This window comes from Platalea leucorodia, assembly GCF_965183815.1.
Source record: "Platalea leucorodia genome assembly, contig: HAP1_HAP1_SCAFFOLD_337, whole genome shotgun sequence".
Lineage (NCBI taxonomy): Eukaryota > Metazoa > Chordata > Aves > Pelecaniformes > Threskiornithidae > Platalea > Platalea leucorodia.
Window position 1 is genome coordinate 1 of NW_028121240.1, and position 68,337 is coordinate 68,337.

General features: G+C 70.2%; 4 protein-coding genes and 1 long non-coding RNA gene across 5 annotated transcripts in view; all 5 read right to left on the bottom strand.

The window, feature by feature from the left end:
- Positions 1-3,468: 3,468 nt before the first annotated feature.
- Positions 3,469-6,174, bottom strand: LOC309603720 (claudin-15-like; the record flags this gene model as incomplete). Its single annotated transcript, XM_082338649.1, has 4 exons — positions 5,907-6,174; positions 5,019-5,153; positions 4,089-4,171; positions 3,469-3,579 (listed from the first exon to the last, which is right to left on the bottom strand). Coding segments are annotated over exons 1-4 (591 nt in total), but the record flags the coding sequence as incomplete, so codon positions are not given.
- Positions 6,175-7,657: 1,483 nt separating this feature from the next.
- On the bottom strand, positions 7,658-8,109 carry LOC309603723. The gene is made up of 2 exons (XR_014230804.1): positions 8,076-8,109; positions 7,658-8,031 (listed from the first exon to the last, which is right to left on the bottom strand). It is a non-coding gene; the product is annotated as an uncharacterized lncRNA (long non-coding RNA).
- Positions 8,110-10,193: 2,084 nt separating this feature from the next.
- Positions 10,194-14,312, bottom strand: LOC309603721 (uncharacterized protein; the record flags this gene model as incomplete). Its single annotated transcript, XM_082338650.1, has 4 exons — positions 10,194-10,828; positions 10,950-11,028; positions 12,380-12,475; positions 14,277-14,312. The coding sequence occupies 4 exons, from the start codon at positions 14,310-14,312 to the stop codon at positions 10,194-10,196; spliced, it is 846 nt and encodes a 281-aa protein (XP_082194776.1).
- Positions 14,313-16,857: 2,545 nt separating this feature from the next.
- On the bottom strand, positions 16,858-41,875 carry PFAS (phosphoribosylformylglycinamidine synthase; the record flags this gene model as incomplete). The annotated part of the gene is made up of 28 exons (XM_082338652.1): positions 16,858-17,189; positions 20,436-20,588; positions 21,174-21,314; positions 22,041-22,155; positions 22,248-22,339; positions 22,767-22,977; positions 24,762-24,907; positions 25,735-25,860; positions 26,966-27,121; positions 27,623-27,706; positions 28,282-28,462; positions 29,702-29,932; positions 30,536-30,667; positions 31,135-31,248; positions 32,051-32,212; positions 32,733-32,794; positions 33,506-33,662; positions 33,738-33,811; positions 34,291-34,419; positions 35,580-35,711; positions 36,497-36,625; positions 36,719-36,843; positions 37,266-37,406; positions 38,275-38,380; positions 38,914-39,100; positions 40,412-40,517; positions 40,844-40,982; positions 41,695-41,875. 28 exons carry the CDS (start codon positions 41,873-41,875, stop codon positions 16,858-16,860), a joined length of 4,044 nt encoding a protein of 1,347 aa, XP_082194778.1.
- A 2,687-nt stretch (positions 41,876-44,562) lies between these two features.
- LOC309603722 (polyunsaturated fatty acid lipoxygenase ALOX15B-like) overlaps positions 44,563-68,337 on the bottom strand; it is a gene marked incomplete at both ends in the record, with an annotated part of 27,320 nt that continues 3,545 nt past the window's right edge. The window contains 23 exon segments of the mRNA XM_082338651.1: positions 44,563-44,742; positions 44,839-45,009; positions 45,334-45,434; positions 45,728-46,008; positions 46,481-46,650; positions 46,822-46,908; positions 48,237-48,437; positions 51,087-51,230; positions 51,661-51,833; positions 52,403-52,499; positions 59,832-59,999; positions 60,368-60,538; positions 61,055-61,155; positions 62,190-62,311; positions 63,211-63,380; positions 63,813-63,899; positions 64,550-64,705; positions 64,707-64,754; positions 65,543-65,575; positions 65,577-65,688; positions 66,249-66,360; positions 66,949-67,052; positions 67,967-68,092. Of these exon segments, the coding sequence (XP_082194777.1) occupies positions 44,563-44,742; positions 44,839-45,009; positions 45,334-45,434; positions 45,728-46,008; positions 46,481-46,650; positions 46,822-46,908; positions 48,237-48,437; positions 51,087-51,230; positions 51,661-51,833; positions 52,403-52,499; positions 59,832-59,999; positions 60,368-60,538; positions 61,055-61,155; positions 62,190-62,311; positions 63,211-63,380; positions 63,813-63,899; positions 64,550-64,705; positions 64,707-64,754; positions 65,543-65,575; positions 65,577-65,688; positions 66,249-66,360; positions 66,949-67,052; positions 67,967-68,092 (3,115 nt within the window).

The following is a 68,337-nucleotide window of genomic DNA, read 5'->3' on the forward strand; positions in this document are numbered from 1 at the left end:
GGGGAGCGCCGCCTGGCGGCGGGGGGAGCGCAGCGGGGGAGCACGGGGAGGGACCGGGAGCACTGGGGGCGCTGGGGGGGCACTGGGAGCACTGGGAGCACTGGGAGGGTAGTGGCGGGAATCAGTATACACCAGTTTGCACCAGTATGGAGCAGCAGGACACCAGTAGGGAGCAGGAGGACACCAGTAGGGAGCAGGAGGACCACCAGTATGGAGCAGCAGGACACCAGTAGGGAGCAGGAGGACACCAGTATGCACCAGTACGCACCAGCAGGCAGCACCTGCCCAGCCCTGTCCCTGCACTGGGGAGCACTGGGAGGGTACTGGGAGGACACCGGGAGTGCTGGGAGGATACTGGGAGCACTGGGGACATACCAGGAGCACTTGGAGGAGCACTGGGAGCAGACTGGGAGGATACTGGGTGGACTGGGCAGATACTGGGGATACCAGGGGAGTGCTAGGCGTAGACTGGGAGGGTACTGGGAGGGTACTGGGAGCACTGGGGAGGTACTGGGAGGGTACTGGGAGCACTGGGGAGGTACTGGGACACTGGGGGAGCACTGGGAGCAGGCTGGGAGCACTGGGAGGGTAGTGGCGGGAACCAGTTTGCACCAGTATGGAGCAGCAGGACACCAGCAGGGCATCGGTAGGCACCAATAGGGACCAGTAGGCACCAGTATGCACCCAGCAGGACACCAGTAAGGCACCAATAGGGACCAGCAGGCACCAGTATGCACCCAGCAGGACACCAGTAAGGCACCAATAGGACCAGCAGGCACCAGTATGCACCCAGCAGGACACCAGTAAGGCACCAATAGGACACCAGAATGTAGGATATTCACCAGTAAGCACCAGTTTGCACCAGTAGGGAGCAGTAGGACACCAATAGGACACCAGTAGGCACCAGCAGCACACCAGCAGACACCGTTTGCACCAGTAGGGCGCAGTACGTACAAGCATGCACCAGTGTGGCACCAGTAGGCACCAGTATGTCCCCAGTACACCCCAGCAGGCAGCACCTGCCCAGCCCCGTCCCTGCCTGTCTCTGAACTGGGGAAGCACTGGGAGCAGACTGGGAGCACTGGGAGGGTACTGGGAGTACACTGGGAGCACTGGGGAGATAGTGGGGACACTGGGGGAGCACTGGGAGCAGACTGAGAGCATACTGGGAGCACTGGGCGCAGACCGGGAGCACTGGGAGGGTACTGGGAGGGTACTGGGAGGGTACTGGGAGTACTGGGGGGAGCACTTCGAGCAGACTGGGAGGACACTGGGAGCACTGGGGAGATAGTGGGGACACTGGGGAAGCACTGGGAGCAGACTGGGAGCATACTGGGAGCACTGGGGAGATACCGGGAGCACTGGGGGAGCACTAGGAGATACTGGGAGCACTGGGAAGATACTGGGGAAGTACTGGGAGCACACTGGAAGCGCTGGGTGGCTACTGGGAGGATACTGGGAGCACTGGGGGAGCACTGGGCTCAGACTGGGAGCACTGGGAGGGTACTGGGAATACACTGGGGCACTGGGGAGATAGTGGGGACACTGGGGGAGCACTGGGAGGGTACTGGGAGCACTGGGGGAGCACTTTGAGCAGAGCGGGAGGACACTGGAGCACTGGGGAGATACTGGGGAAGCACTTGGAGCACGGGGGGAGCACTGGGAGGGTACTGGGAGCATACTGGGAGAACTGGGGAGATACTGGGAGCACTGGGGGAACACTGGGCGCAGACTGGGAGCACTGGGAGGGTACTGGGAGCACTGGGGGAGCACTGGGCGCAGACTGGGAGCACTGGGAGGGTACTGGGAGCACTGGGGGAGCACTGGCTCAGACTGGGAGCACTGGGAGGGTACTGGGAGCACTGGGGGAGCACTGGGCGCAGACTGGGAGCACTGGGAGGGTACTGGGAGCACTGGGGGAGCACTGGGCGCAGACTGGGAGCACTGGGAGGGTACTGGGAGCACTGGGGAGCACTGGGCGCAGACTGGGAGCACTGGGAGGGTACTGGGAGCACTGGGGGAGCACTGGCGCAGACTGGGAGCACTGGGAGGGTACTGGGAGCACTGGGGGAGCACTGGGCGCAGACTGGGAGCACTGGGAGGGTACTGGGAGCACTGGGGGAGCACTGGGCGCAGACTGGGAGCACTGGAGGGTACTGGGAGCACTGGGGGAGCACTGGGCGCAGACTGGGAGCACTGGGAGGGTACTGGGAGCACTGGGGGAGCACTGGGCTCAGACTGGAGCACTGGGAGGGTACTGGGAGCACTGGGGGAGCACTGGGCGCAGACTGGGAGCACTGAGAGGGTACTGGGAGCACTGGGGGAGCACTGGGCGCAGACTGGGAGCACTGGGAGGGTACTGGGAGCACTGGGGGAGCACTGGGCGCAGACTGGGAGCACTGGGAGGGTACTGGGAGCACTGGGGGAGCACTGGGCGCAGACTGGGAGCACTGGGAGGGTACTGGGAGCACTGGGGGAGCACTGGGCGCAGACTGGGAGCACTGGGAGGGTACTGGGAGCACTGGGGGAGCACTGAGCGCAGACTGGGAGCACTGGGAGGGTACTGGGAGCACTGGGGGAGCACTGGGCGCAGACTGGGAGCACTGGGAGGGTACTGGGAGCACTGGGCGCAGACTGGGAGCACTGGGCCGGGCCCCGCTGCATTGGCCGGTCCCGGGGACGAAGCCCCGCCCCCCCCCAGCCCCCACGGGGGGGAGGGGCCCGGGGGCCCGGGGGGGCGGGGCCCGGGGGGGCGGGGCCCCTCAGACGTAGGCGTTGCGCCCGTACGGCGCCCCCGGGCTGGCGGGGGGGGAGGGGCGGGGGGCGCTGGGGGGAGGGTGCGGCCGTGAGGGGGGGAGGGGCACCCCACCCCCCCCCCCCACGGCAGAGCGGGGGGGGCGGGGCTCCCGGGTTTGGGGTGGGGGAGGGGCGCTGGGGAGGGGTCCCCGGGGGTGGGGGAGGGGCCCGGGTTTTTGGCGGGGGGTCCGTGGGGGTGGGGGAGGGGTCCCCACTTTGGGGGGAGTCCGGGATGGGGGGGGGGTCCTGAGCCGGGGGGGGAGGGGAGGCGTTTGGGGGGTCCCGGGGTGGGGGAGGGGCCAGGTTTGGGGGGGTGTTCCCAGGGTGGGGGAGGGTCCTTCTTTGGGGATTCCCAGCCTGGGGGGGGGAGGGGAGCCGTTTGGGGGTCCCGGGGTGGGGGAGGGGCCAGGTTTTGGGGAGGGGTCCCCGGGGTGGGGGAGGGGTTCCTCTTTGGGGGGGTCCCCAGCCGGGGGAGGGGAGGGGAGCCCCATGGTGGTGGGGGGAGGGGTCCGTTTGTGGGGACAGGGGTTTCCCGGGGGGGGAGGGGCGCTTGGGGAGGGGGTCCCGGGGGGAGGGGTGGGGTCGGGGGGAGGGGTCTGGGTGTGGGGGCGGGGGTCCCGTGCGGGGGGGAGGGGGTCGGGGGGGGGAGGGGGTCGGGGGAGGGGCGCTCACCTGGGGCGCTGGGGGGGGGCCCCGGGCGGAGCAGAGCAGCCCCGCCCCCCCCGCCCGCGGCCAGGGCCCCTCCCCCCCCGCCGCCAGCAGCAGCCCCGGCCCGGCTCGTACCTGGGGGGGGAGGGGCGGGGTCAGCCCCACCCCCACCCCCAGCACCGCCCCGCCCCCGGGCACCCCTCCCCCCCCCGGGACCCCCCAGAGCCCCCCCCGCCCCCCAGGGACCCCCGGGACCCACAGCCCCCCCAGCGCCCCCCAGCCCCCAAATAACCCCCCATAGGTGCCCCATAGCCCCCCCATAGCCCCCCATTACCCCGTCCCAGCCCCCCATCTCCCCCAATCTCCCCCCCCAGCCCCCCATAGGTGCCCCATAGCCCCCCCATAGCCCCCCCATAGCCCCACCTCCCCCCATGGGCCCCCCATGGATCCCCATAGCCCCCCCATAGCCCTCATCTCCCCCCCCCCAGCCCCCCAATACCCCCCACCTCCCCCCATGGGCCCCCATCTCCCCCCATGGGCCCCCCATGGGCCCCCATAGCCTCCCCCAGCCCCCCAGTACCCCCCCAGTACCCCCCAGTACCCCCCAGCCCCCCCCGGCCCCCCCCGGCCCCCCCAGCCCCCACCGGACGCCCCCGTGCCGGGGGGTCGAAGAACTCCCGGGTGACGGCGGCCCCGAACCAGGCGGCGGCTGCCAGCGCCCCCAGGCCTGGGGGGGGAGACGGGTGCTGCCCCACGGCGCCCCACAGCCCCCCCCCAGCGCCCCACAGCCCCCCCCACGGCGCCCCATAGCCGCCCCACAAGCCCCCCCCAGCGCCCCACAGCCCCCCCCCAGCGCCCCACAGCCCCCCCACGGCGCCCCACGGCGCCCCACCAGCCCCCCCCCAGCGCCCCATAGCCGCCCCATAGCCCCCCATCAGCACCCATTACACCCCCATCAGCCCCCCATAGCCCCCCCCAAAAGCACCCACAGCCCCCCCATAGCCCCCCCATAGTCCCCCATAGCCACCCCATAGCACCCATCAGCACCCATTACACCCCCATCAGCCCCCCATAGCCACCCCCCCATAGCACCCATCAGCACCCATAGCCCCCCCCATCAGCCCCCCATTAGCCCCCCCATAGCACCCATCAGCACCCATAGCCCCCCCATAGCCGCCCCATAGCACCCACAGCCCCCCCATAGCCCCCCATCAGCCCCCCATAGCCCCCCCATAGCCCCCCATTAGCACCCATCAGCACCCATAGCCCCCCCATAGCCGCCCCATAGCCCCCCATAGCACCCATCAGCACCCATAGCCCCCCCATCAGCCCCCCATAGCCCCCCCATAGCACCCATCAGCACCCATAGCCCCCCCATAGCCGCCCCATAGCCCCCCATAGCACCCATCAGCACCCATAGCCCCCCCATCAGCCCCCATAGCCCCCCCATAGCACCCATCAGCACCCATAGCCCCCCCATCCCCCCCATAGCAGCCCCATGGCACCCCCACAGTGCCCCATGGCACCCCGAACCGCCCCCCAGCCCCCCAGCCCCCCCCCAGCCCCCCCCGTACCGGCCAGCAGCAGAAGGGCGCCCCCCTGCCGCCCGGAGGCCTCTCCTGGCCCCCCGCGCCCCCCCCCCAGCGCCGCCCCCGCCGCCCCCAGCGCCGCCGCCGCCACCGCCAGCGCCCGGCTGCCCTGCAGGTACCCTGGGGGGAGGGGCCGGGACACCCCCGTGGGGGACCCCCGGACCCCATCGGGGACCCCCCCGGACCCCCGCGACCCCCAGGCAGGGACCCCCCCGGGACCCCGGGGCCGCCCCCCGCCCCCCCATCCGCCCATAACCCCCCCCTCCCCCCATGTCCCTGTGACCCCCAGCCCCCCCGTGTCCCTCCGTGTCCCCATCCCCCCCTGTCCCCCCCATCCCCCCCGTGGCCCCCAGACCCCCCCATCCCCCCCGTGGCCCCTCACGTGTCCCCCTGCCCCCCCCAACCCCCCACCTCCCCCCGTGTCCCCCCATGTCCCTGTGTCCCCCCATCCCCCCACATCCCCCATCCCCCCCACATCCCCCCATGTCCCTGTGACCCCCAGCCCCCCGTGTCCCTCCGTGTCCCCATCCCCCATCCCCCCATGTCCCCCCCATCCCCCCCGTGGCCCCCAGACCCCCCCATCCCCCCCGTGGCCCCTCACGTGTCCCCCTGCCCCCCCCAACCCCCACCTCCCCCCGTGTCCCCCCATGTCCCTGTGTCCCCCCATCCCCCCACATCCCCCATCCCCCCCACATCCCCCCATGTCCCTGTGTCCCCCCATCCCCCCCATCCCCCCCCATCCCCATGTCCCCATCCCCCATCCCTTCATGTCCCCCCATGTCCCCCCCATCCCCCCCATGTTCCCCCCATGTCCCCATCCCCCATCCCCCCCCCATCCCCCCCCCCGTCCCCCCCCATCCCCCCCCCCCGTACCGGGCAGGGTGATGAGGGAGAGCAGGGGGACGCAGGACGTCACCCCGCTGGCGTCGGTGGCGCAGTCGCTCCACAGCCCGCGGGTGAGGGTGACGCTGGCCACGGCGGTGGCCTGACCCCCCGCCAGCCCCCAGGCGCCGTGGGGCAGCGAGGCCACCAGCAGCGCCCAGCCCACGGCCCCCAGGGCCACCCCCAGGGCCCCCCCCCAGCCCATGGCCCGGGCGGCGGGGGGACGGGGGGACACGGGGGGGGACACGGACATGGGGGGACACACGGACACGGGGGGGACGGGGGGACAGGGGGGGACGGGGGGGGACGGGGGGGACACACGGACACGGGGGGACACACGGACACGGGGGGACACGGGGGGACAGGGGGGGACAGGGGGGGACACACGGACACGGGGGGGACGGGGGGACAGGGGGGGACAGGGGGGGACACACGGACACGGGGGGACACACGGACACGGGGGGACACGGGGGGACAGGGGGGGACACGGGGGGGGACACGGACACGGGGGGGACACGGACACAGGGGGACACAGGGGGGACGGGGGGGACACACGGACACGGGGGGATGGGGACAGGGATGGGGACAGCGTCAGGACGGGGTTGGGGACCCGGGGGGTCAGGGGTCAAGGTCAGGGTCAGGCGGGCGCTCGGTGGCAGCGGCCATGGGGGACGAGGGCCGGCGGTGGCCGCGGTGGCCGCGGTGGCGGTGGCCGCGGTGGCCTTAAGGGGGGGGTGGGGCCGGGGCTGGGGGGGCACCCCCTCCCCCCACCCCTCCCCCCCGCAGGAAGGAACCCAGGTGTCCGGGCGCGCCCTGCCCCCTTCCTGCCCCCCGCCCCTCCCCCACCCCCGGGAGGGCACCCCGCCCCTCCCCCCCTGCCCCCCCCGCCCCGATCCTGGGGGGGGAGGGGAGCGGGGCCCCCGTGGGGCCTGGACACCGGGGTCCCCTGTGGGGCCCAGAGGCCGCTGTGGGGTCCAGCTCCCGCCGTGGGGCCTGGGCGCCTGGGGGCTCTGTGGGGCCCAAGTGACGCCGTGGGGCCCAAACCTGGGTCCCCTGTGGGGCCTGGAGGCCGCCGTGGGGCCCGGTCACCACCGTGGGGCCTGGACACCGCCGTGGGGCCCGGTCACCACCGTGGGGCCTGGACGCCAGGGTTCTCAGTGGGGCCTGGACACCGCCGTGGGGCCCAGACGCGGGGGTCCTCAGTGGGGCCCAGCCCCTGGGTCCCCTATGGGGCCCGGCCGCCCGGGGCCTCTGCGGGGCGCAGCCGCTGCTGTGGGGCCCGGAGGCCCGGGTCCTCCATGGGGCCTGGAGGCCGCCGTGGGGCCTGGGCGCCTGGGTCCCCTGTGGGGCCTGGGTGCCGCCGTGGGGCCTGGGCACCTGCGTCCTCCGTGGGGCCTGGAGGCCGCCGTGGGGCCAGGACGCCTGGGTCCTCTGTGGGGCCCGGACCCCGCCGTGGGGCACAGACGCCTGGGTCCTCTGTGGGGCCCAAGTGACGCCGTGGGGCCCGGTCACCTGGGTCCTCTGTGGGGCCCAAATACCGCCATGGGGCCCCTCCCCCCTCCGCTGCCCCCCCTCCCGAGGGGTGGGGGAGGGGCCGGGGCCGGCGTCGCCTTCGGGAAGGGGCAGGAAGGGCGGGGGGGGAGGGGCGGTTCCGGCCCCGCTCCCGCCACGCGCCCGGGTGTCCCCGGGGGGGGAGGGGCGGGGGGACCCGGGCAGCCCCTCCCCCCCCAGCAGCCGGGTCAGACCGAGCCCAAAGGGTTTATTTACAGTGGGGGAGGGGACGCGGGGGTCCCCAAGGCACTGGGGGAGGGGGGGCGACGCCCGGAGGTGGCTGCCGCCGTGACGTCAATCTGCGTCACCGCGCCGTCGACCGCGGCGTCACCGCGCCGTCGCGCTGCGTCACCGTGGCGCCATCGCGCCCTCGCCGGGACGTCGCTGTGGCGCCGCCGCGCGCCGTGTGCATCGCCGTGATGTCACTGCGCGTCGCTGTGGCGTCCCCGCGTCGTCCCCCCACCCTCGCTGCCGCGTCGTCGCCGTCCCGGCGTCACCGCGCTGTCCCCTCCCCCGTTGTCCCCGCGTCGTCCCGGCTGTTGCCGCCTCATCACCTTGATGTCACCTTGACGTCACCTCGACGTCACCGCGCTGTCATTGCGTCGTCACCTCGACGTCACCACGTTGTCGTCGCGCCGTCACCGCGCCGTCGTCTCGGCGTCGCCGCGCGGCCGAGGTGATGGGGGGGGAGGGAGGCGGGGGAGGGGCGGCGGGGGGTGACGTCAGGGGCGCGGGGGTCGTCGTGGGCGCGGGGACGTCAGTGGCGGGCGCGGGAGATGGCGAGGCCCAGCAGCCCGGCCACGCCCAGCGCCACGCCCAGCGCCACGCCCAGCGCCACGCCCCCCACGACGGCCGCGCCCAGTCCAGGGGCGCCATCACCTCCCCGCTCCCGCTGGCCACGCTGCCCCCGACGCAAGCCCGATGCCGCCGGCCCCCTTGGCCACCTGGCCACGCCGCTGGCTCCTGTCCGGCCGCCGTCGACCCCCGGGGCCTCTCCCGCCGCGCGGCTCCCAGCGCCCGTCCCCGCGGCGCCGCCGGGGCCTGGTGTCACCCCCGGGCCGGGCCCAGCCCTGAGCCTCCTTAAACCCGGGCCCAGCGACGCGGCCGGGCCCAGCCCCCCGCAGGGCAACGCCCCCGCCCGGGGCGCTCGTCAAATGTGGGGCGCACGGACCCAACCCGGGGGGCAGGGACCCAACCCGGGGGGCAGGGACCAAACGTGGGGGCAGGGACCCCCTCATCCCGACCCCCGCGAGCGCCGTTCGGGACCGGCCCCAGTACGGAGCCCTGGGGACGCCACTGGTGAGCGGCCGCCGACTGGCGTTAACCCCGCTCGCCCCGATCTCCTGTGAGCAGCCCCCAGCCCCTGTGGGGCACCCTGTGGGGCACCCTATAGGGCACCCTATGGGGCACCCCCACCCCGGGCTCTCGCGGCCCTGCCGGTGCTGGCAGGGGCCAGGCAGCACCAGGCCGCCCCACCCCCGCAGCCGAAGGCTTTGTTTGGGTTCGGGTTCCCCCCAGAAACACAGGAAAAAAAAAAAAAGGGGGGGACACAAAGGGGTGCAGGAAAGGAAAAAAAATTTAAAAAAAGGTTATAACAACAACAACAACAACAACAACTCCTGCCCCACCCCCACCCCGCCCCTCCCCCCCCCCAGTCTGGGATCCGGGCGTCGCTGGCTCCACCTGTACTGGGAAGAAAGCGTGAAGGGACCCCAAAATCCCCAGCCCTTCCCCCCAAAAGCAGCCCCTCACGGCCCCCCCCCGATGCCACCCGGAGCCATTCCCAGTCCTCCCAGTTTCCAGGCAGGACTGGGATTTCCCCCCGCCGCCCCAGGATGGAGGAAAGGGCAACCCCGTCCTGGGCCTCCAGGGCCGCGTTTTGGGGCAAAATCCCGCAATTTGGGGGCAACTCTGGGAAAACCGGATTAACGCAGGGCTGGGGTAAAGCTGGGGGGGTCCGGAACTGGGGAAGCCCCTCACCCTCCCTGCTTACCAGTTAAAGACTGCCATCCTCCCAGTATACTAAGGAAAAGCCCCCTTCTTCCCAGTATACCAGTTAAAACCACCTGTCCTCCCAGTGTACCCATTAAAAACCATACTGCTGGGATACCAATGAAAAAGAACCCCTGTCCTCCCAGTGTACCAGTAAAGCCCCTCCATCCTCCCCCAGTAACAGAGCCTTATCCTCCCAGTATACCAGTGAAAAAGCGGTCTTCCCCCAGTATACCAGTTAAGAACCACTGTCTTCCCAGTATACCACTTAAAAAACCCCCAAACATTCTCCCAGTATACAAGTCACTAACCACTATCCTCCCAGTATACCAGTTAAAAACTCACCTTCCTCCCAGCATACCAGTGAAAACCCACCTTCCTCCCAGTATACCAGTTAAAAACCCACCTTCCTCCCAGTATACCAGTTAAAAACTCACCTTCCTCCCAGCATACCAGTGAAAACCCACCTTCCTCCCAGTATACCAGTTAAAAACCCACCTTCCTCCCAGTATACCAGTTAAAAACCCACCTTCCTCCCAGTATACCAGTTAAAACTCCACTTTCCTCCCAGTACACCACTTGAAAAGGGCCTTCCTCCCAGTACACCAATTAAAAACCCGCCTTCCTCCCAGTACACCAGTTAAAAACCCACTGTCCTCCCAGTCCCCCCCATCCTCCCAGCGAGTGACTGGGGCCCGCGCGGCCGCCCCCCTCCTCGCCCCCGGCGGCCGCGGCTCAGGGCCAGGGTCTCCAGACGCGGTGGGGCGGCCCCGGCAGCCCCCCGCCCTCCCCCGGTGCCTCCTCCTTGCCGCGGCGTCGCCGTGAGTCCTCGTGGCCGCCACCGGGGCCACCGCCGTGGCCGTGGCCGTGCTGGGGCCCCAGGCTGGGCCCCCAACTAGGCCCGAAAGTAGGCCTGAAAGTAGGCCCGAGACCAGGCCGCAAACCAGGCCCGTAACCGTGGTAACCGGGGCACCTGGGGCCGTCGCCAGGGCAACCGGGGCCATCGCCGGGGCAACCGGGGCCGTCGCCGGGGCAACCGGGGCCGTCGCCGGGGCGGTAGCCAAGGCCGCAGTCAGGCCTGTGAGTAGGCCTCAGCCTAGGCCCGGGAGTAGGCCCAAAGTTGTGGTAACCGGGCCCGTAGCCGTGGTAGCCGGGGCAAGCGGGCCGCGGCCGCGGCGCGGGCAGTCCGTGGCGGCCGGGGGCGTCGGCGGGGCTGGCAGCGAGCGGCGGCGCGCAGACGGCCGTGGGGCCGGGAGCAGGGCAGGGGGGCTCCAGCGGGACGGCCTGCAGGAAGCGGGCGGCACGAGCCAAGCACTCCCGGTAGCCGCTGCGGTAGCGCCGCAGGAACAGCTCCTCCGTCGCCGAGGGCTCTGTGCCGAAGAGAAAGAGGGTGAGCGCCCCCGCCCCCGCGCCGCCCCGGAGCAGCCGCCCGAGAAGCCGCCCCGCGGCAGCTCCCGGGGGCCGTGGGGTGGGGGAAACCGAGGCACGGACCTGAGGGGGGCTGGGCCCGCAGGAACTGCACCGTTTTCTGCAGGATCTCGGCCTTCTCCACCTTGGGGTTTCGGAGGCGCTGGGGGGAGGGGGCGGGGGCGGGGGGGACACGACATGTCACACGAATCGCGATGGCGGGGGGCGGGGGGCCGGAATCACCGCAGGGCCCCGCCAGCGTCCCGTGAGCGAGCCCCGGGGGGGAGGGGCCCCGATAGTGCCCCGATAGTGTCATGATAGTGCCCCAATAGAGTCCTGATAGTGCCCCAACAGAGCTCCCCAATAGTGTCATGATAGTGCCCCGATAGAGCTCCCCGATAGTGTCATGATAGTGCCCCGATAGAGCTCCCCACAGCGCCCCGATAGAGCTCCCCAATAGTGTCACGATAGTGCCCTGATAGAGCTCCCCGATAGTATCATGATAGTGCCCTGATAGTGCCCCGATAGCGTCCCGATAGTGCCCCAATAGTGTCCCGACAGTGCCCCCCGATAGAACCCCAAGAGTATCCGAGGAGTGCCCCGATAGAGCCCCCAAGAGTGTCCCAATAGCGTCCCGATAATGTCCCGACAGCGCCCCCCCGTGGAGGGAGACACCGGGACAAAGCTGCCGTAGCTGCAGTGAGAGGCGACAGGCGGGATAACAAGGTGATAAAAGCAATGGGGAATCGCGATAGAGCCCCGAGAGAGCTCTGAGCGTCAGGACAGAGTCACGGTAGAGCCCCCATAATCATGATACAGCCACGACAGACACCAAGTAATTGTGATCAGGTCACAACAGAGTCATGACAGAGGCCCAATAGTAACAACAGAGCCCTGATAGTCACGATAGAGCCCAGCTAGAGCTGTGAAAGTCACAACAGAACCAGAACTGTCACGATAAGTTGCAATAATCATGATAGTGCCACAAGAGAGCCTCGACAGAGCCCTGAAGGTCATTACAGAGCTGTGGCAGAGCTGCAGTAGTCAAGATAAAGCCACGACAGAGCCGTGATAGTCACGATAGTATCACAATAGAGCCATGACAGAGCTGTGATAGTCACGGTACAGCTCTTATAGAGCCCACATAGTCATGATAGTCGTGACAGCCACAACGGAGAGCTGTGAAGAGCCGTGATAGTCATGAGCACGCTGCAACAGAGCTGCGATAGAACTGAGAGTTGTGACAGAGCCGCGATAGGTGCGATAGAGCCACGATAGTGCTGCAGTGGGCGTGACAGAGGCGCGATAGAGCCGCGATAGTGCTGCAGTGGGCGTGACAGAACCGTGACAGAGGCGCGATAGAGCCGCAATAGGCACGATAGTGCTGCAATAGGTGTGACAGAGCTGTGACAGAGGCGCGATAGAGCCGCGATAGGCGTGATAGAGCCGCGATAGGCGCGACAGAGCCGTGACAGAGGCGCGACAGAGCCGCGATAGTTGCGACAGAGCCTCACCTCGTCGCGGGTGGCCGCGAGCAGCAGCAGCCGGAGCCGGTCGAGGCTGCGGTTCATGCGGTCGCGCCGACGCTTCTCCATGAGCGGCTTCAGGAGCTGCCGGGGGGGGAGGGGCAGAGCGAAAGTGAGCCCCGACCCGGGCCTAACTGGGCCAGCGCCAAACCAGGCTGGGTCACAACTGGGCCAAACTGGGATGGGGGGGGTGGGGGTGGGGGTGGAGTGGGACCAAACCACAAAGCTGGGGCTAAACCAGGTCAGGTTGGGCCAGAGCCAAACTGGGATGGGAGGGGTTGGACTGGGACCAAACTGGGCTGGGTTAGGGCCCGGACTGGGCCAAACTGGGCCAAGGCTGAGCCAAACTGGGCTGCGGCCAAACTGGGCCAGGTCATGATGGGGTCAAACTGGGCCAAACTGGTCAGGTTGGGGCCAAACCAGACCAAACTGGGCTGGGATCAAATGGGTTGGGGACAAACTGGGTTGGGGTGGGGCTTAACTGGGCCAAACTGGGTTGAACCAGGCCAATGTGAGCCGAACCAGGCCAATATGAGCTGAACCGGATCAAACTGGGTCAAACTGGGCCAAACTGGGTTGAACCAGGCCGATCTGAGCCGAACCAGGCCAATATGAGCTGAACTGGGCCAAACTGGGCCAAGTTCTACCGGAATAGGGCAGAACTGAGCCAAGTCCTAACTGGGCTGAACTGGGCCAAGCAGGTCCAAACCAGTTAAAGTCCCAACTGGGCTGAACCAGGCCAAACCAAGCCAAACTGAGCTGAACCGGACCAAACCCTAACTGGGCTGAACTGGGCCAAACGGGTCTGAACCAGTTAAAGTCCAAACCAGGCTCAACGGGGCCAAGCCCAAACTGGGCTGAACTGGGCCAAACTGGGCTGACCCAGGCCAAACCGAAACCGAGCTGAACCAGGCCAAACAGGTCCAAACCAGTTAAAGTCCAAACTGGTCTGAACCAGGCCAAAGGGGTCCAAACTGGTCCAAGCCCAAACTGGGCTGAACTGAGCCAAATTGGGCTAAGCCAGGCCAAGCCCAGTCCGGGCTGAACCGGGCCAAATTGGGGTGAGCTGGGCCAAGCCCAGGTGGGGCTGAACGAGGGCAAACCCAGACCGGGCTGAACCAGTTAAAATCCCAACCGGGCTGAACTGGGCCAAACTGGGCCAAACCTACACTGGGCTGAGCTGGGCCAAGCCCAGACTGGGCTGAACCGGGCCAACTGGGTCCGAACCAGTTAAAATCCCAACCAGGCTGAACCGGGCCAAACTGGGACAAACCTAAACTGGGCTGAGCCAGGCCAAACCCAAACCAGGCTGAACTGGTCCAAGCCTAAACCAGGCTGAGCTGAGCCAAACCCAGACTGGTCTGAGCTGGGCCGAAGGGGACCAAACCAGTTAAAGTCCAAACTGGGCTGAACTGGGCCAAACTGGGCTGAGCTGGGCCAAGCCCAGACTGCACTGAACCAGGCCAAATGGGTCTGAACCAGTTAAAATCCCAATCGGGCTGGACTGGGCCAAACTGGGCTGAGCTGGGCCAAGCCCAAAATGGGCTGAACCGAGCTAAACTGGGCTGAGCTGGGCCAAGCCCAGACTGGCCTGAACCGGGCCAAACTGGGCTGAACCGGGCCAAGCCCGAACTGGGCTGAACCGGGCCAAGCCCGAACTGGGCTGAAATGGGACAAACCTAAACCGGGCTGAGGCGGGCCAAGCCCAGGCCGGGCTGAGGCGGGCCAAGCCCAGGCCGGGCTGAACTGGGCCAAGCCCAGGCCGGGCTGAGGCGGGCCAAGCCCAGGCCGGGCTGAACTGGTCCAAGCCCAGGCCGGGCTGAGCCGGGCCAAGCCCAGGCCGGGCTGAGGCGGGCTGACGGGGTCCGAGGCGGGCGGCCGTTACCTTCCTGGCGCCGGGGGGATCCGCGGGGCAGCTCATGGCGGCGGGGCCGGGCCGAGCCGAGCCGGGCCGGGTCTGAGCGGGGGGGGCCCGGCCCCGGCCTTTATGGGAGCGGGCGGCCCCGCCCCGGGGCGGGGGATGGAGGGGCACTGGGAGCACTGGGAGCGCTGGGAGGAGGGCTGGGGGGACGGGAGGGGGGGGCTAGGGGTACTGGGAGCACTGGGGGGGGTGTCTGGGGGCGCTGGGGGGGCACTGGGAGCACTGGGAGTGCTGGGGGGGGTCTGGAGCACTGGGGGGACAGGGGGCACTGGGAGCACTGGGGGGGGCTGGGGGGATGGGGACGGGGGGCTAGGGGTACTGGGAGCACTGGGGGGCGTCTGGGGGCGCTGGGGGGGCACTGGGAGCACTGGGAGGGGGGGATCTGGGGGCACTGGGGGGGGTTGGGGGCACTGGGAGCACTGGGAGCGCTGGGGGGGGTCTGGGGGCACTGGGGGAGCACTGGGAGTGCTGGGGGGGCACTGGGAGCACTGGAAGGGGGGGCCTGGGGGCACTGGGGGGGCACTGGTGGTACTGGGAGCACTGGCGGGGCTCTGGGAACACGGGGGGGGCTCTGGGAGCACTGGGGGGGCTCTGGGGGTACTGGGAGGGGTGCTGGGGGGACACGGGGGATACTGGGGTGGGGGGCTCAGGGGGTACTGGGAGCACTGGGGGGACACTGGGATAGTGGAGGCACTGGGGGGGCACTGGGAGCACTGGGGGGGCACTGGTAGTGCTGGGGGGGCTCTGGGGGCACTTGGAGGACACTGGGGGGCACTGGGAGCACTGGGGGGGCACTAGGAGCACTGCGGGGAGCAAGGGGAGCAGTGGGGGGGGAACTGGGAGCACTGGAGAGGGAACTGGGAGCACTGGGGGGCATTGAGGAGGTAACTGGGAGCAGTGGGGGAGCACTGGAGCAGGGACTGGGAGCACTGGGGGGGCACTGGGAGCACTGGGAAGTGACCCCTCCCCCCCCGGATCCCCTTTGATCCCGCACGTGTCCGGCACCCGCCGGGGGGGGGAGGGGCGGCTCCTTTTTCCCCGTGGGAAAGGTGGGGGAGGGGCCCTGGGAACCCGGACACCCGGGTTCTCCCACGCTTGGGGGCGGGGGAGGGGGGAGGGGCGGCTGACACCCCCTCCCCACCTCACCCCCCCCTCCCCCACCCGGGCACCTTTTGGGCTCATTTCGCGGGGATTTGGGGCTGGAAGGGGGGGGAGGGGTGGGGCTTCTGACAGCGGGGGGAGCTGGGTCCCGGGGGGGGAGGTGACAAACGGCGGGGGGGGGAGGTGACAAATGGCCGGAGGTGGGGGGTGGGGTGGGGTCCCCGTGCCCGCACGTGCCCAGCCCCCACCCCCAGGCGTCTGGGGGAGGGGGGGGAGGGGAAGGTCCCGAATCCCAAATGCCGCGGGGGACCCGGGGGTCCGGGTGCTCCCCACCCCCACCCAGGGTGCCCCCCCCCCCCCAGGACCCCCCCCCCGGGACCCCCCCCCCCCCCCCAGGGTGCCCCCCCCCAGGACCCCACCCCCCCCAGGGTGCCCCCTCCCCCCCCAATGACCCCTCGCCCCCCCACGTGGTTGCATCCAGAGCACTTTATTTTAGGCCCCGCCCCCTTCCGTGGCTCAGGCTCCCTATTGGTGGAAGGGGAGAGGGGGTCAGCTCCCATTGGTCAGTGTTTGGGGGGGGGGTCAGGGCTCGCTGTGGGGCAGCCGTGGGGCAGCCGTGGGTCGGGGTTGGGGGTCAGGTCCGTCCGTGGGTCTGTCTGTGGGTCCATCCGTGGGTCAGGCCCATCCGTGGGTCTGGCCGTGGGTCAGGTCCGTCCGTGGGTCCGTCTGTGGCTCAGGTGTGCCTGTGGGTCTGTCCATGGGGCGGGTCTCTCTATGGGGCAGCCGTGGGGCTGCCTGTGGCGCAGGTCCATCTGTGGGTCTGTCCGTGGGTCTGGCTGTGGGTCGGGGCTCGCCGTGGGGCAGCCGTGGGGCTGCCCGTTGGTCAGGTCCATCCGTGGGTCCATCTGTGGGTCAGGTCTGTAATTCAGGTCCGTCCGTGGGTCTGTCCGTGGGTCAAGTCTTTCTATGGGGCAGCCGTGGGGCTGCCTGTGGCTCAGGTCCATCCGTGGGTCTGTCTGTGGGTCAGGGCTCGCCGTGGGGCAGCCGTGGGGCCGCCCGTTTGTCAGGTCCGTCCATGGGTCCATCCGTGGGTCTGTCTGTGGGTCATGTCTGTAACTCGGGTCTGTCCGTGGGTCTGTCCGTGGGTCAAGTCTTTCTATGGGGCAGCCGTGGGGCTGCCTGTGGCTCAGGTCCGTCCGTGGGTCTGTCCGTGGGTCAGGTCTGTGACTTGGGTCCGTCCATGGGTCCGTCCGTGGGTCCATCTGTGGGTCAGGTCTGTAACTCGGGTCTGTCCGTGGGTCTGTCCGTGGGTCAAGTCTTTCTATGGGGCAGCCGTGGGGCTGCCTGTGGCTCAGGTCCGTCCGTGGGTCTGTCCGTGGGTCAGGTCTGTGACTTGGGTCCGTCCGTGGGTCCGTCCGTGGGTCAGCCGGAGGGGGGGGGGGCCTCAGGGCTCGCCGTGGGGCCAGCGCAGGCACCACTCGCAGGCGTTGCGGAACATGCGGAGCCAGGGGGCCTCGGCCCCCCTCGCCGTGGGGCGCCCCCAGGCCGGGGGCCACCAAGGCCACTGCCACGCGCGCACCCCACGCTCGGGGTGGGGCATGATGGCCAGGTGGCGGCCGCAGGGCGAGCAGAGGGCGGCCACCGCCCCCCCCGAGCCGTTGGGGTTCAGGGGGTACTCGGCCGTGGGGCGCCCCACATCGTCCACGTAGCGCAGGGGGACCAGGCCCCCCCCCAGCGCCGCCGCCAGCCCCCCGGGCTCCCGGAACTGGAACCGGCCTGGGGGGGGGCACCCATGGGCGTCACCCAAAGGGTCCCCGGGTGCCCCCCCCCCCAGCCCGCTGGGACCCCAGAGCTCCCAGAGCTCCCAGTGCCCCCAGTGCTTCCAGTGCCCCCAGAGCTCCCAGTATCTCCAGTGCCCCCCGTGCCCCCAGTACGCCCAGAGCTCCCAGTGCCCCCAGAGCTCCCAGTATCTCCAGTGCCCTTGGTGCCCCCAGTACGCCCAGAGCTCCCAGTGCCCCCAGAGCTCCCAGTATCTCCAGTGCCCTTGGTGCCCCCAGTACGCCCAGAGCTCCCAGTGCCCCCAGAGCTCCCAGTATCTCCAGTGCCCTCGGTGCCCCCAGAGCTCCCAGTGCCCACAGAGCTCCCAGTATCTCCAGTGCCCCCAGTGCCCCCAGAGCTCCCAGTATCTCCAGTGCCCTCAGTGCCCCCAGAGCTCCCAGTGCCCCCAGAGCTCCCAGCGCCCACAGAGCTCCCAGTATCTCCAGTGCCCCCAGTGCCCCCAGAGCTCCCAGTATCTCCAGTGCCCTCAGTGCCCCCAGAGCTCCCAGTGCCCACAGAGCTCCCAGTACCCCCAGAGCTCCCAGTATCTCCAGTGCCCCCCGTGCCCCCAGAGCTCCCAGTGCCCCCAGATATTCCAGTGCCCCCAGTGCTTCCAATGCCCCCAGTGTTTCCAGTGCTCACAGAGCTCCCAGTACCTCCAGAGCCCCCAGCACCCCCAGAGCCCCCAGCACCCCCAGAGCTCCCAGTGCCCCCAGAGCTCCCAGTGCCCCCAGATGTTCCAGTGCCCCCAGTGCTTCCAATGCCCTCAGTGTTTCCAGTGCTCACAGAGCTCCCAGTATCTCCAGAACCCCCAGCACCCCCAGAGCTTCCAGTGGCCCCAGTGCTTCCAGTGCCCCCAGAGCTCCCAGTATCTCCAGTGTGCCCAGAGCTCCTAGTGCCCCCACTGTCTCTAGTGCCCCCAGTGCTCCCCATGCCCCAGTGCTCCCAGTGTCCCCAGAGCTCCCAGTGCCTCCCATGTCTCCAGTGCCCCCAGTGCTCCTGATGCTTCCAGTGTCTTCGTGCCCCCAGTGCTCCCAGTACTCCCAGTTCCCTTTGTGTCCCCTGTAACCCCCATGTCCCCATGCCCCCAGTGCCTCCAGAGCTCCCAGTGCCCCCAGAGCTCCTGGTGCTCCCAGTGTCCCCAGAGCTCCCAGTACGCCCAGAGCTCCCAGTGCCCCCAGAGCTCCCAGTATCTCCAGTGCCCCCCTGCCCCCAGTACGCCCAGAGCTCCCAGTGCCCCCAGAGTTCCCAGTATCTCCAGTGCCCCCCTGCCCCCAGTACGCCCAGAGCTCCCAGTGCCCCCAGAGCTCCCAGTATCTCCAGTGCCCTCGGTGCGCCCAGAGCTCCCAGTGCCCCCAGAGCTCCCAGCGCCCCCAGAGCTCCCAGTATCTCCAGTGCCCCCAGTGCCCCCAGAGCTCCCAGTATCTCCAGTGCCCTCAGTGCCCCCAGAGCTCCCAGCGCCCCCAGAGCTCCCAGTATCTCCAGTGCCCCCAGTGCCCCCAGAGCTCCCAGTATCTCCAGTGCCCTCAGTGCCCCCAGAGCTCCCAGTGCCCACAGAGTTCCCAGTATCTCCAGTGCCCTCGGTGCCCCCAGAGCTCCCAGCGCCCACAGAGCTCCCAGTATCTCCAGTGCCCCCAGTGCCCCCAGAGCTCCCAGTGCCCCCAGAGCTCCCAGTATCTCCAGTGCCCTCGGTGCGCCCAGAGCTCCCAGTGCCCCCAGAGCTCCCAGTATCTCCAGTGCCCCCAGTGCCCCCAGAGCTCCCAGTATCTCCAGTGCCCTCAGTGCCCCCAGAGCTCCCAGTGCCCCCAGAGCTCCCAGTACCCCCAGAGCTCCCAGTATCTCCAGTGCCCTCGGTGCCCCCAGAGCTCCCAGTGCCCCCAGAGCTCCCAGCGCCCCCAGAGCTCCCAGTATCTCCAGTGCCCCCCGTGCCCCCAGAGCTCCCAGTGCCCCCAGATGTTCCAGTGCCCCCAGTGCTTCCAATGCCCTCAGTGTTTCCAGTGCTCACAGAGCTCCCAGTATCTCCAGTGTGCCCAGAGCTCCTAGTGCCCCCAGAGCTCCCAGTATCTCCAGTGCCCCCCTGCCCCCAGTACGCCCAGAGCTCCCAGTGCCCCCAGAGCTCCCAGTATCTCCAGTGCCCTCGGTGCCCCCAGAGCTCCCAGTGCCCCCAGAGCTCCCAGCGCCCCCAGAGCTCCCAGTATCTCCAGTGCCCTCAGTGCCCCCAGAGCTCCCAGCACCCCCAGAGCTCCCAGTATCTCCAGTGCCCCCAGTGCCCCCAGAGCTCCCAGTATCTCCAGTGCCCTCAGTGCCCCCAGAGCTCCCAGTGCCCACAGAGCTCCCAGTATCTCCAGTGCCCCCAGTGCCCCCAGAGCTCCCAGTGCCCCCAGAGCTCCCAGTATCTCCAGTGCCCTCGGTGCCCCCAGAGCTCCCAGCGCCCACAGAGCTCCCAGTATCTCCAGTGCCCCCAGTGCCCCCAGAGCTCCCAGTGCCCCCAGAGCTCCCAGTATCTCCAGTGCCCTAGGTGCGCCCAGAGCTCCCAGTGCCCCCAGAGCTCCCAGCGCCCCCAGAGCTCCCAGTATCTCCAGTGCCCCCCGTGCCCCCAGAGCTCCCAGTGCCCCCAGATGTTCCAGTGCCCCCAGTGCTTCCAATGCCCTCAGTGTTTCCAGTGCTCACAGAGCTCCCAGTATCTCCAGAACCCCCAGCACCCCCAGAGCTTCCAGTGGCCCCAGTGCTTCCAGTGCCCCCAGAGCTCCCAGTATCTCCAGTGTGCCCAGAGCTCCTAGTGCCCCCACTGTCTCTAGTGCCCCCAGTGCTCCCCATGCCCCAGTGCTCCCAGTGTCCCCAGAGCTCCCAGTGCCTCCCATGTCTCCAGTGCCCCCAGTGCTCCTGGTGCTTCCAGTGTCTTCGTGCCCCCAGTGCTCCCAGTACTCCCAGTTCCCTTTGTGTCCCCTGTAACCCCCATGTCCCCATGCCCCCAGTGCCCCCAGAGCTCCCAGTGCCCCCAGAGCTCCTGGTGCTCCCAGTGCCCCCAGAGCTCCCAGTGTTCCCCATGTCCCCATGCCTCCCACGTCCCCAGTGCCCCCAGAGCTCCCAGTGCCCCCAGAGCTCCCAGTACTCCCAGTTCCCTTTGTGTCCCTGTAACCCCCATGCCCCCAGTGCTCCCAGTGCCCCCCGAGCTCCCAGTGCCCCCGCCCCCCGTGCACCCACCTTCCCCGTGGGCCACCCAGACGCCCAGGCAGGCGCCCGCCATCCCCCGCAGCATCAGCGCCGGCCCCGGCTCCACGCGCACGGCCACGAACCGCGACTCGAAGCGCCCCGACAGGTTGGGGCTCAGCGCCACGGCGGGGGGGGCCCCCTCCTCTGCGCCCCGCAGCGTCACCGCCCGCCCCCGGCGGCCCTGACACCCGGGGGGGTGCCCTTCCCCCACCCAGGGCCCCCCCCATGGGATCCTTCCCCCCCCCATGGGACCCCCCCCATGGGACACCCCCATGGGGTCACCCCCACATTGCTCAAGGACCCCCCCCCACCCATGGGATCTCCACCCCCCCCCCGGGACCCCCTCCCATAGGATACCCCCCCCCCCCCCGGGACAAAATCACCCATAGGTGATGCCCCCCCCGCCATGGGACAGCACCACCCATGGGTGACACCCGCCCACCCCAGGGCCCCCTCCCATGGGTGACACCCCCCCCATGGGACCCCTCCCCACCCAAGGACCCCCCCCCCATGGGACTACCCCCCCCAGGGACAACATCCCCCATGGGTGAGCACCCCCCCATGGGACCCCCCCACCCAAGGACCCCCCCCCTCCATGGGTGCCACCCCCCTCCATAGGACCCCCCCCCCCCCATGGGATTCCCAGGACCCCCTCCCAAGGGATCCCCCCCCCCAGGACAACAACCCCCATGGGTGCCCCCCCCCCATGGGTGCCCCCCCAGCACCCACCGGGGGGGGGCCCGACCCAGCCCAGCAGGGCCAGCAGCTGGCAGCCGTTGCAGACCCCCAGGCTGAAGGTGTCGGGGCGCCGGCGGAAGCTTTCCAGGGTCCCCCGCGCCCGCGGGTTGAAGCGCACGGCGGCCGCCCAGCCTGGGGGGGGGGGGGGGGTCAGGGCACCCCCAAACTGGGCACCCCCCCCAAACAGCACCCCGACATCGCCAACAACCAGCCCTGGGCGACCCCCAAATCAGGGGCACCCCCCCCGCCCCAAAATGGGGGTCTGCACATCCAGCACCCCCAACCCCACACCCGGCCCACCCCAAACCAGGGGCACCCCCAAACTGGGCACCCCAGCGCCCAGCACCCCCAAAATGGGCACCCCCCAACACCCCCAAACCAGGGGCACCCCCAAACTGGGCACCCCAGCGCCCCCAAAATGGGCACCCCAACACCCCCAAACCAGGGGCACCCCCCCAAAACGGGGACCCCCCGCACCCAGCACCCCAACATCCCCAACACCCAGCATCCAGCACCCCCAAACCAGGGGCACCCCCACACCCATCACCCCCAAACCCGGGTACCCCCAAACTAGGGGCACCCCCAAAATGGGGACCCCCCCACCCGGCCCCCCAGCATCCCCCAACACCCAGGACCCCCAAACCAAGGGCACTGGCAAACAGGGACACCCCAAAAACAGGGGCACCCCAAAACCGGGGACACCCCAAAACCAGGGGCACCCCAAAACCAGGCTCACCCCGCCAGCGACCCTCAAACCCCAGGGCCCCCCAAAACGCCCCCGTGTCGGGGTACAGAGCCCCCTGGGCCCCCCAAACCGCCCCCAGGTGTGAAATGGGGGGGGGGACCCCGAATTCTCACCCTTGGCGGAGCCGAGGACGTCGGCGTAGCTGAACCCCCCGACGAAGACGAGGCCCCGGAAGCCGTCGAGGGTGGCGGAGCCCGAGCACAGGTCCTCCGTCGTCACGTCCCACACCTGGGGACACCCCGGCCCCGCGTCACCGACCCCCGGCCCCCCGGCCCCCCGATACGGGGGTGGGGGTCCCCCCGGACGCCGGGGTCCCTCACCTGGAAGCCGGCCATGACGAAGGCGGCCGCCATCTCGCGGTCTCCGTTGCTGCCCTCCTCCCGCAGCACGGCCACCCGCGGCCCCGGCAGCTCTGGGGACACCGGGGTCACCCCTCCGGCCCCCCCATGATCCCCCCACATCCCCCATGATCCCCCCATGTCCCCCAGCCCCCCACAACCCCACGCCCCCCCATGACCTCCCCGCCCCCCAAGTCTCCTCAGCCCCCCATGATCCCCCCACGTCCCCCATGTCCCCCCCATGATCCCTCAGACCCCCAGGTCCCCCCCATCGTCCCCCAGCCCCCCACGCCCCCACGCCCCCCCCGACCTCCCCACCCGCCATGGCTCCCCACCCCCCATGATCCCCCCACGTCCCCCGTGATCCCCCCCATGATCCCCCAGCCCCCCATGTCCCCCCCATGATCCCTCAGACCCCCAGGTCCCCCCCATCGTCCCCCAGCCCCCCACGACCCCACGCCCCCCCATGACCTCCCCGCCCCGGGTCCCCCCACCCCTCACCCATGTGCCGGAGCAGGGGGGGCTCCTCCAGGGGGTCGAAGGTGAGGGTGAAGGTGGGTCCCTGGCGCCGGCGCAGCCCGGCCTCCTCCTGGGCCACGCAGTCCGCGGCCGCCTGCTCCCGCTCCAGCCGGAAGCTGGTCTCCTCCCAGAGCCCCCGCAGGTCCCCCACGGGCTCGGACAGCACAGAGGCGCCCGCCACCACCACCTGGACCTGCCACGGGAACACGGGGACGGTGAGGGACATGGCCACCACCCCCTGGGCCTGCCACGGGGACACGGGGACGGTGAGGGACATGGCCACCACCCCCTGGACCTGCCACGGGGACACGGGGACGGTGAGGGACATGGCCACCACCCCCTGGGCCTGCCACGGGGACACGGGGACGGTGAGGGACATGGCCACCACCCCCTGGACCTGCCACAGGGACGCGGGGACGGTGAGGGACATGGCCACCACCCCCTGGACCTGCCACGGGGACGCGGGGGACGGTGAGGGACATGGCCACCACCCCCTGGACCTGCCACGGGGACGCGGGGACGGTGAGGGACATGGCCACCACCCCCTGGACCTGCCACGGGGACACGGGGACGGTGAGGGACATGGCCACCACCCCCTGGACCTGCCACGGGGACACGGGGACGGTGAGGGACATGGCCACCACCCCCTGGGCCTGCCACGGGGACACGGGGACGGTGAGGGACATGGCCACCACCCCCTGGGCCTGCCACGGGGACGGTGAGGGACATGGCCACCACCCCCTGGACCTGCCACGGGGACGGTGAGGGACATGGCCACCACCCCCTGGGCCTGCCACGGGGACGCGGGGATGGTGAGGGACATGGCCACCACCCCCTGGACCTGCCACGGGGACACGGGGATGGTGAGGGACATGGGGACATGGCCACCCCCTGGACCTGCCACGGGGACGCGGGGACGGTGAGGGACATGGCCACCACCCCCTGGACCTGCCACGGGGACACGGGGACGGTGAGGGACATGGCCACCACCCCCTGGACCTGCCACGGGGACACGGGGACGGTGAGGGACATGGCCACCACCCCCTGGGCCTGCCACGGGGACACGGGGACGGTGAGGGACATGGCCACCACCCCCTGGGCCTGCCACGGGGACGGTGAGGGACATGGCCACCACCCCCTGGACCTGCCACGGGGACGGTGAGGGACATGGCCACCACCCCCTGGGCCTGCCACGGGGACGCGGGGATGGTGAGGGACATGGCCACCACCCCCTGGACCTGCCACGGGGACACGGGGATGGTGAGGGACATGGGGACATGGCCACCCCCTGGACCTGCCACGGGGACGCGGGGGACGGTGAGGGACATGGCCACCACCCCCTGGACCTGCCACGGGGACACGGGGATGGTGAGGGACATGGCCACCACCCCCTGGGCCTGCCACGGGGACACGGGGACGGTGAGGGACATGGCCACCACCCCCTGGACCTGCCACGGGGACACGGGGACGGTGAGGGACATGGCCACCACCCCCTGGGCCTGCCACGGGGACGGTGAGGGACATGGCCACCACCCCCTGGACCTGCCACGGGGACGGTGAGGGACATGGCCACCACCCCCTGGGCCTGCCACGGGGACGGTGAGGGACATGGCCACCACCCCCTGGGCCTGCCACGGGGACGCGGGGATGGTGAGGGACATGGGGACATGGCCACCCCCTGGACCTGCCACGGGGACACGGGGATGGTGAGGGACATGGGGACATGGCCACCACCACAGCCATCGCTATGGTCACTGCCATCCACACCCACAGCAGGACACAGGGACACGGCCATGGCCACCTCCTGTCCCACCAGGACACCATGGGGACACGGCCATGGGGACACGGCCATGGCCACCTCCTGTCCCACCAGGACACCATGGGGACACACCTTCAGGTCCACATCCTCGGTCACCTCCCGTGCCCACAGGGCCAGCCAGGGCCCCCTGCCACCCCCGTGTCCCCACGTCCCCTCACCATGGCGTCGGGCCCGTAGGGGCCGCTGTGGCCAATGGGGACGCAGCGCACGCCGGCCTCCTGGTAGCGGCGGCAGACGTCCACGCTGGTGGCCACCGGCACCTCCAGCACCAGCCCCGGCTCCTCCGCGAACAGCACGGCCAGCGCTGCGGGGACGAGGGACGCGGGGGTGGGAGACGGTGACATGGGACATCAGACATGGAGGTATGGGAGGTGGGGACGTGGGGACACGGGGACGTGGGGACGTGGGGACGTGGGGATGTGGGATAATGGGGATGTGGGGGCACGGGGACATGGGGACACGGGGATGTGGGGACGTGGGGACATGGGGATGTGGGGGCACGGGGACGTGGGGACACGGGGACATGGGGACATAGGGACATAACGACATGAGAATACGGGGGACATGGGGACATGGGATAATGGGGATGTGGGGACATAGGGACATGAGGACATGGGGACATGGGAACATGTGATAATGGGGACATGGGGACATGGGATCATGAGGACATGGGGACATGGGGACATGGGGATGTGGGGATGTGGGGACATGGGATAATGGGGACATGGGGATATTGGACATGAGGACATGGGGACATGGGGACTTGGGGTTGTGGGGATGTGGGGATGGGGGACGTGGGGACATAGGGGACATAGGAACATGAGGACATGGGGACAGGGGGACATGGGGACAGGGGGACATGGGACGTTGGGACATGGGACATAGGGAACATGGGGCCATGGGGGCTTGGGGCCATGGGGGCTTGGGGCCATGACACATAGGGGACAGGGGGGACGTGGGGACATGGGACATGAGGAGAGGGGGACGTGGGGACATGGGACACAGGGACAAGAGGACGTGGGGACACGGGGAGGCGAGGATTCCCCGGGGGTTCCCCAAGATGGGACGGTTGCGGGGGGGGTCGCGGGGAGGGGCGTCCCCGGGGGGTCCCGGGGGGTGACGGTGACTCACGCGAGGCGTCGCGGGGGACGGTGGCCATGTCCACCCGGAGGCCGCAGTTGCCGGCGAAGGCCATCTCCAGCAGGCAGCCCAGCAGCCCCCCGTCGCTCACGTCGTGGCCCGCGCTCAGCCCCCGCTCTGGGGCGCAGCGACAGGCCCCGCCCCCGCGTCACCCCGCGTCACCCCAACTCCGGGTCACCCCAGGTCCAGCGTACCCCGACCCCGGGCTCGGACCGCGCCACCACCCCAGGTCCCCGCGCGCCCTGATCCCTGCACCCCAATCCGCACGCACCCCCCCAGTCCCCTCCTGCACCCCAGTCCCCCCCAAATCCCTTCACCCCAATCCCCACTGCACCCCAAATCCCCACTGCACCCAAAATCCTCCCTTCACCCCAAATCCCACCGCACCCCAAATCTCCTCCCCTGCACCCCAAATCCCCACCACTCCCCACATCTCCTTCCCTGCACCCCAATCCCCCCTGCACCCCAAATCCCCACAGCCCAAATCCTCCTGCACCCCAAATCCCACCACACCCCAAATCCCTCTGCACCCCCAGACCCGCTGCACCCTAAATCTTCTCCCCGCACCCAAAATCCCCCCTGAACCCCAAATCCCCCCACCCCAATTACTCCCGCGCCCCAAATTTCCCCACTGCACCCAAAATCCCTCTGCACCCCAATCCCCCCGCACCCCAAATCTCCTCCCCTGCACCCCAAAGCCACACCACATCCCACATCTCCTTCCCTGCACCCCAAAACCCCCCTGCACCCCAACCCCCCCACTCCCCACATCTCCTTCCCTGCACCCCAAAACCCCCCTGCACCCCAACCCCCCCACTCCCCACATCTCCTTCCCTGCACCCCAAAACCCCCCTGCACCCCAACCCCCCCCACTCCCCACATCTCCTTCCCTGCACCCCAAAACCCCCCTGCACCCCAACCCCCCCCACTCCCCACATCTCCTTCCCTGCACCCCAAAACCCCCCTGCACCCCAACCCCCCCACACTCCCCACATCTCCTTCCCTGCACCCCAAAACCCCCCTGCACCCCAACCCCCCCCACTCCCCACATCTCCTTCCCTGCACCCCAAAACCCCTTACACCCAAATCCCCCTGCACCCCCAACCCCCCCCACCCCAAATTCCCCCCCCACGCCCCCCCAGGCTCCCCTTTTCCCCCAGATCCTCCCCCCGGCCCCCCAACCTCCGGGGGGCCCCCACCGGGGGTCCCCCCCCGCACCCACCTTCGACGAGGCGCTGGGTGACGCGGAAGGCGGCGGCCAGGACCTCGGGGTCCTCCAGGTCGGGGCAGGCGGCCCCCAGCTGCGCGAAGACCTGGGCCAGGGCGCTGCCCCCCAGCCGGTGCCGCCCCGGGCTCAGCTGCACCCACAGCAGGGCGCCTGGGGGACCCCGAAATCCGGGGGGGGTTACAGCACCCCAAAGGCACCCCGACCCCTCCCAGGAGTCACAGTGCCCCAAAACGTCCCCAGCTTCCCCCAGGGTGTCACCACCCCACCCCGCTACCCTAAAACCCTCAGGGGCACCCCAAAATCCCATGGAGGGTCCCAACCCCCTGCAAGCACCCCAAAATGCACCCAGGGATCCCAGCCCACCCCCAGGGCACCCCAAAACCCCTATGGGGGTGGTCCTGGCTCCCTAAGGGCACCCTAAAACCCCCCAGGGCACCCCAAAACCCTTATGGGGGTCACAGCAGCACCCAGGGCACCCCAAAACCCCTATGGGGGTGGTTCTGGATCCTTGAGGGGACCCCAAAAGCCCCTTGGGGTTCACAGCACCCCAAAACCCCTATGGGGGTGGTCCTGTCTCCCTAAGGGCACCCCAGCCCCCCCAGGGTTCAGCCCACCCCCCAGGGCACCCCAAAACCCGCCGGGGTCACTGACCTTTGCCATCAGGACACTTGAGGTCAGGGGTGACGGTGGCCGTGACGTCAGGGCAGACGGCGTAGGCCGAGACCACCAGGGTGCCTGGGGCGGGGTCGAGGGGTCATGGGGGGCCACTGGGGGGCTGGGGGGCTTGGGGGGGTCACAGTGGGGCACCCATGGCCAGGAGTAGGGGGGGGTGGCACCTACGGGTCACAGAGCCATGGTGGTGGCATCCATGACCCATCATGGTGGTGGTGGCACCCATGGGTCCTGGTGCAGGGGCACCCGTGACCCATCATGGTGGTGGTGGCACCCACGACCCATCATCACGGTGGTGGCACCCATGGGTCCCACTTCTGTGGCATCCATGACCCATCATGGTGGTGGTGGCACCCATGGGTCCTGGTGCAGGGGCACTCGTGACCCATCATGGTGGTGGTGGCACCCACGACCCATCATCACGGTGGTGGCACCCATGGGTCCCACTTCTGTGGCACCCGTGACCCATCATGGTGGTGGTGGCACCCACGACCCATCATCGTGGTGGTGGTGGTGGCACCCTGACCCATCCTCCCGGTGGCGACACCCCTGGGCTCCTCTGCCACGACGGTGGCCGTGGCACCCGTGACCCCACGCCAGCAGCACCCCCCCGCCCCCGCCCCGGCAGCGGGACTCACCAGGTGCCAGGACGGTTTCGGTGCCGACGCGGGCGGCCATGCTGAGCGAGTCCTTGCCCCCATCGATGGCCACGCCCAGGCGGTGCAGGAGCCCCACCAGCCCCTCGCACGCTGCCACCAGCGCCCCCCCCTCCGCCCCTGTCTTCGCCCCCCACATCCAGTTCCCTGAGCACTTCACGTCCTGGGGACACCGGAGACAGGGGGACACGGAGAGGACAGGGACACAGGGACATGGGGGACACAGAGAAGACAGGGCCACGGGGGATGGGGAGACACCAGGGCCACGGAGGGGGAACAGGGGGATGCAGGGAACAAAGGGGACACAAAAGGACACAGGACAAGGGGGGGAAGGGACAGGTCAGCACCACTGCATGTCCCAGCCCCCTCCTGCCACCCTCAACCCCCCAAATTGCCCCCCCGGGCCCCCCAACCTCCCCTGTCACCTCCCACCCCCTGGCTGTGGCACTCTCAATGGCCACGGCTTGGCCATGACATGGTGCCCGTGGCCGTGCCATGGCTCCTGTGACCAGGACGTGGCCCTGGCGACAACAGCTTGGCCCCCACGGCAGTGATGTGGTCCTGGTGGCTCCCACGGCCATGATGTGACCCCGCCGTGGCCCCTGGAGCCATGGCACGGCCCTGGCGTGACAACGACATGGCCCCTGTGGCCGTGGTGAGCACCTGGTAGCCTCATGCCCCATAGCTGTGCCATGGCCATGCCGTGGGCCCTCTTGGCTGGGCTGTGGCCACGCCGTGGTGGTCCCCTATGGCCACGCCATGGCCATGCCATGGTCCCTTTGGCTGTGCCGTGGCCATGCCATGGTCCTCCATGGCCATGCCTTGGCCCCACCATAGTCCCCCTTGGCCATGCCATGGTCCCCTTTGGCCGTGCCACAGCCATGCCACGGTTCCCCTTGGCTGTGCTGTGCCCACACCCTGGTGGTCCCCCTTGGCCATGCCACGGCCACGCGGTGATCCCCTTTGGCCATGCCATGGCCATGCCGTGGCCCTCTTGGCCATGCTGTGGTTACGCTGTGGTACCTGTGGCCACAGCCCCATTGCCCCATCTTGTAGCCACGTCATGGTCCTGGCGTGGCAAGGCCATGGCAGTGGCATGGTTTCCGTGGCTGTGATATGGCCACTATACTATGGTGTGGCCACCCTGTAGCCATGCCACGGCCATGTCGTTGTTCCCGTAGCCATGCCATGGTGGTGGCATGGTCCCCGTGGCATAGCCATGCCGTAGCCACGCCATCACCACGACAGTGCTCCCGTAGCCATACCATGGCCTTGCCGTGGCAGTGGCATGTCCCCCATAGCACGGCCATCCCATGGACATGCCAAAGCCACGTCACTGCTCCCGTAGCGACCCCATGGCCGTGCCGCGGCATTGGCGCGGTGGCGGTGGCATAGTACTCACACGGAGGTCGGTGATGCGAGCGAAGACGAGGTTGGTGAGGGCCTCGGTGAGGGCCAGGCGGGCGCCAGCGGCTGGATCCAGCAGGCCCTTGATGGGCTGCTCACCCAGCGCCGTGGCCGCCCCCACCGTGTCAAAGTGGGACAGGGCCACCACGGCCACGTCGGCCAGCGGTGTGTGCAGGGGCCCCACGCACTGCTGCTGGGCCACCAGCCCCGTCACCGAGCGGTCCACCTGCCCCGGGGACAGCGGCGTCAGTGGGGGACACGGGCTGGGAGGTGGCCATGGGGACAAGTTTGGGGGGGAGAGGGTTGGGACACGTGGGGGACACGGATGGGTCATGTCCTGAGGGGACAGGGACATGGGCAGGGACATTTCCCAGGGAGTGATATTGACTGGGGGGACACGGAGTGGGACACGTCATGGAGGGACATGGGGTGGGACACATGGGGGAGACGGGGGACATCAGGGACGTGGAGGAGGATTGGTGACACGGAGAGGGACTGGTGACACGGAGAGGGACTGGTGACACGGAAGGGATTGGTGGCACAGAGGGGATCAGGGACATGGAGGGGACCGTGGCCACCAAGTGGGGTGGGGACACGGAGGGGACTGGTGACACGGAGGGGATCAGGGACACAGGGGGAACTGGTGGCACAGAGAGGATCGGGGACACGGAGGGGACGGCAGCCACTACGTGGGTTGGGGACACGGAAGGGATTGGGGACACGGAGGGGCCCACGGCCACCAGGGATGCAGGCGCAGGGGGGCCGGGGGGCCCAGCAGGGCCCACGGCCAGGGCTGGGGAGACGGGGGGACGCAGGGGGACGCGGGCACCTTGTTGGTGAGGTAGCGCTTGCTGGCCACGGCCGGGAGCCGCAGGACCCGCTCCAGCGCCTGCCGCACCGACAGCCCCGGGGGCAGCGCCAGCGGGCGCAGGGTGGGGGGCACCCGCTGCAGCACGAACTCCTGGGGGGCACGGGGGGATGGGGGTCCCATCACCATGGGGGTCCCCATCCCCGTTGGGGGTCCCCATCCCCATTGGGTGGTCACCATCACCATGGGGCTCCCCATCCCCGTTGGGGGTCCCCATCCCCATTGGGTGGTCCCCATCATCATGGGGGTCCCCACCTCCACTGGGTGTCTCCATTGGGGTGTCCCCATCACCATGGGGGTCCCCATCCCCATTGGGTGTCCCCATTCCCAGCTGGGGGGGTCCCCATCATCATGGGGGTTCCCATCACCACTGAGGGGTGCCCCGTTCCCATCGGGGTGTCTCTGTCATCATGGAGGTCCCCATCCCCTTCAGCTGTCTCCATTCCCCACTGGGGGCGTCCCCATTATCGTGGGGGTCCCCACCTCCGTTGGGTGTCTCCATTCCCAACCGGGAGGGTCCCCATCCCCACTGGGGGTCCTCCCGCCCCTCCCCCCCTCACCTTGCGGGGCATCTTGCCCAGCACCCACTCGAGCTCCAGGTTGACGGGGGTGGGCAGCCCCTCGTGGGACCCCCCCTCGGGCACCGGCGCCTCCAGGTCATCCACCAGCACGATCTGGGGGGGTGGAGGCTCAGCAGGGCCAGGGCACCCCCAAAACACCCCCCTGGGACCTTCCTGGTACCCAGGGACCCCAAAAGGACCCCCCAAAACTCCCCTCGGCCGACAGGGACCCCCAAAAGCCACCCCCGGGGACCTCCCTGTGTCCCTCAATCTCCCCAGGTCGCTGTGGCCGGGCCCCATGGCCCCATGGCCCCGCGTGTCGCTGTGTCCCCCACATCCCCACGTCCCACATGCCCAGGTCCCACGTCCCCACGTCCCCAGGTCCCCACATTCCTGTGTCGCGTGCCCCACATTCCCAAGTCCCCACACCCTCACGTCCCCATGGTGTCCCCCATGTCCCTGCAGCCCTATGTCCCATGTCCCTGCGTCCCCCACGTCCCCATCTCCCCACATTCCCACGTCCCATGTCCCCACAGTGTCCCCATGTCCCCACAGTGTCCCCAAGTCCCCAGATCCCATGTCCCCATGGTGTCCCCCACGTCCCTGCATCCCTAATGTCACAGGTCCCCATGTCCTCACATCCCCATGTCCTCCATGTCCCCATGTCCCCACATCCCACATCCCCATGTCCCCATGTCCCCACATCCCACGTCCCCATGTCCTCCATGTCCCCATGTCCCCATGTCCTCCATGTCCCCATATCCCACATCCCCATGTCCCCACGGTGTCCCCCACATCCCTGCACCCCTATGTCACAGATCCCCATGTCCCCATGTCCTCACATCCCACGTCCCCATGTCCCCACGGTGTCCCCCACGTCCCTGCACCCCTATACCCCTCCCCCACGCCCCCTTACCCGCCCGTCCCCGGTGACGGTCCCCACCACGCAGAGGGGACAGCGCTCGCGGGCGGCCAGGCGCCGCAGCAGCCCCAGCCGGGGCGGCCGCACCAGCAGCGCGTTGGACTCCTGGTACTCGGCGCCCCACAGCTCCAGCACGCTCAGCGTCGGGTCCCCTCGCTGCCACCAGCCGGGTCACCGCGGCGGGGGGCACCGGGGGGGCGGGGGGAACCGGGGGGTGGGGGGCACCAAGGGGGCGGGGGGCACCGGGGGTCCAGGGGCGTTGGGGGGACAAGTGGCACCGGGGGGCAGCGGGGGACAGCGGGGACACAAGGGGCACCAGGGGCACTGGGGGGGAATTGAGGGGGGCAAGGGGCACTGGGGGGCACTGGGGGGGACAAGTGGCACCAGGGGACACCGGGGGGACAAGGGGCAGCAGGGGGTGGGGGGCACCAAGGGGGCAGGGGGCACCGGGAGGCACCAAGGGGACAAGTGACACCGGGGGGCCCCGGGGGGGACAGGGGGCACTGGGGGGCACCAGGAGGACGGGGGGGGTTGGGGGTCTGGGGGGGCTCTGTGGGGACAGGGGTCCTGGGGGACCCTGGGGGCACCGGGGGGCACCGGGGGGCAGGAGGTGCCAGGGACAGGGTGCCACGGGGGTCCCACGGGTGGGGGGTCCCATGGGTGGGGGTGCTGGTACCTGGAAGCGGCTGGCGTAGATGACGGCCCCCGCCGGCTCGCTGAGCTCCTTCAGGACGTTCCCTGGGGACGGCGGTGACGGGGACGCTGGGGACACCCCCGTGTGCCCCCCGTCCCCTCGTGTCCCCCCGTGTCCCCCATGTCCCTGTACCATTGCCACCAGCCCCCCAGTCATGGATGGTGCATATGAGGTTGTCATCTCCCCATGTCCCCCACGTCCCCGTGTCCCCCATGCTCCCCCCGTCCCTGTGACCCCCTGTCCCTGTGACTGTGTCCCCCCACGTCCCACCGTGTCCCCCCGTGTCCCCATACCATGGCCACCAGCCCTGCAATGGTGGATGCTGCAGATGGGACTGTCATCTCCCCATGTCCCCCCATGTCCCCTTATGTCCCTATGTCCTCTGTGTCCCCCTGTGTCTTCGTGTCCCCCTATGTCCCCGTGTCCCCCCCATGTCCCCACGCCATTGCCACCAGCCCCATGATGGTGGATGCTGCAGATGGGGTTGTTGTCGTCTCATATCCCCCTGTCCCCCCGTGTCCCCCTGTCCCCCCGTGTCCCCCCGTGTCCCCGTGTCCCCCCGTGTCCCCCGTGTCCCCATGTCCCCCCGTGTCCCCGTGTCCCCGTACCGTTGCCGCCAGCCCCCTGGTCGTGGATGCTGCAGATGGGGTTGTTGTCATCTCACATCCCCATGTCCCCCCATGTCCCCCCACGTCCCTGTGTCCCCCCGTGTCCCCCGTGTCCCCGTGTCCCCCCGTGTCCCCGTGTCCCCGTACCGTTGCCGCCAGCCCCCTGGTCGTGGATGCTGCAGATGGGGTTCCCCCCGCCGCTCTCGATGCAGCCCCGCAGCACCCGGTTCATCTTCTGCTCCATCTCGGCGTCCCCCCGCTGCACCGCCCCCGCGTCCCGCTCCTCCGCGTTGTCCCCCTGCACCTGGGGACACGGGGTGGGGACAGCGTGGGGACACCCGCCCCGGACCCCCGGGATCCCCCCCAGGCACCCCCTTACCTGGATGGAGGAGGCGGCCCCCCCGCCAACGCCGATGCGGTAGACAGGGCCCCCCACTTTCACCACCAGCATCCCTGGGGGGGGACATGGGTGACACATGGGTGACACATGGGTGACACATGGGTGGTGCTCCCAGACCCCCCCAGGGAGCTTGAGGGTCTTGAGGGAAGGGGGGGGATTTGGGGGTCCCAGAAGTGATGGGGGAGGAGCTGAGGGGCATTTGGGGGTGTTGGGGGCGGTCTGGGGGGATTTGGGGGTCCCAGGGGTGATGGGGGGGGTCTGGGGGGGATTTGGGGGTCCCAGGAGTGATGGGGAGGGAGCTGAGGGGCATTTGGGGGTGTTGGGGGGGCTGGGGAGCAATTTGGGGGTCCCGGGGTGGTGGAGGTGCATAAGGGGGGATTTGGAGGTGTCGGGGAGGGGCTGGGGGGGATTTGGGGGTCCTGGGGGGGGGTTGGGGGGGTCCCATGGGGATTTGGGGGTCCCGGGGGAAGTTTGGGGCTCCCACGGGGATTTGGGGGTCCCGGGGGGCTCTGGGGGTGCCGGGGGGTCTCACCGGGTTCGGGGGGCTCCTTGCGGACGTGGTCGTCCTCGATGGCGCCGATGCCCCCGCTGAACATGATGGGCTTGATCCACTCCCGCCGCTGCCCCCCCGGCAGCACCTGCCCGAAGGAGCGGGCGAAGCCTGGGGACGCCCCACAGCGTCACCTCCCTGCCACCCCAAAGCCACCCCCCGCGTGGCACCGCCCCCCTCCGGGGGGTCCCCGGGGGTCCCCAAGGCCAGGGAGGTCTTTGGGTGTCACCTAGAGGGTCCCCAAATGTCCCAGAGGTCCCCAAGGACAGGGAGGTCTCCAGGAGTCCCTGAAGAGTCCTTAAACATCCCCAAGGTCCCCAAGGCAGCGTGGTGTCCCCGAGGGTCCCCAAGGCCATAGGGTGTCCCCAAGGGTCCCCAAAGCCATGGAGGTCTTTGGGTGTCACCTAGAGGGTCCCCTAAATGTCCCAAAGGTCCCCAAGACCATGGTGTCACCCAGAGGGTTCCTGAACATCCCTGGGGTCCCCAAGGCCATGGGGTGTCCCCAAGGGTCTCCAGGTTCTTTAGGTGTTGCTGGAGCATCCCCAAATGTCCCCATGGGTCCCCAAGGTCGTAGGGTGTCCCCAAGGGTCCCCAAGACCATGGAGGTCTTTGAATGTCATTGGAAGGTCCCCAAATGTCCCCAAGAGGTCCCCAAGGTCATAGGGTGTCCCCAAGGGTCCCCAAGGCCATGGAGGTCTTTGAGTGTCCCTGAAGAGTCCCCAAATGTCCCCAGGGGTCCCCAAGACCATGGAGCTCTTTGACTGTCATCAAAAGGTCCCCAAATGTCCCCAAGGGGTCCCCAAGGCTGTAGGTGTCCCCAAGGGTCCCCAAGACCATGGAGGTCTTTGAGTGTCATCAGAAGGTCCCCAAGGGTCCCCAAGACCATGGACGTCTTTGAGTGTCATTGGAAGGGTCCCCAAGGGGTCCCCAAGGCCATAGGGTGTCCCTGAGGATCCCCAAGGGTCCCCAAGACCACAGAGGTCCCTGAAGGGTCCCCAAATGTCCCCAGGGGTCCCCAAGACCATGGAGGTCTTTGAGTGTCATCAGAAGGTCCCCAAATGTCCCCAAGGGGTCCTCAAGCCCATAGGGTGTCCCCAAGGGTCCCCAAGACCATGGAGGTCTTTGAGCATCCCTGAAGGGTCCCCAAATGTCCCCAAGGGGTCCCCAAGGCTGTAGGATGTCCCCAAGGGTCCCCAAGCCCATGGAGGTCTTTGAGCATCCCTGAAGGTCCCCAGATGTCCCCAGGCGTCCCCAGAGGGGTCCCCGCTCACCGGCCAGCACGGGCTCCCCGAATTTGTTGCCATAGTCGCTGGCGCCGTCGCTGGCCCCGATGGCGATTTCCAGGGGGCGGGCGAAGGATTTGGGGTACGGCTGCGCCCCGTCTTCCCAGGGCAGCTCGTAGCCTGGAGGGGGCGGGGCCGGGGGACCCCAGGGCTGGAGCTTAGGGGGCTCCCAGGGGTGGGGGGACCCCAAGTTTGGGGGGAACCGGAGGAGGTTTGGGGGGGGTTCAGTGCGGTTTGGGGGATCCTGGGGAGTTTTGGGGGGTGTCCAGGGGGTTGCAGGGGGGTCTAAGGGATTGGGGGGGGCGGGGGATCCTGGGGGGGCTGGGGAGGGTCCCTGGGGTATCGTTGGTCTTGGGGGGGTCTCAGAGATATTGGGGGGCCTTGGGGGGGGGCTTGGGTCCCAGGGATATTGGGGGGTCTGGGAGGACTTGAGGGGGTCCCGGGGGGGGTGTCAGGGGTTCTCAGGGGTTTGGGGGGTCCCACGGGGATGGTTTGGGGGGTCCCTGGGGTCCGGGGGGGGGTGTGGGGGGCTCCCAGGGCTCTTGGGGAGCCCCAAGGGGTTTGGGAGTCCTGGGGGGGGTTTAGGGGGGTCCCAGGGCTATTGGGGGGTCCCAGGGGTATTGAGGGGCCTTGGGGGGCATAAGGTGTTGGGGATGGCAAGGGGGTTCAGAGGGCCTCAGGGGTTTGGGGGGTCCTGGGGGGATGTTTGGGGGGGTCCCTGGGGTATTGGGGTTCCTGGGGGTTGTGGGGGGGTCCCTGGGGTACTGGGGGGTCCCAGGAGGTCTCAGGGGGTCCCAGGGGTACTGGGGGGGTCCCTGGGAGGTTTGGGGGCTCCCCAGAGGAATGTTTGGGTGGGGGTCCTGTTTGGGGGTCCCCAAGGGGGTGGGGGGTCCCGAGGGCCTCACCGGGGATGAGCAGGTTGCCGAAGCTGTACCCGGCGGTGCCGGCGATGACGTGGGCACCGCGGCCGGTGCACTGCACGTCCCGGATCCGGCCCCCCGTCCCCGTCGTCGCCCCGCTGAAGGGGGCCACAGCTGGGGGGGGGGAGGCAGGGCCATATCAGGACACGCCCACTCCTCAAACCACGCCCCCTTCCCGCCCCCCAGCTGCCCCCCAACCCCGCTGACCGGTGGGGAAGTTGTGGGTCTCGGCGGTGAAGATGACGTGCCGGATGGTCGTCCTCTTCTCAAAAGGGCTCGGCTCGGCCGGGTCCCGCGGCCACAGCGCCGTCACCGGCACGCCCCGGATGGCGCTGTGGGGACAGGGGACGCGTCACCCCCCACCGGCGCCCGTGGCAGGGCCACGCAGTGACCCATGGGCACCCATGGGTGCTGGGGTCCCCGAACCTCCATGCCATGGCACCCATGGGTGATGGGACTCCTCAACCTTCAAGCCATCGTCACCCATGGGTGACGGGGGTTCTCCCAGCCTCCATGCCATCATCACCCATGGGTGATGGGATCCCCCAGTGTCCACGCCATGGGTATCCGTGGGTGATGGAACTGCCCAGCCTCCATGTCATCATCACCCATGGCTCACAGGGCCCCCAAACCTCCATGCAATGGGCACCCATGGGTGATGGGACCCTCCAACCTTGATGCCATGGACACCCACGGGCGAAAGCCACCCCAGGGACCCCTGGCCTTGACGCCGTGGGGCACCCACAGGCCCCACCTGCTGTTGTCGGAGAACTTGATGACGTTGTTGGGGTTGCTGGAGCTCTGGGTTCCCATGATGCTCTGGAAGAGCGACTGCGGCTTCTCCTGCCCATCCACCACCAGCCGCCCCTTGAAGAACCAGTGGCGGCTGTGCTCGCTGGGGACACGGGGACACGGTCACGGAGGGCAGCGTCACCGGGGGGACACCGTCATGGGGGATGGTGTCAACGGGGGACATGGGGACATGGCCATGGGGTGGCATTAATGGAGGACATGGGGACATGGTCATGGGGGGTGGTGTCAATAGGGGACAGGGGGACATGGTCATGGGGTGGCATCAGTGAGGGACACGGGGACATGGCCATGGAGGGTGGCATCAATGGGGGACACGGCCATGGGGTGGCATCAGTGAGGGACATGGGGACATGGTCATGGAGGGTGGCATCAATGGGGGACACGGCCATGGGGTGGCATCAGTGAGGGACACGGGGACATGGCCATGGAGGGTGGCATCAATGGGGGACACGGCCATGGGGTGGCATCAGTGAGGGACACGGGGACATGGTCATGGAGGTGGTGTCAATGGGTGACATGGCCATTGGGGGGTGGCATCAAGGGGGGACATGGGGACATAGTCATGAAGGGTGGCATCAGTGAGGGACACGGGGACATGGCCATGGGGGTGGTGTCAATGGGGGACATGGCCATGGGGTGGCATTAGTGAGGGACATGGGGACATGGCCATGGGGGTGGTGTCAATGGGGGACATGGTCATGGGGGGTGGCATCAAGGGGGGACATGGCCATGGGGTGGCATCAAGGGGGGACATGGGGACATGGCCATGGGGGGTGGTGTCAATGGGGGACATGGGGACATGGTCATGGGGGGTGGTGTCAATGGGGGACATGGCCATGGGGGGTGGCATCAGAGGGACATGGGGACATGGCCATGGGGTGGCATCAATGGGGGGGCTGGGGGTTACGGGGGGCTGGGGGGCCGGGGGGATGTGGGGGGCTGGGGGGCACCTGTTGGACTGGGCCAGGTCGAAGCACTCCACCGAGGTGGGGTTGCGGCCGGCGGCGCGGAAGAGGCGGGTGTAGTACTGCACGTCCCAGGGGTCGAAGGCCAGGCCTGGGGGACAGCACTGTCCCCACGGGTCCCCAGGGACACCCGCCACCCCCCCGTGGCCCCCCAAGCCTCTCCACCCACACCCAGCCAGTGGCCAGCGTCTTCCAGGGCCTGGAGGACACCCCGTGTCCCATGACCCTCTGTCCCCAAGTGTCCTCATGGCCTCCCTGTCATCGTGTCCCCCTGTCCTCCATGTCCTCTGTATTCTCGTGTCCCCATGTCCCCAAGCAGCCCCACATCCCCCCGCCCCCCATGTCCCCCACATCCCCTTGTCCCCAAGTACCCCCATGTCCCCACATGTCCCCCCCCATGTCCCATGTCCTCCAAGTCTTCATGTCCCATGTCCCCAAGCAGCCCCACGTCCCCGTGTCCCCCATATCGCCATGTCCCCATGTCCCCAAGTACCCCCACATCCCCCCTATGTCCCATGTCCCCCCCATGTCCCCATGTCCCCTTGTCCCCAAGTACCCCCACGTCCCCCCCCGTCCCCCCCCCGTCCCCCCCGTGTCCCCCCCGTGTCCCCCCCGTCCCCCTACCCAGCTCGCGGTCCGCCTGCTCCAGGGCCTGGGGGCCGCCCCGCAGGACGTCGATGGTGGTGACAGGGACGGGGCGCACGGGGACCTCGAAGGTGGCCAGCGGCTCCGGGTAGAGCTGCTCCGTCATGGGGTCCCGCAGCGCCCGCCCCAGCCGCTCCGCCGCCCCCGCCGGCGGCTGCCCCTCGAACTGGGGGGGACAGGGACACCCGTGTCACCCCCCGTCCTGGCAGGGACCCCCGCGGGGGCACCCCCAGACAGGGGGACACCGGGAGCCCAGGGACAGACGGGGATGGGGGACCCCCGGGGACACTGGGACCCATGGGGACAGGGGGACACTGGGACCCCAGGGACAGAGGGGGATGGGGGACCCCCGGGGACACTGGGACCCCCAGGACAGGGGGACACCAGGAGCCCAGGGACAGACAGGGACTGGGGGACCCCCCAGGGACACTGGGACCCATGGGGACAGGGGGACACTGGGACCCCAGGGACAGAGGGGGATGGGGGACCCCCGGGGACACTGGGACCCCCAGGACAGGGGGACACTGGGACCCCAGGGACAGAGGGGGATGGGGGACCCCCGGGGACACTGGGACCCCCAGGACAGGGGGACACCGGGACCCCAGGGACAGATGGGGACCAGGGGACCCCTGGGGACACTGGGACCCCCAGGACAGGGGGACACCGGGAGCCCAGGGACAGAGGGGGATGGGGGACCCCCAGGACAGGGGGACACCAGGAGCCCAGGGACAGAGGGGGATGGGGGACCCCTGGGGACACTGGGACCCCCCGGGGACAATGGGACAGGGGACCCCCAGGGACATGGGGACCCCGGAACAGCTGATGTCCCCCAATGTCCCCCAACATCCCCCATGTCCCCGATGCCCCTGGTGCCACCAGTATCCCCAGTGCCCCCCATGTCCCCAGTGCCCCCCATGTGCCCAGTGCGCCGATGTCCCCAGTGCGCCTGACGCCTCCAATGTCCCCCATGTCCCCAATGCCCCCACACCCCGATGCCCCCCATCTCCTCCATGTCCCCAATGTCCCCTGTGTCCCTAATGTCCCCGATGTCCCCCATGCCCCCCATGCTCCTCATCTCCCCCATGCCCCCCATATCCCCAGTGCCCCCAATGCCCCCCATGTCCCCAATGTCCCCCATCTCCCCCATGTCCCCGATGCCCCCCATGTCCCTGATGTCCCCAGTGCCCCCAATGCCCCCCATGTCCCTGATGTCCCAAATGCCCCCATGTCCCCGATGCCCCCCATGGCCCCCATGGCCCCAATGTCCCCCATGTCCCCGATGCCCCTGATGCCCCCCATGGCCCCAATGTCCCCCATGTCCCCGATGCCCCTGATGCCCCCCATGGCCCCAATGTCCCCCATGTCCCCGATGCCCCCATGCCCCCCATGGCCCCCATGTCCCCGATGCCCCCATGCCCCCATGGCCCCAGTGCCCCCCACGTCCCCGACGTCCCCCGCGCCCGTCCCCGCTGCCCACCTGCAGCAGGAGGCGGCGGGAGCGCTCCAGGCGCTGGACGCGGCCCAGCCCGGCCGCCCGGCAGAGGGAGACGGCGTTGGTGGAGGCGGCCGTGGAGACCCCCAGCCTGCCGGCACCCACAGCACCCGTGGGACCCCCAGCACCCATGGGACCCCACAGGGCACCCACCTCACCCCACAGCACCCACAGGACCCCCCGGGGACCCATGGGATCCCCCGGTGGGGCACCCACAGCACCCATGGGCCCCCCAGCTCCCCCCAGCACCCCCGGGCCCCCCAGCACCCATGGAACCCCCCCCTGCACCCATGGGACCCCCCAGCCCCCCCCAGCACCCATGGGCCACCCCCCCGGGCCCCCCAGCACCCATGGGACCCCCAGGAACCCCCAGCCCCCCCCCCCAGCACCTATGGGACCCCCCCGGCCCCCCCGTACCTGGGCCCGATCTCCAGCAGCAGGTGGGGGCCGTGGGGGCGCAGGAAGCTTTGGGGGGCCACCTCCTCCCCCGCCCCCAGGGGGGACCCCAGGAGCCAGCGCAGGATCCGCCCCTCCTCCGCGTCGGGGGGGGCCGCCCCTGCGCACCCCGAAACGCTGGGACCCCCCGCACCCCCAACACCCCCCACTGCCCCCCCCGAGGGCCCCCCAAAGCCCCCGTCCCCCCGTCTGTCCCCCACGCCCCAAATCCCCCTGGCCCCCCATCCCCCCCGTGTCCCCTCGTGTCACCCCGTGTCCCCCCACATCCCCCACGTCACCCCGTGTCCCCGTGTCCCCCCTGTGTCCCCCCTGTGTCCCCGGGTCCCCCCGGGTCCCCTCTCCCCCCGGGTCCCCCCCATGTCCCCATGTCCCCCCGTGTCCCCTCATGTCCACGTGTCCCCCCATGTCCCCCCCTGCCCCCCCATGTCCCCCGTGCCCCCCATGTCCCCCCCTGCCCCCCCATGTCCCCCCATGTCCCTCCGTGTCCCCCATGTCCCCCCGTGCCCCCCATGTCCCGCCGTGTCCCCCGTGCCCCCCGTGCCCCCCATGTCCCCCCCTGCCCCCCGGGTCCCCCGTGCCCCCCATGTCCCCCCATGTCCCCCTGTGCCCCCCGTGCCCCCCGTGCCCCCCCTGCCCCCCGGGCCCCCCCGTGCCCCCCATGTCCCCCTGTGCCCCCCGTGCCCCCCGTGTCCCCCATGTCCCCCCGTGCCCCCCATGTCCCCCTGTGCCCCCCGTGACCCCCGTGTCCCCCATGTCCCCCCGTGCCCCCCGTGCCCCCCATGTCCCCCCGGGCCCCCCCGGGCCCCCCGTACCGTCCCAGGCCAGGTAGTAGCAGAGCTCGCAGGTGACAGCGGTGACCCCCGGCTCCACGGCCCGGGCCACCCGCAGGGGGGACCCCAGCCCCAGCCCCGGGGGGGCCCCCCCAGAGCCCCCCCCGGCCCCCCCCACCCGCTCGGGGGGCCCCGGCCGCACGTAGAACCGCAGCACCTGCATCTGGGGGGGGGGAGGGTGGGAGGGGACCCCAAAGCTGGGGACCCCCCCCAGCACCCCCAAACCTGGGGACCCCCCTCAGCACCCCCGAACTTGGGAACCCCCGGATCCCCCCCCCCAAATCGGGGTCCCCCAACCCCCTGGGACCCCCAAAGCCTGGGGAACCCGGGCACCCCCAAACTCAGGGACCCCCCCCAGAGACCCCAACCCCCAGAGACCCCCCCCAACCCCGGGGACCCCCCAAACCCCGGGGAACCCAAAAAAAACCCCAGACCCCGGGGACCCCCCTCAACCTCGGGGTCCCCCAGGGCCCCCCAAACCTTGGGGACCCCCCAGGGACCCCCGCCCCCCCCGGGACACCCCCCCGCATGGGACCCTCCAGAACGTCACCAACGGGGGTCCCCCCCTCCTTACGTCACTAAGGGGGGTCCCCCCCATCCTTACGTCACCAAGTCGCCCCGCAGCCACGTGCACCCCCACGCGGGACCCCCTGCCCCCCAACCCCCCCATCCCCCCCCAAGGACCCAGCGATGCCGCGCGTGCCCCGACCCCCCCCCCCCCGCGGGGTCCCCCCACGCCACGTCACGCCACGTCACGCGTGACATCCCCCGCCCCCCCCCGTACCACGCGCTGCTCCGCAGCCTCTGCCCCCGCCGCCGCCGCGGGGCCGCCACCAGACGGGGGGGGAGGGGTCAGCGGGGACCCCGCCCCCCCCCCCCGTGCGGGACCCCTCCCCCCCACCCCCACCCCCCACCTCCCATCCCCCACCCCGGCACCCCCCCGGGGGAGCCCACCCGCGCCCCTCCCCCACCCCGGGCACGCGGGGGCGGGGGGAGGGGACCGCGGGGGGCGGGGGGAGGGGACACCCGTGGGGGGGAGGGGGACACCTGGGGGGGGTCCTCGGGGGGGTAGGGGGCACCTGGGTCCCCTCTCTGCCCCCCCCCCGGTTGCCTCATCGGTGGGGGAGGGGCGGTGTTACCCAGAATCCCTTGCGGCGCCCCTCCCCCCCAAGGCCAGACCCGACCCCGTGACCCCGCGGGGGGGGGGGGAGGGGAGGGGGTCACCGGGGCGGGGGGGGCGGGGTGGGGGGTGGGGAAGGTCACGGGTGACATCACGGGTGACATCACGGGTGACATCAGGTGGCCTTGGAGCAGGACGGTGGCCCCAGGGCGCCCGGTGGGCGGGGCTATGCAAGGAGGGGGCGGGGCCGCGGCAGGCGCACGTGTGCACCCCACCCCCCACCCCGGGGTGGCCACCGTGGGTCCGTGGCCACCGTGGCCCCGTGGGCAGGGGGTCCCCCGTCCCCACGGCCGCGGTGTCCCCACGGCCACGGTGTCCCCACGGCCACGGTGTCCTGTGTCCCCACGGCCGGTGTCCCTCACCCCCTTGGCCGCCAGTGGCCCCATGGCCACCATGTCCCCACGGGCAGGGTGTCCCATGTCCCCATGGCCACCATGTCCCCACGGGCAGGGTGTCCCACGTCCCCATGGCCACGGTGTCCCCATGGCCACGGTGTCCCATGTCCCCGTGGCCAGTGTCCCCACCAGCAGGGTGCCCCCCATCCCCACGGCCGCCGTGTCCCCGCAGCCAGGGTGTCCCTTGTCCCCATGGCCACAGTGTCCCCTTGGCCACGGTGTCCCTCATCCCCTCAGCGCTGGTGGCCCCGTGGCTATGGGGTCCCATGTCCCCGTGGCCGGGGTGTCCCTATGGCCATGGTGTCCCACGTCCCTGTCCCCACCAGCAGGGTGTCCCCCGTCCCCATGGCCACTGTCCCCCCATGGCCATGGTGTCCCTTGTCCCCATGGCCAGGGTGTCCCCATGGCCAGGGTGTCCCCTGTCCCCATGGCCAGGGTGTCCCCATGGCCAGGGTGTCCCTTGTCCCCAAACTCAGTCCGAAGCCCTGCAGGGGTGGGGGAGGAGCCACATTTATTCCCTGTGTCCCATCCCCCCCCGTGGTGCAGGGACAGGGGACACAGGGGACACAGGGGACATCGGGGGCAGAGGCTGCTGGGGAAACTGAGGCAGGGCTGGGGCAGATGGGGACGAGGGGGGGGGGCGGGGGCGGAGCAGGGAGCAGACCTGGGGTTTGGGGACACCGGGGCAGCCTGGGGATGGTCCGGGGAGGGTGGGGACATCGGGGGGCTTGGGGACATGGGGGTGTGACAAGGGGATGGAGGAGGTAGGGGATGTCCTGGGGAGGTTGGGGACACCATGGGGGGGGTTGGGATGGGAAGGTTGGGGACATCTGGGGGGGGGGACACACCGGGGGGGGGTGGGGACATGTTGGGGGGGTGGGATGGGGAGATTGGGGACACGATGGGGAGGCTGGGGATGGTCCAAGGAGGTGGGGGACACCGTGGGGAGGTTGGGGACATCGGGGACATCCCAGGAGGTTGGGATGGGGAGGTTGGGGACACTGTGGGGACGTTGGGGACATCGGGGACATCCCAGGAGGTTGGGATGGGGAGGTTGGGGACACCGTGGGGAGGTTGGGGACATCGGGGACATCCCAGGAGGTTGGGATGGGGAGGTTGGGGACACTGTGGGGACGTTGGGGACATCGGGGACATCCCAGGAGGTTGGGATGGGGAGGTTGGGGACACCGTGGGGAGGCTGGGGATGGTCCAAGGAGGTGGGGGACGCCGGGGGGGTGGGGACATCCCGGGGGAGGTTGGGGACACGGCGGGGGCTCAGATGGCGATGCTCTCCTGGACGCAGGCGGGGTCGAGGTAGGGGTAGGGCAGCGCCAGCCCCTCGTTGCGCTGCCGGATGCGGTGGGAGATGGCGGCCATGCGGCGCCGGAAGGAGCCCAGGAGCCGCCGTGGGGCTGCCCCACTGAAGGGCTCCTGCGGGCGGGAGCCCAGCGGCCGCTGTGGGTGGAGGGGGCGTCAGGGGGGGGCTCGGACGCCTGGGTCCCCTTGGGGACACCTGGGGGTCCCCGCCCGGACGCCTGGGTCCCCCCTCACCGGTTCTCCACCCTCGTAGCTGACGACGCTGAGCAGAGCCAGGAGGGCGCCGGTGGCATCGGGGGACGGGAGGGTCGCCAGCAGCAGCTCGGCGGTGGCCTCCTCCTTCGTCCGCGGCGGTGGCCGCTGCAGCGTCCCCGGCGTGTTGGGCATCCAGGCGGCGTAGTCGTACTGCGATGGGGGGGCGGTCAGTGGGGGAGCCCAGGTGTCCAGGCCCCCCCAACCTGCCCTGGGGTCACCTGGGTCCCACCGGGGCCGCTCGGGTGCCTGTCACATCCCCAAGTCCCCTGTGGCCACCAGGAGGGCTCCATGGCCACCTTCAAGCCCTACATTGGCCCTTGCGTCTCTCCACCACCTCCCACGTCCCCCAGGTGCCACCAAGGTGGCTCCACGGCCACCTCTGGGCCCTACATGGGCGCTTGCGTCTCTCCACCCTCCAAGTTGCCCCGTGTCCCCCTGTGTCCCCCCGTGTCCCCACGTCCCCCCAGGTGCCACCTGGCCGCTGTTGACGGCGGCGTGCCGGGCGGAGCAGCAGAAGATGATCATGGTGACGAACTTCACCAGCTCAGGGCGGCTGCAGAGCTTCGAGGGGAAGCCTGGGGCGGGGGGGGGTGACAGCATGAGGTCAGCGATGACCTCACCCACCGCGGGCAGCCCCCGCCAGTGCCCCATGCACGGTCCCCCACCAACCCGCCACCTGGCACGGGCATGGCGCAACCATGGCCATCACATGCTCAGCTGGTGGCATGACCACGGACTCGACCATGCCCATCCCATCCCTTGACCGTGGCATGACCATGGCCATGCCCAAGACCATGCCCATGCCCATCGCGTCTTGACCATGGCCATGGCATGACCGTGACTGTGACAACGGCCATGCCCATCCCACGTCTTGACCACGGCAGGACCACGACCATGACCGTCACCATGATGTGACAACAACCATCACCATGACAGTCACCATCATTGTGACCATTGCCATGGTGGTCACCATCACCAGGCATGATCACCACCACCATATGACCATCACCGTCACCGGGCCCCCTACCCGTCTTCTCGTTGCCCAGGACAGCATAGGTGAAGATCTCGCCCACCCAGTCCTGGAGCTCGTGGTCCTCGGCCACGTCACTGTCCTCGGGGTAGTAGAGAGCCACGATCCCCTCCACTAAGCTGGGCCACCACAGGGACACCGGTGTGACATGGGGACAGGGCCATGCCCCCTGTCCCGGCGTCACCCCCAGCAGCTCCCATCCCTGCGGGTCCCTGTCCCCATGTCCCCATCCTTGTTGCCTCCATCACTGATGTCCCCATCCCCGTGTCCCCACCCCCACATCCCATCCCCATGGCCTCATCCCTGTTGTCCCCATGTCCTACTCCCATGCCCCCATCCCCATGTCCCCACCCCTGTTGTCCCCATCCCTGTTGTCCCCACCTCCATGTCCCCATCCCCACGTCCCCACCTCCATGTCCCCATCCCCATGGCCTCACCCCTGTTGTCCCCATGCCCATGTCCCACCCCCATGGCCCCATCCCCATGACCCCACCCCTGTTGTCCCCATCCCCGTGTCCCCATCCCCATGTCCCCACCCCTGTTGTCCCCCTGCCCACGTCCCCACCCCACGCCCCCACCCCACGCCCCCACCTCTCGATGGCCCCCCAGATCTCCAGGGCGTCATCGCGGTAGTAGTAGTTGGGGATGTCGGTGACGCCGCGGTGCTCCAGGTCATCGGGGACACACAGCTCCGTGTAGGTCAGCGCCGCCGTCGCCCGGGCCACCAGCTCCAGTGTCCCCTCCCGCCCCACGGCCGTGGCCTGGGGATGCCACCACCCCTCAGTGTCCTCCGTCCTTCCCCCCGCCCCACACCCCAATTCCCCCCGTCCCTGGGGGACCCGGGTGCCACCATGGGGACCCAGGCGTCCAGGTGCCACCGTGGGGACCCGGGTGTCCGGGTGCCACCGTGGGGACCCCGGCGTGGGGCTGACCTGGTCGATGATGCCCCCGGGGCTGAGCAGCGTCTCCCGGGCCAAGATGTTGATGTGGAAGGTGAAGCGGCAGTGGGGCAGCAGGAGCTGGGGACATGGGGACATGGGAGATGGGGACACGGGGACATGGGGACATTGGACGTGTAGGTGATGGGGACATGGGACATGGGGACATGGGGACAAGAGGACATGGGGAGATGGGATGTGGGGACTTGGGGACTTTGGACATGTAGGTGATGGGGACACAGGGACATGGGACATCGGGTGATAGGGACATGGGGACATGGGACATGGGGACATGGGGACATGGGGACTTGGGGACATGGGGCTGATGGGGACATGGGACATGGGGGCCTGGGGACATGGGGCTGATGGGGACATGGGACATGGGGACATGGGGACATGGGGACTTGGGGACATGCAGATGATGGGGACGTGGGGACGTGGGACGTGGGCGAGGGGGACATGGGGGTGTCTCCCCATGGGCTGGGGGAGGGGGAGGGGACCGCCAGGCTTCGGGGGGCACAGGGACACGGGGGGCACAGGGGCGCGTTTTGGGGGGGGGGCAGGCGGGGGCGCAGATTTGGGGTGCAGGGGTTTGGGGTGACAGCAGGTGGGGGCCAGGGCGAAGGTTTGGGGGTGCAGGATTTGGGGTGTAGATTTGGGGGTGCAGCTTTGGGGTGCGGGGTTTTGGGGTGCAGGACTTGGGGCACAGATTTTGGGGTGCGGGTGGGGGGTGCAGGTGGGGGGGGTGCAGCTTTGGGGTGCGGGGTTTTGGGGTGCAGGTGGGGGGTGCAGGGTTTGGGGTGCAGGACTTGGGGCACAGATTTTGGGGCGCAGGGGGGTGCGGGTGGGGGGCGCAGGGCTTGGGGCGCGGGGGTACCTGGTGGAGGGGGTGGCAGGTGGTGGGGGCCAGGGCGAAGGTTTGGGGTGCAGGGTTTGGGGTGCAGGTCGGGGGTGCGGGGTTTTGGGGTGCAGGTGGGGGTGCGGGGTTTGGGGTGCAGGACTTGGGGCACAGATTTTGGGGCGCAGGGGGGTGTGGGTGGGGGGCGCAGGGCTTGGGGCGCGGGGGTACCTGGTGGAGGGGGTGGCAGGAGGTGGGGGCCAGGGCGAAGGTTTGGGGTGCAGGATTTGGGGTGCAGCTTTGGGGGTGCAGCTTTGGGGTGCGGGGTTTGGGGTGCAGGTGGGGGTGCAGGGTTTGGGGTGTAGATTTGGGGGTGCAGCTTTGGGGTGCAGGATTTGGGGTGCAGGTGGGGGGTGCGGGGTTTTGGGGTGCAGGTGGGGGGGTGCAGCTTTGGGGTGCAGGGTTTGGGGTGCAGGTGGGGGTGCAGGGTTTGGGGTGCAGGACTTGGGGCACAGATTCTGGGGCGCGGGGGGTGCGGGTGGGGGGCGCAGGGCTTGGGGCGCGGGGGTACCTGGTGGAGGGGGTGGCAGGCGGGCAGGCGGTGGGTGGCCAGGGCGAAGGCCTCCCCGAGGAAGTGGCTGTGCAGCAGGTGGGTGACGATCTCGTGCAGGGTGAAGTGGGCGCCGCGCACCCACAGCTTGGCCAGCGCCCACGCCCAGGGGCCGTCCCCCGGCAGGAAGATGGGCGCCTCGGGGCCGGGGCGCTGGGAGAGCTGGGGGGGACGGCGGGGTCGGCGGGGTCAGCGGGGACACGGGGGGACACGGGGACATGGGACACGGGGGGCGGGGGACAAAGGGACATGGGGATGGGGGGGACGTGGGCGCAAGGGGACACATGGGGACCAGGGGGACATGGGGACATGGGGACACCATGGGGACACATGAGGGACATGGGGGACATGGAGGGACATGGGGACCAGAGGGACATGGGGGACATGGGGGACATGGGGACCAGGGGACACCATAGGGGCCAGGGGGACATGGGACATGGGGACAAGGGGACAGCATGGGGATGTGGGGACACCATGGGGACATGGGACATGGGGACAAGAAGACACCGTGGGGACATGGGGACACATGAGGATAAGAGGACACCATGGGGGATGTGGGGACATAGGGACACCATGGGGATATGGGACATGGGGACATGGGGACACATGGGGGCACATGGGGACAAAGGGACGTGGGGACAAGGGGACACCATAGGGGCACATGGGGACATGGGGACATGGGGACACATGGCGACAAGGGGAGGTGGGGATATGGGACAGGGACAAGGGGACACATGGGGCCACGAGACACTGGGGACATGGGGACAATGAGGGGCATGGGGGACATGGAGATATGGGGACATGGGGACATGGGCACAAAGGGAGATGGGGACATGAGACAAGGAGACATGGGGTTGGGGACATGGGGACATGGGGATATAGGGGGACGTGGGGACGTGGGGACATGGGGATTGGGGACATGGGGACACGGGGACATGGGACACGGGGGGCGGGGGACAAAGGGACATGGGGATGGGGGGGACGTGGGCGCAAGGGGACACATGGGGACCAGGGGGACATGGGGACATGGGGACACCATGGGGACACCATGGGGACACATGAGGGACATGGGGGACATGGAGGGACATGGGGACCAGAGGGACATGGGGGACATGGGGGACATGGGGACCAGGGGACACCATAGGGGCCAGGGGGACATGGGACATGGGGACAAGGGGACAGCATGGGGATGTGGGGACACCATGGGGACATGGGACATGGGGACAAGGGGACAGCATGGGGATGTGGGGACACCATGGGGACATGGGACATGGGGACAAGAAGACACCGTGGGGACATGGGGACACATGAGGATAAGAGGACACCATGGGGGATGTGGGGACATAGGGACACCATGGGGATATAGGACATGGGGACATGGGGACACATGGAGGCACATGGGGACAAAGGGACGTGGGGACAAGGGGACACCATAGGGGCACATGGGGACAAAGGGACGTGGGGACAAGGGGACACCATAGGGGCACATGGGGACATGGGGACATGGGGACACATGGCGACAAGGGGAGGTGGGGATATGGGACAGGGACAAGGGGACACATGGGGCCACGAGACACTGGGGACATGGGGACAATGAGGGGCATGGGGGACATGGAGATACGGGGACATGGGGACATGGGCACAAAGGGAGATGGGGACATGAGACAAGGAGACATGGGGTTGGGGACATGGGGACATGGGGATATAGGGGGACGTGGGGACGTGGGGACATGGGGATTGGGGACATGGGGACACAGGGACATGGGAACACAGAGACATGGAGACAAAGGGATGTGGGGACAAGAGGACATGGAGATTGGGGACATGGGGACACGGGGACACGGGGACACGGGGACACAGGGACACGGGGACAAGGGGACGTGGGGACAAGGGGACAAGGGGACTGGGGACATGGAGATGTGGGGACAAGGGGACGTGGGGACAAGGGGACATGGGGATTGGGGACATGGGGACACAGGGACATGGGGACAAGGGGACGTGGGGACATGGAGATGTGGGGACAAGGGGACGTGGGGACAAGGGGACAAGGGGACTGGGGACGTGGGGACATGGAGATGTGGGGACAAGGGGACGTGGGGACAAGGGGACATGGGGATTGGGGACATGGGGACACAGGGACATGGGGACAAGGGGACGTGGGGACATGGAGATGTGGGGACAAGGGGACGTGGGGACAAGGGGACAAGGGGACTGGGGACGTGGGGACATGGAGATGTGGGGACAAGGGGACGTGGGGACAAGGGGACATGGGGATTGGGGACATGGGGACACAGGGACATGGGGACAAGGGGACGTGGGGACATGGAGATGTGGGGACAAGGGGATGTGGGGACAAGGGGACATGGAGATTGGGGACATGGGGACACGGGGACACGGGGACACGGGGACACAGGGACACGGGGACAAGGGGACGTGGGGACAAGGGGACAAGGGGACAAGGGGACTGGGGACATGGAGATGTGGGGACAAGGGGATGTGGGGACAAGGGGACATGGAGATTGGGGACATGGGGACACGGGGACATGGGGACAAGGGGACGTGGGGACATGGAGATGTGGGGACAAGGGGATGTGGGGACAAGGGGACATGGGGATTGGGGACATGGGGACACAGGGACATGGGGACAGGGGGACGTGGGGACATGGAGATGTGGGGACAAGGGGACGTGGGGACAAGGGGACATGGAGATTGGGGACATGGGGACACGGGGACATGGGGACAAGGGGACGTGGGGACAAGGGGACGTGGGGACAAGAGGATTGGGGACATGGGGCCACGGGGCCGCGGTACCTGGATGGCGATGGGCAGGAGCTGGCGGCGGGGGCTGAGCCAGAGCAGGCAGAGGGGGGCGGCCAGGACGCGGGGCGCCCCGCCGCCGCGCCCCGCGGGGAGCCCCTCCAGCAGCGCGTAGTCCGCCAGGAACAGGCGCCCGCCCTGCGCGCCCGCAGGCTGGGTGCCCCCGCGCCCCGCCGGCCCCCGCCTGCCCCCCGGCACCCATGGGCGCCCCCGGTGCCGGGGCTCCCGTCCGTCCCTCCCACCCCCCACAAAACCCCTGGGTGCTCCTCCCTGCCCGGGGACCCCCACCCCATCCCGGACACCGGGGTCCCCAAGGCCCCCCAGGACCCCCACCCCATCCTGGACACCTGGGTCCCCAAGGCCCCCCAGGACCCCCACCCCCCCCCAGATTCCGGGGTGCCCCAAACACCCATGACCCCCAACCCTCCCTGGGTGCCTGGGTCCCCAGGACTCCCAGGACCCCCACCCCACCCCGGACCCCTGGGACCCCCAAACACCTCGGAGCGGACATTGGGGTCCCCCCCCCCCCCCGGACCCCCAGGCCCCCGCCCGCCCCGGGGTCCCTCACCTCCATCTCGCGCTGGAGGTGGGTGGCGGGGCCGAGGCTGGGTGCCACCATGGGGGGGGTGACGGGGAAGTTGGGGGGCAGGCGGGAGCAGCGGCGCAGCAGGACGGGGTTCACCCCGCTCAGGTACTGCTCCCCGAAGAAGGCGTCGTCCTGCCAGTGCTGCACCACGTACTCTGCGGGGCCCGGGCGCCTGGGTCCCCCACGGCCCCCCACGGCCCCCCCGCACCTGGGGCCCCCCATGGCCCCCCATGGGCGCCCAGGTCCCCCCACGGCCCCCCATGGGCACCTGGGTCCCCCCCAGGCACCTGGGTCCCCCCACGGCCCCCCATGGGTGCCCGGGTCCCCCCATGTCCCCCCCCAGACACCTGGGTCCCCCCATGGCCCCCCCATGGGCACCCGGGTCCCCTGGGTCCCCCCCCCAGACACCTGGGTCCCCCACATCCCCCCATGGGCACCCAGGTCCCCCAGGTCCCCCCATGTCCCCCCCCAGACACCTGGGTCCCTCTCAGACGCCTGGGTGCCCCCGTGTCCCTGCCTCCTGGACACCTGGGTCCCCCACCCCTGGGTGCCCGGGTCCCCCCATGTCCCCCCCCCCAGACACCTGGGTCCCCCCCAACGCCTGGGTCCCCCCGAAGCCCTGACGCAGGTCCCCGTGTCCCCCCATGTCCCCCCCTCCCGGACGCCCGGGTCCCCCCGAAGCCCGGAGGCCGGGGTCCCCCCGGCGCGGGGAAGGGGCACCCACCGCTGATGGGGGTCCCGGGTCGTCCCAGCGCCTCCCGGACGTCCTCAAAGCTGCGCCAGGAGCCGCCCGAGCGAAGGCCCCGGAGCCGCACGCGGACCTGGCTGGGGACGTGGGGACACCGTGGGGACGTGGGGACACCGTGGGGTGCAGGGACATGGGGGACATGGGGACATGGGGACATGGGGGACGTGGGGACACCGTGGGGACGTGGGGACACCGTGGGGTGCGGGGACATGGGGGACACGGGGACATGGGGACGTGGGGACACCGTGGGGACGTGGGGACACCGTGGGGTGCGGGGACATGGGGGACACGGGGACATGGGGATGTGGGGACACCGTGGGGACGTGGGGACACCGTGGGGTGCGGGGACACCGTGGGGTGCGAGGACATGGGGGACACGGGGACATGGGGACATGGGGGACGTGGGGGACGTGGGGACACCGTGGGGTGCGGGGACACCGTGGGGTGCGGGGACATGGGGGACACGGGGACATGGGGGACGTGGGGGACGTGGGGACACCGTGGGGTGCGGGGACACCGTGGGGTGCGGGGACACGAGGACATGGGGACGTGGGGACACCGTGGGGACGTGGGGACACCGTGGGGTGCGGGGACATGGGGGACATGGGGACATGGGGGACGTGGGGACACCGTGGGGACGTGGGGGACATGGGGGACGTGGGGCACCTTGGGATGCAGGGACATGGGGGACACGGGGACATGGGGGACGTGGGGGACGTGGGGGACATGGGGGATGTGGGGACATTGGGGGACATGGGGACATGGAGATATGGGGCCATGGTGCCATGGGACACAGGCATGGGGACACCATGGGGACACTGTGGGGACATGGGGGACATAGGACATGGGGACATGGAGGTATGGGGGACATGGGGGATATGGGGGACATGGGGACGCCGGGGGACAGGGGACACAGGGACATGGGGCCATGGGGATATGGGGACATGGGACACAGGCATGGGGACACCGTGGGGACATGGGGACACTGGGGGGGTGGAGATATGTGGGATATGGGGACAGCAGGGGACAGGGAACATGGAGATAGGGGGCCATGGGCATGGGGACACTGTGGGGACACTGTGGGGACAAGATGGGGACGTGGGGGACATGGGACATGGGGACACAGGGCAGGGGAACACCATGGGATGTGGGGATATGGGGACATGGGGACACGGGGACACGGGGACACCATGGGGACATGGAAGGGACGTGGGACATGGGGACATGGGGACATGGGGACACCATGGGGACATGGAAGGGACGTGGGACATGGGGACATGGGGGGACATGGGGACGGCAGGGGACGGGGACATGGGGACATGGAGATATGGGGCCACGGGGCCACGGGGCCATGGGACACAGGCACGGGGACACCGTGGGGACACTGTGGGGACACGATGAGGACGTGGGGGACATGGGACATGGGGAGATGGGACATGGGGACACCAGGGGGACATGGGGACATGGAGGGGACACAGGACATGGGGACGGGGGGGACATGGGGGCGGCGGGGGCCACACAGGGGACGGGGCGGGGGCCAAGTGGGGACACGCAGGGCCAGAGCGGGGCGGCGGCGGGGACCCCTGGGGACAGCGGGGGGCCAGGAGGGGCGGGGTGACGGTGGCACTGACGCGGCGGCGGCGCGGGCGGCGATGCTGGCGCGGTGACCCAGGGGAAAGGCCAGGCTGGGGGCCAGCGGCGCGGGGGGGGGCGCCGCCGGGGACGCCGGGGACGCCGGGGACGCTGGCGGGGGCGGCGGGGGCGGCCAGGGGCAGAGGGTGGGGGGCAGCGCCCGCAGCCGCCAGGGCCACCCCGGGGCGTAGGGTGCCCACCTGGGGGGACAAGGGTCCAGCTCCCAGTGCTCCCAGTAACCTCCCAGTGTGCCCAGTAACCTCCCAGTGCCTCCCAGTAACATCCCAGTGCTCCCAGTAACTTCCCAATGCCCTCCCAGTCACCCCCTCCTGCTCCCAGTAACCTCCCACTGCCCTCCCAGTGCTCTCAGTGCCCTCCCAGTGCCTCCCAGTATCCTCCCAGTCCTCCCAGTCCCCTCCCAGTGCCCTCCCAGTGTCCATCCAGTCCTCCCAGTGCCTCCCAGTAACATCCCAATGCCCTCCCAGTCACCCCCAGTAACCCCCTGCTGCTCCCAGTAACCTCCCACTGTCCTCCCAGTGCTCCCCCAGTGCTCTCAGTGCCCTCCCAGTGCCTCCCGGTATCCTCCCAGTCCTCCCAGTCCCCTCCCAGTGTCCATCCAGTCATCCCAGTGCCTCCCAGTAACATCCCAGTGCTCTCAGTCCCCTCCCAGTGCCTCCCAGTAACATCCCATTGCCCTCCCAGTCACCCCCAGTAACCCCCTACTGCTCCCAGTAACCTCCCACTGCCCTCCCAGTGCCCTCCCAGTGGCTCCCAGTGCCCTCCCAGTCCTTCCAGTCCCCTCCCAGTGCCCTCCCGGTGTCCATTCAGTCCTCCCAGTCTCATCCCAGTGCTCCCAGTGCCCACCCAGTCCCATCCCAGTCCCTTCCTAGAGCTCCCAGCACCCTCTCAGTCCCCTCCCAGTGCCCCCCGAGTCCTCCCAGTGCTCCCAGCACCCTCCCAGTCCCCTCCCAGTCCCCTCCCAGTCCCCTCCCAGTGCCCCCCCAGTCCTCCCAGTCCGTACTGGAAGGCCTCCTTGCGCTCCCTCCGCTCCTTCTGGCGCTGCTGCAGCAGCTGCGGCTCCCCGGCGGCCCCGCGCGGTGTCCGGGCTGGGGGACACGGGGGGACACGGGGGGACGTGGGGACACGGGGACACGTGACACAGCCCCCCCAGTGCCTCCAGTTCCCTCCCAGTGCTCCCACTCCCCACAGCACGGCAGGTGATGGCAGTCACAGGTGTCCCCACGTGTCCCCACATCCCCATGTCCCTCCTGTCCCCCTTGTCCCCTGTCCTCCTGTGTCCCCATGTCCCCTTGGTGTCCCCTTGGTGTCCCCTTGTCCCCAGGTGTCTCCATGTCCCCACATCCCCATGGTCTCCCCATGTCCTCGTGTCCCCTTGTCCCCATGTGCCCCCATGGCCCCAGGATGTCCCCATGTCCTCGTGTCCCCTTGTCCCCATGTGCCCCCATGGCCCCAGGATGTCCCCATGTGCCCCTTTGTCCCCATGTGCCCCCATGGCCCCAGGGTGCCCTCGTGTTTCCATGTCCCCACGTCCTCTCTTGTCCCCATGTGTCTCCATCCCCCCATGTCCCCCCATGTCCCCCCATGTCCCCATGGTGTCCTTATGTCCCCATGTGTCCCCATGTGTCCCCGTGTCCCCACGTCCCCATGGTGTCCTCTTGTCCCCATGTGTCTCCATCCCCCCATGTCCCCATGGTGTCCCCACATCCCCACGGTGTCCCCATATCCCCCCATGGTGTCCCCATGTCCCCCTTATGTCCCCATGGTGTCCTTATGTCCCCATGTGTCCCCATATCCCCACATCCCCATGTCCCCATGTGTCCCCATGTGTCCCCATGTCCCCATGGTGTCCCCTTGTCCCCATGTGTCCCCATATCCCCATGTCCCCATGTCCCCATGTGTCCCCATGGTGTCCCCATGTGTCCCCATGTGTCCCCATGTCCCCATGGTGTCCCCTTGTCCCCATGGTGTCCCCATGTGTCCCCATGTGTCCCCATGTCCCCATGGTGTCCCCATGTCCCCATGTCCCCATGTCTGCACATCTCCATGACGTCCCCATGTCCCCACGTCCTCTCTTGTCCCCATGTGTCTCCATCCCCCCCATGTCCCCATGGTGTCCCCATGTCCCTCCATGTCCCCATGTCCCCGTGTCCCCATGGTGTCCTCTTGTCCCCATGTGTCCCCACGTCCCCATGTCCTCTCTTGTCCCCATGTGTCTCCATGTCCCCATGTCCCCATGGTGTCCCCATGTCCCCATGTCTCCATGCGTCCACCCATGTCCCCATGTCCCCATGTGTCCCCCCGTCCCCGTACCGGTGCCCTCCGGCAGCTCCAGGCAGCCGCTCTCCAGCCAGCGGTAGCAGGGGAAGGTGGCCCTGGGGGCGTCCCCGTCATCGCCCCCCGCCTCGTCCCCGTCCCCGTCCCCCAGGGGCCCGGTGACATCGACACGGGCGCAGAACCAGCGGTCGGGGACGAGGGACACCAGCGGCTCCTTCCACAGCCGCAGCAGCAGGAGGGTCCCCAAGGGCCGCGCCGACGTCACCTCCACCACCACCGTCTGCGGTGGCACCGCCTGTCACCCCCTGCCACCCCCCGTCACCCCCTGCCACCCCCTGCCACCCCCCGGTACCCCTTGTGTCACCCCCATCACCCTGTGTCACCCCCCGTCACCCCCCTGTCACCCCCTGTCACCCCCCCATCAGCCCCTGTCCCCCCCTGTGCCTCGTCAGCCCTCTCAGTGCCTCCCAGTACTCCCAGTCCTTCCCAGTTCCCCTCCCAGTGCCCCCCCAGTCCCCTCCTAGCACACCCCATCCCCCTCCCAGTGCCCCCCAGTCCCTCCCAGTGCCCCCCAGTCCCCTCCCAGTGCCCCCCAGTCCCTCACAGTGCCCCCAGTCCCCTCCCAGCCCACCCCAGCCCCCTCCCAGTGCCCCCCAGTCCCCCCCAGTGCCCCCCAGCCCCCTCCCAGTGCCCCCCAGTCCCTCCCAGTGCCCCCCAGTCCCCCCCAGTGCCCCCCAGCGCACTCACGCTGCCGGGGCGCAGGCGGTGGAGGGGCCAGTCGAGGTGGCAGGGGGGGCTCTCCCCCCCCGTCCCCACCAGGCTGAGGGACACGGCCGCCAGTGTCCCCCCGCCCCACTCGGACCCCGTCGTCACCCCCACCCGGTACCGCACCCCCCCGCCCGAGGCCGGGGTCCCCCCGGGGGCGGCGGGGTCCCGCGGGGGGGGCGGGGTCCCCCCGGGGGCATCTGGGGACAGCGGGGTCCCCTCGGGGACAGCGGGGGCCTCCAGCGCCGCCAGGGTGCCTGCGGGCTCTGCTGGGTGCCCCGGGGTCCCCGGGGCTCTCCTGCCTCCCTTTGCTGCCCCCGCCATCCCAGTCCCGCCCCAGTTCCTCCCAGTTCCTCCCCGTCCCCGGCCTCCACCGGTCCCAGCGCTCCTGGGTCCCCTGGGGGTGCCTGGGCCCACCCAGTTACACCACTGGGCCCAGTAAGACCAGTTCCACCCCTGCTTGCATCAGCGACCCCTGGCCCAGTTCTGCCCCAGTTGCATCCCAGTTACATCACATTTACACCACTGGGGCTGGACCCCACCCCAGTTACACCCCAGTTACACCCCAGTTACACCCCACTTACACCTCAGTTACATCCCATTTACACCACTGGGGCTGGGCCCTACCCCAGTTCCACCCCAGTTCATCCCAGTTCCACTCCAGTTACACCTCAGTTACATCCCATTTACACCACTGGGGCTGGGTCCCACCCCAGTTACACCCCAGTTTGCACCACCAGGCCTGGCCGTCCGTCTCAGCTACACTCCAGTTTGGACCATTATAGCCCCCAGTCTGGACCACTGGGCCTAGCCCCCATCCCAGTTACACTCCAGTTTACACCACTGGGCCTAGCCCCCATCCCAGTTACACCCCTGTTTACACCGCTGGGCCTGGCCCCCCATCCCAGTTACACCCCTGTTTACACCGCTGGGCCTGGCCCCCCATCCCAGTTACACCCCTGTTTACACCGCTGGGCCCAGCCCTATCCCACTCACAGCCCACTTACCCCACTGGGCCCAGCCCAGCTGCACCCAGTAAGACCAGTACAACCAGTGCCTCCCCTCCCCCCCCCACACCCCGCTGGGGCCAGCACCTTTACTGACACCAGTAACAGCTCCCAGTACAGACCAATTTGGCACTGGGGATATCCCAGTCCCTCCACCACCCCGGGGGGACCCAGGGGTCCAGGAGCCCCCCAGAAGGGACCCAGGGGTCCGGGCCCCCCAGTGCCCCACCGGGACCCCCCAGTTCCATCTGGGAGCCCCCCAGAAGGGACCCAGGGGTCCGGGCCCCCCAACGCCCCACCGGGCCCCCCAACACCATCCGGGAGCCCCCCAGGGGGTCCCGTGGGTGCGGGTGGTCCCAGGGGGGTCCCAGGCGCCCGGGAGCCCCCCAGGTCCCGGAAGGCGAAGGCGGGGGCTGGGAGGAGGGAGAGGGGCCCGGCGCCAGCGCGGGGGAGGGGAGGGCGGGGGTCGAGCGGGGTTCAGCCCCCTCGGGGGGCACCGGTGGCGTCCCCGGGGCTGCGTACTGGGGCCAGGCCCCTTCAGCGTCGGCGGGGGCCGGGATGAGGGGGTCCCTGCCCCCCAAGTTGGGTCCCTGCCCCCTGAGTTGGGTCCCTGCCCCCTGGGATGGGTCCCTGCCCCCGAGTTGGATCCGTGCACCCTGGGTTGGATCTGTGCACCCCGAGTTGGGTCCGTGCACCCCGAGTTGGGTCCGTGTGCCACAATTGGATCCGTGCACCCCGACCTGGATCCGTGCGCCCTACGTTGGATCTGTGCACCCTAGGCTGGATCCACGCACCCCGGGTTGGATCTGTGCACCCTACGTTGGGTCCGTGCACCCCAATCGGATCCGTGCACCCCGAGTTGGGTCCCTGCCCCCCGGGATGGGTCCCTGCCCCCGAGTTGGGTCCGTGCACCCCGGGTTGGATCCGTGCACCCCAAGGTTGCCGACGTCTGCATCGTCGCGGGCGGATCCTGCGGGCGGATCCTGCGGGCGGATCCCTGCGGGCGGATCGCGCCCGGCCGGCGGGGGTTCAGAGCTCCGGCGTTCGCCGCCGGGAATTCGCCGGGCGCCCATCGGCTCGCGCCGATTCTCCCGCCGGCCAAGCGCCGAGGCCCGGGGCCGACGGCCGGCGCCTTCCCCTCCTCCGGCCTCCGCCCGCGCCCGCCGCGGCAGCCGTTTGCCGCCGCCGCCCCCGTTTTCGCGGTTTCGCCCCTCCGTTCCGTCCGCCCAAGCAGCGGCGCGGCCGCCGCCCCCACGCGCCGCTACATCGCGCTTTTACCCGTTTTTATTTGACGTCCCTGCTGCAAACCCCTCCGAGGGCCGTTCTTTAAGCGACCTTAACCGCGGCTCCGGGGACGAGCGGCCCGGCGAAGGGGCCTGGGGGTGGTGGCCACCAACCGGCTGGATGTGACCACCAAGGTGGCCACCCGGCTTGTGTCAGGGGCGGCGTGGCCAGCGGGCTGGGGAAGGGCTCAGCCCCCCCGGGGCCGCGTCCCCGTCGCTGGAGGGGTTTCCATGCCAGGGGGCCGGGGGGCTCGGGGCCGGGCTTTGGGGTGGCCCTGGGCCAACGCTTGGCCTCGTTGGCCTCCAAGCCCTTCTCCAGCCCCGATTCCACGATCCCAAGGGGCCCCAGGCTTCCAGGGGCCCCCCCGAAAGGCGCCCGGGCACCCCGGGGGGCCGCCCCGTCGCCCCCGCTCAGATGGCGACGCTGTTCTCGATGGAGGCGGGGTCGAGGTAGGCGTAGGGCAGCGCCAGGCCGGCGTTGCGGCGCCGGATCCGGCGGGAAATGGCGGCCAAGCGGCGTTGGAAGGCGCGGATCAGGCGCTGGGGCGTCTCCTCCGTGAAGTGCTGCTCGGGGTAGCAGCCCAGCGGGCGCTGGGGGCGCGGGGAGTTGGGGGGGGCACTGGCCACCGGGGTCCCCTGGGGACGTGGGGAGGGGCCCGCCCAGACATTGGGGTCCCCTGGGGTCCCTGGGGTCGCTGGGGGGGCACCCGGACACCCGGGTCCCCTGGGGACGTGGGGAGGGGCCCACCCAGACATTGGGGTCCCCTGGGGTCCCTGGGGTCGCTGGGGGGGCACCCGGACGCCCGGGTCCCCTGGGGATGTGGGGAGGGGCCCACCCAGACATTGGGGTCCCCTGGGGTCGCTGGGGGGGCACCCGGACGCCCGGGTCCCCTGGGGACGTGGCGGGGGCAGGGGCTCCCCGGGGCCGGAGGGCGGGAGGGGGTGCCGGGGTCCCTCACCATGTCGAGGGGCTCGTTGCGCAGCACCCAGAGCACCCCCAGGGTGATGGCGGTGGTGTTCATGGCCGGGAGCGAGGCCAGGAACTGCCCCTCCGACAGCGGCGCCTTCGCCCGGGGCGGGGGCTCCCGCATGGCCGCCGGCATGTTGGGCATGAAGGCGCCCAGCTCGAACTGCCGCGCCGGCGGTGAGCGGGGGACGGGACCCCCAGCACCCACTGCCCCCCAGCACCCACTGCCCCCCCCGAGCACCCACTGCCCCCCCAGCACCCACTGCCCCCCAGCACCCACTGCCCCCCCCGAGCACCCACTGCCCCCCCAGCACCCACTGCCCCCCAGCACCCACTGCCCCCCCCGAGCACCCACTGCCCCCCCAGCACCCACTGCCCCCCCCGAGCACCCACTGCCCCCCCCCAGCACCCACTGCCCCCCAGCACCCACTGCCCCCCCCGAGCACCCACTGCCCCCCCTGAGCACCCACTGCCCCCCCCAGCACCCGCTGCCCCCCAGCACCCACTGCCCCCCCCGAGCACCCACTGCCCCCCCTGAGCACCCACTGCCCCCCCCAGCACCCACTGCCCCCCAGCACCCACTGCCCCCCCCGAGCACCCACTGCCCCCCAGCACCCACCGCCCCCCAGGGACCCGGGGGGCACCCAGGGGCGCCGGGGCGGGCGGGGGCGGGGCGCACCTGGCCGCTGTTGGTGGCGGCGTGGTGGGCGGAGCAGCTGTAGATGACCATGGTGAGGAAGGTGACCAGCTGGCGGGCGGAGGCCAGGCGGGAGGGCACCCCTGGGGTCACGGGGTCACGGGGGTCATGGGGGTCACAGGGGGTCACGGGGGTCACGGGGGCGGGAGGGCACCCCTTGGGTCTTGTGGGTCACGGGGTCACAGGGGGTCATGGGGGTCATGGGGGCGGGAGGGCAACCCTGGGGTCACGGGGTCACAGGGGGTCATGGGGGTCATGGGGGCGGGAGGGCAACCCTGGGGTCACGGGGTCACAGGGGGTCACAGGGGTTACAGGGGTCACAGGGGTCATGGGGTCATAGGGGTCACTGGGGGTCACAGGGGTCATGGGGGCAGAAGAGCAAACCTGGGGTCATGGGGGTCATGGGGGTCACAGGGGTCATGGGGGTCATGGGGGCGGGAGGGCACCCCTGGGGTCATGGGGGGGCACAGGGTCACGGGGGGTCACATGGGGTCAGGGCCTCACAGGGTTGGGAGGGTCATGGGCGGGTCACGGAAGGGTCATGCAGGGGTCATGCAAGGTCACATGAGGGTTAAAGGGGTCACATGGGGTCACCCAGGGGTCACAGCAGGGTTGCACAGGGTCACATGAGGGTTACGGGGTCACCCAGGGGTCACCTGGGATCACACAGGGTCACCTGAGGTCACGCAGGGGTCACCCAGGGGTCAAGGTTCTCCCAGGGGTCACACAAGGATTATGGGGGGTCGCCCAGGGGTCAGGGCCTCACACGGGGGTCAGGTGAGGGTCACCCAGGGGTCGGGGGTCAGGCGAGGGTCACCAAGAGGTCAGGGTTCACAGGGGGGTCACACAAGGGTCACCCATGGGTTGGGGGTCACGTGGGGGTCAGGCAGGGGTCACACGGGGGTCCCACAGGGGTCAGGTGAGGGTCACCCAGGGCTCGGGGGTCAGGCGGGGGTCACCCCGGGGGTCACCCAAGGGTCACCCAGGGCTTGGGGGTCAGGCGGGGGTCACCCCGGGGGTCACCCAGGGGTCACCCAGGGCTCGGGGGTCAGGCGGGGGTCACCCCAGGGGTCACCCAGGGGTCACCCAGGGTCAGGCGGGGGTCGCGGGGGGGCACCTGAGCGGCGGCGGGCGAGGAAGCCCCTGCGGAAGATCTCGCCCACCCAGGCCTGCAGCTCGGCGTCCCCTCGCACGGCCCCGTCGCACGGGTAGTAGTGCCCCACGATGCCCTTGACGAAGCTGGGGGGAGGGGAGCGGGGGAGGGGTCAGCCCGGCCGCGGGGCCCCCCGCCTGCCCCTCCCCCCCGCCCCGGGCTGGTTTCCCCTCCGCTGCCGGCACGGGGACGCACGAGGCCTCACACGAGGGGGCGGGGGCACGCGGGGGGCGCGGGGGCACACGAGGTCGCACAAAGGGCACACGGGGACGCACGGGGACGCACGGGGACACACGGGGACGCATGGGGACGCATGAGGGGGCGGGGGCACGCGGGGGGACACGGGGGGACACGGGGGCACATGGGGGGACACGGGGGGACACAGGGACGCCCGGGGGCACACGAGGACACATGAGGACAGATGAGGGCACCCAGGGACACACGAGGATGCACAAGGGCACACAGAGGGACACGGGGGGACACGGGGACACGTGAGGACGCACGGGGGCACACGGGGGCACACGAGGCCTTGCACGAGGGGGCGTGAGGGCACCTGGGGATGCACAGGGGGACACACGGGGGGGACACACGGGGGGGACACAGGGGCACGTGAGGACACATGGGGACACACGGGGACGCACAAGGGCGCACAGGGACGCACGAGGGTGCACGGGGACGCAGGGGGGCAGAGGGGGACGCACAAGGACACACGGGGACGCACGGGGACGCACGAAGATGCACGAGGGTGGAGGAGGAGGCAGAAGGACCCACGGGGAGAGGCATGGAGGCACGAGGGGGCACGAGGGGGCGCGAGGGGGCACGAGGGGACGCGAGGACGCATGGGACACGTGAGGAGGCAGGAGGAGGCACAAGGACCCGTGGGGACACATGGGGACACGCGAGGGGGCACGAGGGGGCGCGGAAGGGGACCCACGAAGGCGCAGGAGGGCGGGGGGGGGCGCGAGGGGCGCGAGGGCTCTCCCACCTGCGGATGGCGGCCCAGATGCGCCGGGCGTCCTCGGCGAAGTGGTAGCGGCGGGTGCGGGTGACGCCGCGGCGGCGCAGGTCGCGGGGCAGCACCAGGGCGGCGTAGGGCAGCTCCCGCAGCCCCCGCGCCAGCAGCCGCAGCAGCCCCCGCCGCCCCAGGGCCACCGCCTGCGCCGGCGCTCAGTGCCACCGCGCCGGCGACCCGCGGCCCCCCATCCCCCCCCATCCCCCAAACCCCCCAAACCCCACCAAAGTGCCCCCAAGTGCCCCCCAAATCCCACCAAACCCCCCCAAAATGCCCCCAAATGCCCCCCAAACCTCACCAAAATGCCCCCAAATCCACCCAAATTGTCCCCAAATCCACCCAAATGCCCCCCAAATCCCACCAAAATCCACCAGCATGTCCCCAAATCCACCCAAATCCCACAAAAATCCACCCAAATCCCACCAAAATCCATCCAAAGGCCCCCAAATCCACCCCAAATCCACCCAAATTCCCCCCACAATGCCCCCAAATCCCACCAAAATCCCCCCCATCCCCCCAAATGCCCCCCAATCCCCCCCAATGCCCCCCGTAACCCCCCACCCCCCGGCACCCACCCGGTCGAAGACCCCCCCGGGGTTGAGCAGGAACCGGCGCGCCAGGGCGGCGATGTGCACCGTGAAGCGGGTGTGCGGCACCAGCAGCTGCGGGCGCCGGGCTCCCGTGGGTGCCGGGGCCCCCCACCCCCCAAACCCTGCCGTCCCCCAGCCCCTGGGGTCCCAGGGGTGCTGGGTGCTGGGTCCCCCACCCCCCAAAACCCTGGGGTCCCCCAGCCCCTGGGGTCCCAGGGGTGCTGGGTCCTGGGTCCCCCCACCCTCCAAAACTTGGGGTCCCCCCATACCCAGGCACTGGGGTCCCATGGGTGCTGGACGCCCGGGTCCCCCCACCCCCCAAAACCTGGGGCCCCCAACCCCTGGGGTGCCATGGGTGCTGGGTCCTGGGTCCCCCCACCCCCCAAAACTTGGGGTCCCCCCATACCCAGGCACTGGGGTCCCACGGGTTCTGGATGCCTGGGTCCCCCCACACCCCAAAACTTGGGGCCCCCCCATACCCGGACACCAGGGTCCCCCCATAGCTGGGTCCCCCAGCCCCTGGGGTCCCAGGGGTGCTGGGTGCCTGGGTCCCCCCAGCCCCCAAAACCCGGGGTCCCCCAGCCCCTGGGGTCCCAGGGGTGCTGGGTGCCTGGGTCCCCCCAGCCCCCAAAACCCGGGGTCCCCCAGCCCCTGGGGTCCCAGGGGTGCTGGGTGCCTGGGTCCCCCCAGCCCAGAGCCCGCCCCCCGCCGTGCCCCGGTACCTTGAAGAGGGGGTGCGCGGGGGGCAGGTGGCGCAGGGTGGCCAGGGCGTAGACCTCCCCGAGGAGGTGGGAGCGCAGGAGGTGGCTCAGCGCCTCGTGGACGTGGAACTCGGCGCTGCGCACCCAGGCCTTGGCCAGCGCCCACACCCAGGGGGGGGTCCCCGGGCAGGAAGATGGGGGCCTGGGGACCCGGCTGCTGCGACAGCTTCGGGGGGACCCCGGGGGGGGGGGGGGGGTCACCCCAAAGGGATGGCTCGCCCGCCCCCCTGCACCCCGCTGCCCGGGTCCCCCCGCTGGGGTGCCCTGGGTGGGGACCGGGGTCCCCCCCGCCCCCCCGAGGGCTGGGTGCCCCCAAATGGGATGGCGGGGACCCCCCCCCGAGTCCTGGGTCCCCCCAAATGTCTGGGTGCTCCCCGAACCCCTGGGTCCCCCCCAAACCTGGGTCGTCTCCCCCCCCCCCCGAGTCCTGGGACCCCCAAAGCCCCTGGGTCCCCCCCAAACCCCTGGGTCCCCCCCCGAACACCTGGGTGCTTCCCAAATTCCTGGGTCCCCCAATTCCTGGGTCACCCCCAGACCCCTGGGACCCCCAAAGCCCCCAGATCCCCGAGCACCTGGGTCCCCCCAATGCCTGGGTCCCCCCAAACTCCTGGGTGCCCCTCAAACGCCTGAGTCCCCCCAGTGCCTCCTGGGTCCCCCCCCCAAACACCTGGGTCCCCCAAAACCTGGGTCCCCCCCAACTCCTGGGTCCCCCCCAGACCCCCGGGTCCCCCCAGACCCTGGGTCCCCCCAGGCCCCCGTGTCCCCCCCCAGACCCCCGGGTCCCCCCCCAACTCCTGGGTCCCCCCCCAGAGCCCCGGGTCCCCCCAGACCCCCAGATCCCTGTGTCTCCCCCATTCCCCCGGGTCCCCCCAGACCCTGGTCCCCCAGGCCCCCGTGTCCCCCCCAGAGCCCCCGGGTCCCCCCGGCCCCCCCGGGCGCCCGCGGGGGCCCCACCTGGATGGCGAGGGGCAGGAGCTGCCCCGTCGGGGCGCTGGTGCAGGAGGCAGAGGGGGGGCGGCCACGTAAGTGGGGCGCCCGTCAATCTCGGCCGTGGGGAGCCCCTCCAGCACGGCGTAGTCGGCCAGGTAGATGTTCCCCTCCTGGGGGTGGGGGTCAGCCCGGACCCCTGGGACCCCCCCCACCCCATCCCGGGCACCCGGGACCCCCCAGTCCTTCCCAGATGCTTGGGCCCCCCCCAACGCCTGGGTCCCCCCACCCCACTCGGGGTCCCCTGGACACCTGGGTCCCCAAGGCCCCCCAGGCCCCCCCACCCCACCCCAGATGCCGGGGTCCCCCCAATACCTGGGACCCCCCCACCCCACCCTGGACACCCAGGACCCCCCCACCCCATCCCAGGCACCCGGGACCCCCAGACACCCAGGACCCCCACCTTGGGCTGGACATTGGGGTCCCCCCCCTGGCCGCTGGGGTCCCCCATGACCCCCAACCCTCCCTGGGTGCCTGGGTCCCCAGGACTCCCAGGACCCCCACCCCACCCCGGACCCCTGGGACCCCCCAAACACCTCGGAGCGGACATTGGGGTCCCCCCCCCCCCCCCGGACCCCCAGGCCCCCGCCCGCCCCGGGGTCCCTCACCTCCATCTCGCGCTGGAGGTGGGTGGCGGGGCCGAGGCTGGGGTGCCACCATGGGGGGGGGTGACGGGGAAGTTGGGGGGGCAGGCGGGGAGCAGCGGCGCAGCAGGACGGGGTTCACCCCGCTCAGGTACTGCTCCCCGAAGAAGGCGTCGTCCTGCCAGTGCTGCACCACGTACTCTGCGGGGCCCGGGCGCCTGGGTCCCCCACGGCCCCCCATGGGCATCTGGGTCCCCTGGGTCCCCCCCCAGGCACCTGGGTCCCCCCCACGGCCCCCCCATGGGCACCCAGGTTCCCCCATGGCCCCCCATGGGTGCCCGGGTCCCCCCATGGCCCCCCCCCCCCAGACACCTGGGTCCCCCCCATGTCTCCCCCCATGGGCACCTGGGTCCCCCAGGTCCCCCCATGTCCTCCCCTGTGCCCCTCCGTGCCCCCCCATGTCCCCTCCGTGTCCCCTTCATTGCCCACCACGTCCCCCCTGTGTCCCCCCATGTCCCCCATGTCCCCCCGTGTCCCCCTATGTCCCTCCCGTGCCCCCTCTGTGCCCCCCATGCCCCCCCGTGTCCCCCCTGTCCCCCCCATCCCCCTATGTCCCCCCACGCCCCCCCATGTCCCTCTGTGCCCCGCCACGTCCCTCCCTGAGTGTCCCTGCCCGTGACCCCCCCGTGTCCCCTCCGTGCCCCCCCGAGCCCCCCCGTACCCCCATGTCCCCGAGTCCCCCTGTGTCCTTCCCTACGTGCCCCCCCCGCGCCCCCCCCGTGCCCCCACCGGTGACGGGGGTGTGGAAGCAGCAGAAGACGCGGGCGAGGGCCTCCAGGCTCTGCCAGGAGCTGGGGCGATCCAGGAACCCCCGCAGCTTGGCCTCCAGGTTCCTGGGGGGGGCGGGGGGCGTGGGGACACGGGGGGGCGGGGGAGACGGGGGAGGGGGGGGACACGGGGGGCGTGGGGACACGGGGGGGGCTGTGTGGGGGGCGGGGGCGGGGGACGGGGGGACACGGGGGGGCGCGGGGACACGGGGGGGCGGGGGGGCGGGGGGAGGGGGGGACACGGGGGGGCGCGGGGACACGGGGGGGCGGGGGGGCGGGGGGAGGGGGGGACACGGGGGGGCGCGGGGACACGGGGGGGCGTGGGGACACGGGGGACACAGGGGGTGTGGGGACACAGAGGGACTGGGGGGTGGGGGGACACAGGGGACACAGGGGACACGGGGGGTGGGGGGGTGTGGGGACACGGGGGGATGGGGGGACACGGGGGGACGTGGGGGGTCAGGGCCAGCCAAGGGACACGGGGGGGTCAGGGGTCACGGGGGGACACGGGGGGACATGGGGGGGACATGGGGGGTGGCCAAGGGACACGGGGGGGGATGGGGGACACAGGGGGGCCGTGGGGGGCCGTGGGGGGGGCCGGGGGCGGCCATGGGACACGGGGGGGGTCAGGGGTCACGGGGGGACGCCCTGGGGTCACACGGGGACACGGGGACGGGCGGGGGGACGTGGGGACACGGGGGGGGGGGGGGGGGGCAAGGGGGCCATGCAGGAGGTGGGGGCGGGGCTGGGGCGGGGCCAGAATGGGGTGGGCGGGGGCCAGAATGAGGCTGGGGCAGGGGCATGAATGGAGCAGGAGGGGGCTGGGATGGGGAGGGGGCGGGGCCAGGGCGAGGAGGGGGCGGGGCCAGGACGGGGGTCATTCCAGGTCAGCAGGGGCAGGATGGCGCCGGGTGGGGGCAGGAGCGGGTGGGGGGTGAGGCGGGGGTCGGGGTCAGGCGGGGTCAGGGGTCAGGGGTCACTCAACGCGGCGCCCCCCCCGCAGGTAGAAGGCGGCGGCCTTGGGCAGGGAGTAGCGCAGGTCGGGGGTCCAGGGGGGGTCCCCAGGGGCAGCCCCCAGGGCAGACCCCGGCCCCGAGGGGGCCAGGCTGGGGGGGAGGGGTGAGCGGGGGGCAACCACGGGGCCACCCCCCCCCCCGGGGGCAATACCGGCCCCCAGGGGGGCAGTAAGGGGGGTAAATCCCCCCCCGGGGGCAATAAGACCCCCCCCAGGGGGGTATAATGGGGGTAACACCTCCCCATGGGGCAATAACCCCCCCAAAGGGGGGCAACAAAGGGGGTAAATACCCCCCAAGGGGCAATAACACTCCCCCAGGGGGGGTATAATGGGGGT